General features: G+C 40.5%; 4 protein-coding genes across 10 annotated transcripts in view; 3 read left to right on the top strand and 1 right to left on the bottom strand.

Annotated features, from left to right (window-relative positions):
• The first annotated feature begins 1016 nt into the window (after window positions 1–1016).
• On the top strand, window positions 1017–9349 carry zfp91 (ZFP91 zinc finger protein, atypical E3 ubiquitin ligase). Of its 4 annotated transcripts, none has more exons than XM_047365246.1 (12): window positions 1017–1870; window positions 2171–2208; window positions 3494–3610; window positions 3788–3827; window positions 4761–4871; window positions 4957–5055; window positions 5190–5375; window positions 5502–5552; window positions 5823–5901; window positions 6434–6548; window positions 6655–6754; window positions 7642–9349. In XM_047365246.1, the coding sequence occupies exons 1-12, from the start codon at window positions 1458–1460 to the stop codon at window positions 8624–8626; spliced, it is 2334 nt and encodes a 777-aa protein (XP_047221202.1). In that variant the 5' UTR covers window positions 1017–1457; the 3' UTR covers window positions 8627–9349. The 4 variants fall into 4 exon arrangements, with proteins under 4 accessions (XP_047221202.1, XP_047221205.1, XP_047221203.1 ...); XM_047365249.1 differs by having other exon boundaries at window positions 4957–5049; XM_047365247.1 differs by having other exon boundaries at window positions 4960–5055.
• Window positions 9350–10038: 689 nt separating this feature from the next.
• si:ch211-113e8.11 (protein ANTAGONIST OF LIKE HETEROCHROMATIN PROTEIN 1) lies at window positions 10039–15813 on the bottom strand. 3 transcript variants are annotated; one of them, XM_047365253.1, is made up of 5 exons: window positions 15629–15794; window positions 15207–15467; window positions 11440–11566; window positions 11217–11300; window positions 10039–11118 (listed from the first exon to the last, which is right to left on the bottom strand). In XM_047365253.1, exons 4-5 carry the CDS (start codon window positions 11291–11293, stop codon window positions 10461–10463), a joined length of 735 nt encoding a protein of 244 aa, XP_047221209.1. In that variant the 5' UTR covers window positions 11294–11300; window positions 11440–11566; window positions 15207–15467; window positions 15629–15794; the 3' UTR covers window positions 10039–10460. The 3 variants fall into 3 exon arrangements, with proteins under 3 accessions (XP_047221209.1, XP_047221208.1, XP_047221207.1); XM_047365252.1 differs by having other exon boundaries at window positions 11217–11304; window positions 15629–15793; XM_047365251.1 differs by lacking the exons at window positions 10039–11118; window positions 11217–11300; window positions 11440–11566 and having other exon boundaries at window positions 14342–15467; window positions 15629–15813.
• A 13630-nt stretch (window positions 15814–29443) lies between these two features.
• On the top strand, window positions 29444–35812 carry cntf (ciliary neurotrophic factor). The gene is made up of 3 exons (XM_047366133.1): window positions 29444–29876; window positions 34602–34910; window positions 35000–35812. Exons 1-3 carry the CDS (start codon window positions 29757–29759, stop codon window positions 35159–35161), a joined length of 591 nt encoding a protein of 196 aa, XP_047222089.1. The 5' UTR covers window positions 29444–29756; the 3' UTR covers window positions 35162–35812.
• A 19783-nt stretch (window positions 35813–55595) lies between these two features.
• si:dkey-117m1.4 overlaps window positions 55596–70792 on the top strand; it is a 21733-nt gene continuing 6536 nt past the window's right edge. For both annotated transcript variants that reach the window (XM_047366025.1, XM_047366026.1), the window contains exons 1-5: window positions 55596–55751; window positions 64366–64460; window positions 64789–64870; window positions 65629–65992; window positions 66623–66697. In XM_047366025.1, the coding sequence (XP_047221981.1) occupies window positions 55666–55751; window positions 64366–64460; window positions 64789–64870; window positions 65629–65992; window positions 66623–66697 (702 nt within the window). In that variant the 5' untranslated portion in view covers window positions 55596–55665. The remainder of the gene's footprint in view (window positions 55752–64365; window positions 64461–64788; window positions 64871–65628; window positions 65993–66622; window positions 66698–70792) is intronic.

Raw genomic sequence — 70792 nt, forward strand, 5'->3', positions numbered from 1 at the left:
ACTACCGAACCATTCTTGAGGACCATGTGCATCCAATGGTTCAAACATTGTATCCTGAAGGCGGTGCCGTGTATCAGGATGACAATGCACCAATACACACAGCAAGACTGGTGAAAGATTGGTTTGATGAACATGAAAGTGAAGTTGAACATCTCCCATGGTCTGCACAGTCACCAGATCTAAATATTATTGAGCCACTTTGGGTTGTTTTGGAGGAGCGAGTCAGGAAACGTTTTCCTCCACCAGTATCACGTAGTGACCTGGCCACTGTCCTGCAAGAAGAATGACTTAAAATCCCTCTGACCACTGTGCAGGACTTGTATATGTCATTCCCAAGACGAATTGATGCTGTATTGGCCGCAAAAGGAGGCCCTACACCATACTAATAAATTATCGTGGTCTAAAACCAGGTGTTTCAGTTTCATTGTCCAACCCCTGTATTAGTATATTATAATGCTGCCATCTGGTGGTACATACTCTTCATCATAAAGCCTGAAGCATGGCCGCCGTTCAGACTAGTCAGTACAGGTTTTCAATGGCAGCCATGTTAGCTCTGCATTCATCAGTGCAGAATGCTGCTGCACTATAAAACACATTCATTGCTTCTAAGGTAAAATATATATTCAGCATACTACTTGTCAGTGGAATGCATTCAACATACAGCTGGTATCTTACTATATTTTTCAGAAATGTATTTTGAGCTCATAATTTAGTACATATATTCCAAATGGACTAAACATAATCATTTCAGTAAAAATAAATTTAAAAAAAACAATCCTCTACAAGCATGGTACCATTTTTTTACTGTATAAAATTAAGTTCTATTCTGATTGGCCAAATAGCGTTTTGTAAATAAAAAGTCTCTCAACGAACAAAACCGAAGAATATATAGCCTAGAATGCGCTTTCTAAGAGTGTTTTAATTTTAACTACAGCTCCCGTGATGCACCAGCATCAGCTATCAGTGTGCGCGCGCAACCTTTCTTAGCTTGTAGATTTATAAACAACCCAGTTAAACTAAGCTGTTTTGTGCCAGGGCACATGAGGAGATCCAGATGAGTGTGAGAGCTGCTGATTCGCGCTGTCACTTTTGAACACAGCTTCAGTTTATATTTGGCTTAAAGGAGACGCAACAAAGCGCACAAAATGGCTGTGCTCTGGGCCTGGGCGAATGAGTAGGTTTACTATAGCTTTAAGAACAAGAAAATAGTGTCTACTTCTTTAAAATTATATCGGTTTATAGCTGAATAGATAATTAAGAAAAGTTTTAAGTTTCTAATGAATAAATGTATGCATTTAATTTGCGACGAATTCAACAGAAAATGCACCAGTGTTGGATAAGGGCCGCTTGGAGTGAAAACGTCTTTCAAGCAAATGTGCTTAGTTATTCCTCACTTTGCGTGTGAACCTGCATGACTTCAGGAGGTATTAGAGGTAGGACATACATCCGTCACGGTTATGGAACCAGCCTGCGATAGAGCCGAGGATGTAAATAAAGACGAAGAGCCGAAGGAGGACAGGGCCGCGGAGCAGACCCCGGTCACCAGTACGACCGGTACGCTGCGGAGGGCGCTCAGAGAGCGGGGAGCGGGCCGACCTAGGTCCGGCGTCTCCTCTTCTCCCGTGGAGGTTAATGGAGGTGCGTCGAGCGCGCAGACCTCCGGACGGGTTCTAAGGGACAGGTCAACCAGGGCAGTACCGGCTTGGCTGAAGGACTCGAAAAGCGACGAGGAAGAAGACGAACCGAGCCCGGACAGCAGTGCGACCAAGCGGAGGAAAGTTCCCAGCTCCAGGCGGAGGAAAGGGCTGGATTCGGCGGTTCAGGTGGAAGCTGGAGAGGGGCTCACAGGAGTCAGCCTTCAAGGCACAGCGTAAGCTTTACATTTAACAGCCTTTACTTATAGATGCAGTCAACAAAGGGCGCACAGTTGTTTATAATGAACCTGTGTAGAGTTGAAACGTGCATCAGTGGGGTCTGGTACTTCTAAAAGCACGCCTTCGGCATGGCTCGTCCCCTATATGGGTGGAGTAAAACTTACCTGTCTTTTAAGACGCTCTCTTTTTATATTTGCTCCATCTGTGCTAAAAAAAAAAAAAATATGGCAAGTCATGTCACTCTACGGTTTAAAAAAATGCAAGATCAGAGTTTTTGTCTCTCCTCCTTTCTTTAGTTCAGAAGACCTAAAGAGACCTGCCTCAGATGTTGAAGGTAATCAGTGGATGCTTCTCAAAAACCTCCTAACATCCAGTGCCTTGCAAAGGGTTTCATATGGTTTCAACTTTTCCATTTTGTTGACATTAGAACCATGTAACTCGTGTATATTTAGATTTTATTCGATGGATCAACACACAAAGTAGAGCATAATTGTGAAATGCAAAGGAAAACGCAGATGAATTCCATGTTGTGATATCCTTATTCCTCATCGGTTGCCTATGATGATGGCCTTTCTAGCACCACGATGATGCTTTGCTTTCTAAACCCTTCTATTGTAGCTCTGGCTGTATGTTTAGGGTTGTTGCCCTGTAGGAAGGTGAACCTCCAACCCAGCCTCAAGTATTTTGCAGCCTCAGAGATTTTCTTCTTGGATTGCCCTGTATGTAGCTTCATGTAGCAGGTTCCTTGTGAATGATGAAGAAAAGCATCCCCACAGCATGACAACACCACCTCCATGATACACATGGGGATGGTATGTACAGAGTGATGTGTTTTTATTAGTTTTCTGTTTTTGATATGGTCCAAAAGGTTTTGTTATGGACTCACCTGTCCAGGGCACCTTCTTCCACAGGATTGCTGTGACCCCTTTATGGCTTCTGTTAAACCCTACAGAGGACCTCTTATGGCTTTCTTTCAACACCCTCTCTGTTCTTCCCACTTCTATAATGTGGTGTTCCCTCACCTGAGCTGTGGAGCTCCTCCAGAGGTACCATGGTCCTCTTGGCTACTTCTATGAATTCTGCTCTTCTTGGATGGCGATGTCTCTGTACTTTTGCAGTTGTTCAAAAAAATGAAATTACACACAGATGGACTCTATTTTCTAATCAGGTGACATCTGAATGCAGTTGTGTGTACTGGATTTTATTTAGGCGTTTCAGGGGAAAGGGGACGGAATACAAATGAGAGCTAAACCCTTCAGATTTTTATTTGTCCAAAAAACAAACAAGCATCACTGTACCTTTTGAAAATAAACCTCCCCACAGCATCATGCTGCCACCACCATGGATCATCTTCCTTCCACTTTACAACTACGCACTACTTTGTATTGATCTATCACATGAAATTGCGATGAAATACGTTTGTGGTTGCAATGTGACCAAATGTGAAGATGTTCAAGGGATGTGGATACTTTTGCAAGGCAATGTAACTGTTCAGTTATTGTTACTCTACATGCATCATTGATTGATATTTCAAGCAAAACAGATGTGTGTTCATGGCTGTGCCACACAGTCCATGGCATACACTAATGTTTCATGGCTTTCAACCCCCCCAACCCCAGCTCTTCTTCCCAAACGACCCCCAGGCCAGAATAATGCCAGACCCCCAGCTGGCAGGGCTGCCCGGAGCGCTGCCAAGCCTGTGTGTAAGACCGAACCTGAAATGGAGATTCCAGCTGGTGAGTAACCTGTTGTCCTTCAGCTGCCGGGCTTAAATTTCACTTCCATGTGATAATGATTTTAACCCATTAATACCAACAATTACACAAAAAAGTGTTATACTGCAATGCAATTATTTATTTTTAACAGGAAGGTCGAAATATGTTCTCATAATGTTGTCTTTCTGTTTTATACAGCACTGGAAGAAGAGAGTACCGATAAACAAAAGTGTGAAAGGTAAGTATATCCTTAGCCCTCAGTTTAAAGGTGACTCCTTTGCACTCATGAATATCAGTGTATTGTGCTGAATGTGCATTGTTTCTTCCAGATGATTTTAAATGGGATTTCTGTTAATGGAAAAAAAGATACTTGGTTTCAGGATTTGCAACAACATTCATAGTAATTAGAAAGGTTGGTAACAGCCAGGTATACACGACGCATAATAACATGAAAAGACAGACATTAAAAGGACGATGTTTAGACAAATAAAAAGCTAGAAATGATAACCCAAAACAGAGTGAAGAGATCTCCGGTGGGGTCTACATGCTTCACTCCTGACCAGCAACTCTAAAATGGCCCAAGATCATTCAATGCCTTTTAGACCATCAGGAAAATTTTAAAACCTATCCTTTTAGAAACCCAGAGCCAGTGCAGTGACTTAAGAACTGATGCAACGTAATCCATTTTCCTGGTGTGGGTCAAGAATCTGGTTGGAGCTTTTTAGATGAGCTGCACCAGCCTGATTAATGCTTCAAATGATCTAACCAACTGAAAATAAAAGCATGCACCAGTGGTACAGAGATTAGTTTGAAGGAAAACATGCACACAGCATGATGCTGCCACCACCAGTTGTGTTCATGTGCAGTGTACATTTTCCACCATGCATAACATTTTTGACTGTCGGTAATTTTGGTTTCATCTGTTCTTAGCCCCTTCTTCAGCATGTTTGCCCTGTATGGCTTGTGATTAACTAGACTTTTTATCACATACCACATACAATTTGATAAGGTTAAAAGCAACTTTTAAAAGGAGAAGGGATTGTTGCAAGTCACATTCATTTGGAGCTTTTCCCACGAGTCAGTAGGCACAAAACAGGGTGCAGTCCGGACAGGTGGCCCATATCCCACAGGGCCATAAAAACCCTCTAACCACACTGTGATTTTCTCGTAGTGAAAAGAAAGAGGAGGACAGCAAGGAGGTAACGGAGCAAGTCCTGGATGATGAAAACCTTCCCCATCAGGATGACCCTAATGATTTCAGCTACCAGCCACAGAGTCAGAGGTAAATTTGCCCCGAGTGCACCGCTCAATCCTGTGTAGAAGCATCGTATGCTGATTGCAGATCATGTCATCATTTTTGTTTTCAGCAGTGTTGAAGAGGAGGACGTTCTAAGCAGTGATGAAGATGTTCCATTTAGAGACGACTTGAATGATCAAAGCTACGACCCGATGGCTGAAAGGTTTCTGTATGGACGCCTCACATCTCTCTTCTCCTAATTTAGATTATTTTTTGTTCATTGGCAAATCTGGTAAAATCTTTGATTTAATATCATAAAATATTTATATGGTGTATGTTTGTTTTTGGGTTTTTGTTTCCTAGGGACCTTCCTAAACCAAAGCGCAAAGTTCCTCTAAGACCGAAGGACAAGAAAGAAAAGGATAAAGCACCTACAAGGGAAAAAGAGGTTTCTGAGATAAAAGTAGAGGGTTCAGATAACCTGGAGATTGTGCAAGATGAAGTAAAACTGGAGGATGAAATAGCTGAAGATCCAGATGGACCCAGGAAGTAAGTGCAGCACCACCCCATTTGTCACTGTTAGTCGGTCTTCCTAATTACTTTCTTATTACTGCCGCTTCATACTAAATTGTATCTGTAGACACTAAAAAAACATTTCATTTTCTCTTGAATTAGGAGAGGCCGTAGGAAAAAAGACGACAAAACTCCACGACTACCGAAGAGACGGTGAGCGGGACGTGTCTCAAATTAATCATCTAATTCCATTAATAAATATGCCAGTATTTTAGCTGAAGTTTACAGGTGTGCTATGATGCTTCTCCTTAGTTTCTAACTTACTGAGCTCCAGAGTAGGGAACTGAGCACTAGCATATGTTAATGTGTTGGGAACGTGGTTGAGACTGCGTATGGGCATGTTGACATATTGATGTGTCTGTGAGGAGCCGAGTGAAAAAGTCAATAATGTTTAACTGGGCTGCGCTTGCTTGACTTGTTCAGGAAGAAGCCGCCTGTGCAGTATGTGCGCTGTGAGATGGAAGGATGTGGGACAGTGTTGGCTCATCCTCGCTACCTTCAGGTTCGTCTCAGCAGCCACACGTATCCCTGAGGTTTGCATCTACGTCAGCAAACGGGGATTCATTACACATTTCAAAGGGCCTGATTGAAACACAAACCCAAAAGGTTTAATGGGGCCTTTTGTTTTTATCTAAATTCTGAGTTTAAATGTATAAGATTAAAATGCTGCGTTCTTCTTTTCATTTTCCTTTGTGTAAAAGGAAATTGATTCACAAAACTACAAAAACAGAACAATGCTCATGCTGTACTGAAAAGGCAACTATTTAAACAACACATCATACACTGTCTGTGTAGGAACCCTGGATCTATCCGTCCATCCATTTATACTGCACTTTACATTTCTCAAAAAGGCCTTCAGCGCAGAAGGTCATTTGTGACACTGACCAGAGCTGTATCCTTGCTGTGTGAGCCAGACAAAAGCCGGACCGGAATATCTCATAGATGGGATTTTTTCCCCTGTTGTTCCTTTAAAAAAAACTGTATCGGAATACGTTTTTAGACAATCTGTTTTCTCACACTTTCCTCCACACTAGCATCATATAAAGTATCAGCACTTGCTCAAGAAGAAATATGTTTGTCCTCACCCTTCCTGTGGGAGGCTCTTCCGCCTACAGAAGCAGCTGCTGCGTCACGCGAAGCACCATACAGGTACACGCACATTGCTTGGCCTTTTCATTTGTTCGAGTCCTAATAATGAAACTATGTTGGGAGAACATCTACGTTTGACTGCATGTTTTTGTTTGTTTTATTGTAGACCAGAGAGATTACATCTGTGAGTTCTGTGCCCGGGCCTTCAAGAGCTCCCACAATCTGGCTGTTCACCGCATGATACACACTGGAGAGAAGCCGCTACAGTCAGTATTTCTCTGTTCACCCCTTGAACTTTTTCACATTATGACTATTGACTTCAATCGGTTTTACTTGGGGTTTTCTGTAATAGAGATTGACTAACTCTAAATGGCACATGACCATGAAGTAGACAGAAAATATAGTTTTTTATATATATTCTTTTACATATAAAATATTTGTGGGGTATGCATTTTTTTTCAGTTCCATGAGTCAGTCCATTGTAGAACCTCTCGTTTCTGCAGTTTCAGCTCCAAGTCCATCAGACTGTTAACAACAATTTTCAACTTTCCACTGATTCGCAGCTTGATTTTGACCTAAACTTTGATTAGGCCATTCTTACACTTGAAAATACTTGGACTTAAATCATTCCATTGTAGCTCTGTGTGTTTAGGGTTCTTGTCCTGCTGGGAGATGAACCACCACCCCAGTCTCAGGTTTTTTGCAGCCTCTAACACGTTTTCTTTCAGGATGGCTCTGCATTTAGTCAAATTAAACCAGTTTCCCTGTCCCTGCATCTGGAAGCATGATGCTGACACCTCCATGCACCCTTTTACTTATGTTGTGCAGCTCTACTACAGTCATCATTGCAATATCAGTGTTTGTAACATCGCAGACTCAAATGGCTGCTTGGATGCAAATATTTGGTTGGATATTTTATTTCATGTGCTAAAGCTCACAAGAATAGTTAGAAAATTGTAACAGTGATCCAGAAAGAAAAGAGGAAAATTTGGGTTAATCATGGTCTATTTTCTCATTGCAGTATTCAACAATAGTATCGCGATTATGTGCTTTATCATGTCGTGCAGCTCTAGTTTGTAGTTGTAACATGATATGAAATACCTTTGCAAGGCATTGTATTTGAAAGCCCTACTATGCCTCCATGTTTTGATAGATGCGAGATCTGTGGCTTCACATGCCGCCAGAAGGCATCTCTCAACTGGCACATGAAGAAGCACGATGCAGATGCTACCTACCAGTTCTCCTGCTCTATTTGTGGTAAAAAGTTTGAGAAGAAGGACTGTGTGGTAGCCCACAAGGCCAAGAGCCACCCGGAGGTGCTAATTGCTGAGGCACTAGCAGCCAACGCTGGCTCCCTCATTACTACCCCTTCCTCTCTGCTGGAGCTACCAGGAAACCAAGCAACCATTCAAGCAGAGATGACAGGCATGGACTTGAGCCACGTCGGGCAAGATAGTCAGGTGGATCAACTGGGTCAGGATGTGCACCATGGGGGTCATATAACCCAACAGGTGAGCCCTCAGGTGGTTTTACTGGGGCAAGACCAGAGCCTCCATACGATGCAGGTGCCCGTGACAATTGCCCTGACCCCCATTGATCCTCCTTCACCGGCCGACCACCAACAGCAAACGCACCTCCAACTTCAGATGCCCGTCCAGTTTGTGCAGACTGGTCAGCAGCTGCAGCAGCCTCAAATCCAGCAGCTGACACTCCATTCCAGCTCAGTGGTGACCCAACATCAGTCCCAGCTTCAGACCATGCAGCCTTACTCCTCCCATCAGCAGAGCCAGGGGCAGACACAAATCCTGCAAATGACCTTCCAGCCTGTCAGCCAGTCACAGACCCACGTTCAACAGATCCCCATCTTGCCCAACCCTCAGCAGCTTCAGACCATGCAGACAGCCACTCCAAGCCCTCCGCTTTTGTCCACCTGCCAGCCTGAGTCCCAGGATCCCTCGTCAGCCAACGGCAACGCATTTATTCTGGACAATCCGGTGCTTTCTTCCTCCTGTCCGCCATGCAGCTCACTTGAGCAGACAGAAGCAGTAGGGGAGAGCAGCACAGTCTGGGAGCAGACAGGACAGGGGGAGGTCCAGGCTGAAGGCAGTGAGAGACATGTGCTGCAGGTCCTCATATAAATAACTAGGACTGTGCATGTATTGAAGAGGACAACTGAAGTACAGTTTGAGATAAATGTAGGATCACATATATATATATGTACTGTTCATTCATTGTCAAACATGGTAGCGTTTCCATAGTTTCTGTATCGGGGAAAGAGGCGTTTGTGTGTGTTTGTTGCCTTTGTATATAACAGTCCTGTAACTAGCTGGTTGAGTTTGTGTATTGATGAGTTTAGGTTCCAGTTATGCATAATTACACCTCCCCCTCCCTGAGAAATTTGCCATAAATCAACTGCTTATTGTGTGGCATACAGACAGCTGGAATACAGGAATTTAATTTATGAAACCTAAACATGGGCAGCATTTTAATGTTTAGCCTTTATTTTAGAAGGTTAAGAAAAAAACACAGGTGTCACAAAGACAAGAAATATGTCACAGACTGAAAGTATGTTTCAGAGAAACCCACTTGTAAAAGACTTTAGTCAAGATGTTTGTTTACGTTGCAGGAACAATAACTAGTCTAATCTAATGTTTTAAGGAGCCAAAAGATGACCACTGACACTGCGAATCACCGATGAACATGTTAAACAGTCACAGATTTGTCTATAACCTCTGAAGTGTAACATCGTTTGAACAGAGGAGCTATGTAGAGCATAATAATCTCACACATTAGATTTGTTCTAGCACAAAAAACATGATCAAAAGTCCATTTATAAAACTAATAAATGTCTTAATATTTAATCCATGTGTTCGGTCATTTCTAGTGGAAAATTCAATCGTTTTTTTTTTGTTTTTTTTTACTTCGTATGTACAAGGCATAGGACAAGCAGAGCTTAGTTGAATGCCACAGTTTAACGTATATACATACAAATCTAATTTAAAGATACATAACATGAAATAACTGCTGAATTTAAAACGGAAGAGCAACATATAATTTTTACTACTACAAAATCTGACATTTATTTTAATTCTGATACATTAAGCAAAATACATTAACATGCCAAAATGAATCAGTAGTTCAAGGGCTTAATGTGCAGTTTAATACCGCTTTGTTGTCCTGCTTATAGAGTAAAACAAACATAACAAAACTATATTAGCTGATTGCTTGATCTATCTCCTCAGCTAGCCCGCAGTCAGCTTCTTAAAAGGCGGCATTGCCATAAGTGTGATAAGTGGTGTTTCTTAAGTTTCCATATCTAAAAACATGTTTTTTGTAACTGGAAATGTTGCCAGTTTGTCTTTCTCTTAAGTAAGGGAAAAGTGTTGGAGCTCTCTTTCAACCAGCTGACCAACAGTCCCCAGCACCAGGTAAAGAAGGGGCAGCTCTGTGTTACTGCTAACTTATGTTTTAAAACCTTGGTATACCTTGACAGCAACTACTGTTCCTGGTGTATGATTAATACTAAGCTTTTAAATAAAAATACACAATATAGTCTTAGTGCTTTTATTTAAAACAGGAAAGGTAATTTACTGTTGCTACAAGATCTTAAGGTCTTAACAAGACTGTTGAGGTGAATTTTCTCATTTTTTTAATTTTAATTATGATACATGCACTTTTTTCTGGCATCTCCTTAAAAGGACTAGGAACAGTATAAGGGACAATCTGCAGTTTTAAACCAAATGTTGATAAAATATGGTGTACCTTGATATCAGTAAACAGTTCAGACCTACTATTTACAGGTACTGTCAGCCTTTAGTTCTCTGCGTTTGTCTTTAAGAACGAACGGACGAATTGGCCCGTGTGTAACTGGGAACAGTGAAAAGGGAGACTTGTGTGATTACTGGTCCGGAACCCTGTCCACACCTTCCTCATTGAAGACATTCAGTTTATTCTCAGCTTATAAACCTGTCATCAGGACATATTGATTCGCTCTCTGTCTCTCTGCATACTATACTGCTTCAGCGCTCTCTTAGGAGGAATCAAAGAGTTACTCAGTCCAACTCTTTTCTTCTTCATCTGCTGCTGCTCAGCCTCTTTGTCATTAGATTCCTGTTGGTAGCTCTGGGTTCCTCCACCTGGCTCTGGTGTTTCTTCGCTGACAGCTGGATGACAGCCACTGGGAATAACCGTGGTCTGAAGGTCACTGTCGTGAGCAAACTTGCATTTAATGCCAAACCTGCACCTTCCGTCCTTCCTGTAGGAAACACACACCTTTTTGCCCCCTATCTGGGAGGGTCTTGCCTGCATGGTGAGGGGAACGTGTTTCTGTAAGGCACTGAGCTTCTGGTCGGCCTGTGCTTTGAAAGGGTTGGCGAAAACGCCGCTGTCAGATGAGCTGTTTAGAGTTGGAGGGGGTAACTTTTTAGGGGTAACAGAGTCTATGGGGGCTGGGGGCAGGATGGGCCGGAAGGCTGCTGAGGAGCCTGGTGTTTGGGGATGATGATGAGCAGGAAGTGATGATGATGAGGACTCCTGATCCTCTAAGTCTGACTCACTTGATGCCGAGTCAGATTCCAGTAAAAAGTTGCGGCTCTTTTTGGCAGGGTCATCAACATCATCCTGAAGGGAGCTTGAAAACAAAATAAAAAGAGAGGTAACGCAAGAAATAATCAGAATAACATTATTTTATTGCGTGATGACCTTCTGTAAGTAGTAGCGTCCACTCACTCAGCCTTTCTGTTGTTTACGTCTTCCTCCTCTTCCTCACTGCCGGAGGAAACTCCATATCCAACCAGCGAGTTCATACTGGAGCTAACTTGTTAGCAATAGCATATGAGCTCGGTTTTAGGATAAAATAGCAATAATAATGTACTAGAATAACTGCTACTCACCGTAAGAGATTAAATTATGTAAATAACTAAGCTGAAATAAGAACAATAATTTATATTACCTTTTGGCAAAAACTGCAAAGAGCTGTTTGCTGTAGCTGCAGTTTATGTTGCTTCTCTGCGTTTACGTTCCAGCTATCTGCACTGACACCTACAGGTAAGGCGTGGTATGGCACTCTTCAATCCAAACTGAAAAGAAAAATACAGTTGCTCTAACAGCCCCTTGCAAGAGTATTATTTTCTCCCTAGTTGGTGAGAAAATCCTGGGATACAAGATATCCTCATCAAGATTTGCAAAAAATATACCTACCCCTTGAATATTTTTTTTTACAGTTTGTTAATTTACATTCACAACCCTCAAGGTATTTTATTGGGATTCATTGTGATGTAGTGCATAACTGTGAAGACGAAGGGAAATGATAAATGATTGTCATATGTTTTTAATAATAGAAATCAGAGAGCTAAGGTGTGGATATGTGTGTAACCCCTTTAAATACCCCTAAATGAAATCCATTGCAAACAATTGTCTTCAAGAATGAGTAAATAGAATACACTTATGTGTTATTTATTCTTAGCAGGAATCCAGCTGTTTTGTGAAGGTTTCAGTTTGTTTGAGAATATTACAGAAAAACAGCAGAAAAAAGAGCAATAAACAAACCAGGCAAGTAAGGGATAAAGTTGTAGAGAGGTTTGTTGCAGGGTTGGTTAGGCTACTAATAGGCTGCATGGCAGAGGAGAAGAAAGCAGAGAAGCAGCCAAGCTGCTGAGATCCATAGATCAGATGGGAGAATCCATTGTCAGGACATGTATTATTTGTGCACTAAACTATTAGTCTTTGACAAGACTTGGAAATTGCTCTTTACAGACACTTGCGTATCACTGTCACAAATTGTGTGAAACATGTGCAACATGTCTGTTGCTGTGTACCCCCTACTACAGTGACCCGTTATGTGTCGCTATAAATGAACTGTTTTTAATGACAGATCACATTCTGCACAGACCTGCTGAGTCACCAGAGAAAGAATTGCTTTTTTTTTTCCTACAACTCACTAACCAGTAGACAAGTATCGCAGTCACAAAATGTAAAAAGCATATGGAGTACACAGGGCAACACACTTCAAGCGAAAAGTTCTTGGTTCTTCCAAGTATTGAGTCAGGGGGGTGAATTTAAATGCACACAAAACTGTTCAGAGTTTTATTTGTAAAAACTTTAAAAAGCTACATATATATTTTTTTCCTACTTTATAATTCTCAACTACTTTGTGTTGTTCTACAAAATTGTTCAACATTAGATAAATTCACTATTGCTAGTTTTAATTTTCTTATTTTTGTCTTACATTCTTCAAAACAAAAGTGAAAACGATATCTAATATTAATTTGATTTAATTCTGATATTGTTTGTTTACAATTGTACAACTTTTTTCATTTAATTATGTTATTGTCTATATTTTTCCTTACTTGATACAGGCTCTGTTATATCTGTGTATTATGTTGCCTCATTACAAGTGATTTTACAAAACCTCACATAATTGTTTAAATGGTTTAAGATTTAACGACTGAACGTTTGACTAAAATAAACCCTTGTTGTCAGTTTAGGAAAGCATTGAGAGGCGGATAGGAGCAACTCCTAGGAATTGAAATGTTTTGTCACAGGTAAGCGTATCACCCAGTAACTTTGTATGGATTCACAGAGGTCATTTCCTTTAAATTGACATCTACTACATCCTTTCTTTGAGGTCAGTGGTTCAGATCTGCACTATCTGTACATGCCATGTGCATGACATGCAGCCCATATCAGTATTTTCCTTGTTGCTGTAGAACTGTGATGGTTTTTTCTCTTGACCACACATTAAATTGTTTTCCTTTCTTCCCCTACTACAATGACCTGTTATGTGTCAATATGAATGAACCGTTTTTGGTGACAGATCACATCCTGCACAGACCAGAGTCACCAGAGGAAGAATAGCTTTTCCTTCTTTTCTTAAGAGTCACTAACCAATACACAAGTATCACAGTCCCAAAATGTGTGCTACCAGACACTATTTTCTTTCCCTGCATTTACCCAGGCCTTTCTCATAGATTAATATCCAGATCCTTGGCCAGCTCTCTTTGCTGTCACAAGATACAATTTGAAGAGAACACTGAAAAAAAGGACTAGGTATGTATGAAAGTAATGAATTCTCTTAAAAAGTCACTTGCTACTCTCAGAACAGTAAAAAATAAGACTGGCTAGGTCCTCTCCAAACAAAATCCACACAGCATGGCTTAAAGTGAACTGCTTAAGCTCACCAAGCAGAGTACCTGTTTCTTCATGTGTTATTGTAAATTTTCTTTTCATGTCTCACATGTCTAGTTTGCTTAATTAGAATTATAATGATAGAGCTGCATTTATTCTTTGTGGCATGGATTCATCATGATGTCAGAACATCACACAGTTGCTACAGATTTTTTAGCTGCACATCCATGATGTCACTCTCCCACTTCACCACATACCTAAGGTGCTCTGTTAAGATTGAGATGTGGTGACTGTGGAGGTCATTGGAGCAAAGTGAACTCATCATGTTCACCAAACACATTTGAGATGGTTTGGGGTCTTACGCAGTAGATGGATATAGTTAGCAACATTACTCATATGTGCTGTGTTGTGTAAAGGATGTTCAGTTGGCACTAAGGGTTTCAAAGTGTGCCAAGAAAATATCCTCCACACCATTAGATCACCAGCACCACCATAGGAGGCAGGATGGATTCATGCTTTCATGTTGTTTTTGCCATATTCTGAGTCTACCATCTGAATCTTGCAGTTCAAATGGAGATGCGTCAGGCCAGCCAGCGTCTTATCAAATTGTTATTGATGTGTTGTGTTAAAATGTAAAGTAGTAAAGTTTCTAAAATTTGTTTTTGCAGCAGTTTTTTCTTTTTGTTAAATGCAATCTCTGTATAAGAAATTAATACAAAGGAGATGTGTTAGCACTCCACACAAATGATTTATTTACATGTATTTGCAGTAACATCAGTCAGAGTTAAAATAGTCTAACAATGCTGCTCGCACATCCGTTCCCTCAAGCTGTTGACCCTCTTGTAATACACGAACTGGTGGCTGAACGTTAACATGAGTCTCGGTATCATCATCAATGTACTGATCACCGTTTGCTTCACAAATATTGTGCAACACAGAACAGGTCATAACCATCTTCTTTGTGAGGTCCAAACTGCAGTCATTTCTCTTTAGGAGACACCTCCATCTACCCTTTAGTCTCACAAAAGCTGTTTCCACAACTGACCAGGCACTGCTTAGCCTTGCATTGTACTGTTGTTGCTGTTGGGTAAGTAGACCAGTATCTGAAAAGGGCTTCATAAGCCAAGTTTTCATAGGGTATGCGGGGTCTCCAATCAAATACTGTCCTACATTATGGCCTGTGATATTGACTGTGTTTTGGCTAAAAAGCTGTCCATCGCTAAGCAATTCCCACAGCTTAGACTGTTTTAGCACTCGTGCATCATGCACGCTCCCAGGGTAGCCAACACACACATCCCAAAACAGGCCCCTTCCATCAACAACAGCCTGTAATATGATTGAATGCCATCCTTTTCTGTTGAAGTAGTCCCGTGGGTATTCTGTTGGGGCTATAATTGGAATGTGACTGCAATCTATTGCTCCAACACATTGCGGTGCCCCCCATCTGTTTTTAAAAACCGCTGCCATCTCTACCAGCTTTTGGGAATCTGGAGTCTTAATGTGTTCAGGAAGCAGTACTTTTATAACAGCATTACAGAAATCCTGTAGACAATGGCAAACAGTCGCAATACCAACGCCAAACAGATTACTTACACTCCTGTATTCAGTGTTTGTTGCCAGTTTCCACAATGCGACTGCAACTCGTTTATCCACAGGTAAACACAAACGGCAGTTTGTATTTTTCTTTTGCAAAATGGGGGCAAGACTTCGACAAATATAACTGAATGACTCCCTTGATACCCGAAAGTTCCTCAGGAATTCCTCGTCGGTCATTTCTGGAACAGTGACGTCCCACCAAAGTTGCGCTCGTGGATACGTCCAAACACCACGCCTCCTCGTGATGTTTAACAATGCCTATAAGGTTAATATATAACATCGGAATGAACTTTATATATTTATATATGTAAGAATTATTTATGTGTTCGTAGAACAAACTAAATACTCATTGTGTAGCAACTTTATTTCCGTTACACTCGAGGAAACTGAACATATTCAGATGAAAACATTATGCATACCATTGTTCTTGCACGGAGTCGCCGTCTCCTTTTCCGCATTAACTGTTGTTTTTGGATGCTCATGGCCTGTTTTTGCATTAAGACGAACATCTGTAAACATAGAAGAAATGCGCGCAGGTCTTCAAGCTCCGCCATCTTGTTACTACGCTTTTTTTTCGCGTCAGGTAACGCCCCCCTGTTGATGACGCATGTGGCCAAGTAGGTAATCCCGCGTCGGATCTCAACAAAATACCAAGGTTGAATGGCACCCGAACCGAACTTTTTCTTCTTCTTCTTCTTATGTTTTCTTTGGCAGTTGGCAAACTAAGTTACCACCATTAATTGAAAAGAGAGTGGACTGGAACAACGTTAAAAAAAAAAGCAACAAAACCCCCCCAAAAAAACTCAGGCTTTCAAACAAGTGTTTAAGATAATGCATCAACGTTTGAGCAGTATCAGATATTGAACTCCTCTGTAATAAATCATTGGGATCTACATTTAGTTTTATTTTAGAAAGACTGTTAATCAATTTAATTTTTTCATGTCTGTATTTCTGGCAGTAGATATTTGTTCTATAGTTTGATCACTCCTGTTTCTTCCAGCACTCCTCATTTCTCTTGTTTTATACTGAATTCTATAAAACCATCTACCTTTTCTTTCTTCTTCCCATTGTTTTTGTGATCTTTCTTGATTTTCTTCTTTATGATGCTTTTTGCTTTTGTTTGACTGAATTTGATATCTATTTCAACTAAAATGTTTCTGGTAGCCTCTTTTTTAACTTTGTCTGCTATTTCATTTCCTCTAATACCAATATGCGCTCATATCCATGCAAATATAACAATTAATTCCATCATTTTGATTCTAAACAGTTTATTGTATTTGCATCAAGATGTCTGGTCTACTGTTTTTTTTTTTTTATCATCTTGAAACAGTCTACCCACTGTCCTATGACCTAAACAAGACATTTTCATCCCTATAACTGCCAGTCACTTAATATTTTCTCTTTTTCACACCATTTTCTGTAAACCCAAGGGATGGATAAGTGTAAAAATCCCAGTAGATCATCAGTTTCTGAAATAATCAGACCAGCCCGTCTGGCACCATCAACCATGCCACGTTCAAAGTAACTAAAATCCTCTTTCCTCTCCATTCTTCACAGTTATGTTGTGAGGAATGGATTGGAAACCTTGACGTTTGTGGTTTTATGTAGTCAAAATGTGAAAAACAAAAGTTCAGAGTACTTAAGTTCGGTTTAGCAGTTCAACAAATGATACAGGCTAAATGTTCAGTCTGATTCAAAAGGTTAATTATAAAATGAATTAAAATTCTTTTTTTTCCTCGTAAGCCTATTTTGATTTGAATGGGTCTGTTTTCTTAAAGTAAAATGGTTCTGTTGTCCACTTCAGTGGGCACATTTTAAAATCTAAAATGAAAAAATTTTAAACAATTAAAAAAAGTGAGCTGTTTTAGTTCCAAAGAGGCAGAAAATAATAAAAAAAAAAGTTTAAAAGAAAGATATTTTTGTTGATTCCCTAGTTTTACCCACTGTCCCCCCTCCCCCTGATTTCTTCTTTGTCTCTTCATAATTGGCCTGTTCTCCTAGATGGTTGATCCAGCTATGATATAATACTTTTAAATAATGAAGTCAGTTTTGCAACAGGGCCCATTTTCCATTCTCCCTGTCTTATGTTAGGCAAATCTGCACAGATAATGTAGACAACAAGACCCACCATCCATTTGCCTTGGCTGCCAGAAGGGGACACATAAAAAAATAAAAAATAAAAAAACCGAACTATTGCACCTTTTTGTCCATAAGCAATTCTTGGTAACTACTGAAAAAGTGTAATTTTGTTTTAATTTCTCAGTTTCTAAACAGAACAAATTCATTGTAAGTTTAACTAATAACACATTTGAAGAACATTATGGAGAACGCTGAGCATCATCTTCACGAGACTGTCCTACAACAACAGAGTGTCTTCAGTCAAAGGTTTCTTCAGACCTACTGTAAGACGGAGCGCTACAGGAGATCCTTCCTGCCCACAGGCATCAGCATCTACAACGGCTCTGTGAAGAAACCTTCATACTATGCGCTACAACAACATTTAATTTCCCTTTGGGATGATTAAAGTATTTTTTAATTGAATTGAATTTAACATTTCCACTAAGTTTAAGTGACATTTAAATTTGACTATTTTAATTCAGTCTATGTATAGAGAGCTATTTCTTGCATAAACACATTTAATAGCAAAAGACAATAAATCCAGCTTCTTTATATAAAAGCAGTCACATCTTAAATTATTCAAATTGAAGGTTTTACTTGACAACATATCTTTTATCAAGTTCTAGTTTATCATCAGTGGATGGGCTATTTAAAACGGCTATTACTATGTTATTAGAGATAGGTTTCATTATTGATGTCTTCTGTAGCTTGGTTACTAGCAGTAGCTAAAGAAAGCATCACTTGGCAAATCTTTTGTACTTTTTGGTACTGAACTGTCCGAGCTTGGTCAGAGGTTAGATTTGGCCTTTTTTGCTGGGTATGCCTTTTCCATCCACAAGAGGTCCCTATTCACTGTTTTCCCTCAAGTCACCTTCTTCTTGTTTTAATTTTTTTTTTTATGACTACACTTGTACCAGCAAGCATATAGCATTTAGCTATATTTTGACCCTTATAAACTGTAATCCCCTATACATGAAATGAAAACAGATACATTATGTATGGAAGACATTGTGAATTTTCTAAGGAATCATACACACTTTTGTCAAGCAGTTTTACATTGTTGTACTGTAATGTAGTTTTATTGTCCAATTGAATTCAAAAATGTTATTAAATGTTGTTGTAGCTCATATTCTGCTGGTTTCTTCATAAAGCCGTTGTAAATGCTGATAGCTGTGGGCAGGAAGGATCTTCTGTTGTGGTCGGACTTACAGCAGATCTGAAAAAGCCTCTGACTAAAGATACTCTGTTGTTGTACGACAGACTCATAAAGAGGATGCTCAAGGTTCTCCATAATGTTCTTCATTTTATGAAGAATCCTTCTTTGCATATTAATCTCCAGAGGTTCTAGAGGGGTCTCCAGGACAGAGCCAGCCTTCATTGTCTTGAGCTTTTTTAAGTCAGATGTAGAAGCAGGAGATTCCATGCCTGAGGTGGAAGATAAAACATTTAAGGTGTGACAGGGAAGCTTTGGGTCAAAGGAGGGTCAGATGTCTGTTTGGCTGTGGGCAGCAGAGAAGGATGCTGAGTTTGTTCCTGAACTGAACCTATTGAAGAATGTATTCAGTTCATTGGCTCTGTCCAGACATCCATCTGTCTGATTATCCTTCTGCTTGAAGCCTGGGATTCATTCCTGACCACAAATCTCTGATATTGTTCTGATGGAGCTTGCTCTCCAGGTTCCTCCTGTACACCACCTTGTTCTTTCTTATCTTGACTTTAAATTGCGTCTGTATACTCCTCGATAATTCCCTGTCTCCCTCTCTGAAGACTCTTTTTTTCTGGTTAAGCTGGTCCTTCAGGTCAGGGTTTGTTATTGAGGAAGCATCTCATCATTCTGGTGGGGATGTTGTTATCAACACATAAGTTATATAGTAGATTACACACTTACGGCATTGATGTCCTCTCTAAGTAACTGGCACAGTGCATCCCAGTCTGTAGCCTCAAAGCAACCTCACAGGCCTTCTTCGGCTTCCTGGGAACATCTTTTCACAGTCCTCTTTATTAGAGGTTGCCTCTGATCAAGGGGTTTATATTCAAAGCAGAGAAAAACAAGATTGTGATCTGATTTGCCTTGAGGAGGTCTTGCTTTAGAGATGTTTGAGTCCCTGACATTTGCACAATGTCCTCTGAAGGTGGAACGTAAATAACATTGCGAAAATAACACTGGGTAACTCTCAGAGTAAATATGGATGAAAACTTACTGCTAACAGTTCAACATCTGGTCTGCAGAGACGATACTCAACAGTAATGTGTCCTGGATTGCACAATTTGTTATTCACAAGAACTGTTAATCCACCTCCTTTGCGTTTGCCGCTTCTCTTTGAATCTCTGTCTGCTCATATGAAAGCCTCAGAACGCATGGCAGAGAGACGCTGGATTCAGGGATATGATATTGCAGCCATGTCTCAGTGCATCCAACTTGTTTTCCAATGATCTCACATTGCCCATCATAATCGACGGAAGAGATCATTTGAACTTCCTTGTTCTCTCCCTTCTCTTTGCTCCTGCTCTGCATCCCCGGCTCCTCCTTCTCAACTCATCAGAGAATTGGGGTTGTAGTTAGGGTATTGTTTAAGCTTTTGAGATGTTAATCAGCTGCTCCCAGTTGTACATAAACCACCTTGATGCCATGGTTACACGTCATAACAAACGTCAAAAGGTACAAATGTATCAGCCAAAATCCTTCAAGCTGCACAGTATGAAACACTATAGGGAATATTTGCCCAAAAAAAGCAATCTTCATCCACAAAAGGAGGAATTCGAGTTTTTAAAAATAAGATATCAGAATGAAAACAACAGAGCTACTCCAACATGCTGCCAACATGAGCGACGCAATTCTAGAATCATGCGTGTCTTATTAGACTAGAAGACTTCTCAGAGCTTAAAACCGATTTCTTTGCCATAAAAAGCATGTTGAATATCCAGAATAATAATACTAGAGAAATAAATACAAAAGATCTAAGCCAGTGTGTTTTAGATGAGATTTTAAAACAGCAAGAGTTGGAGTCTGTCAAATATGCAAGGGTGGGCATTGTTACAATTTAGGGGCTACACTGTGAAGGCCAAATCCATTCTGTGTGCCCAGACCTTAGGTTAAGGAAGCTGTTCACAGTTGATGGGAAGATAGATGGAGCTAAATGTCACTGGGTGTGGTGGAGTAGCAGGACCCTGGCATAGACCGGTGTGCCGAATAAACATACTTTTTTTAATGAAGATGAGGAAACCTACAGGAAGCACAAGGAACATGGACGAGGAATATGGCAGAGACACAGGCAGGAGAGAACAACATGAAAACAAGGAGAGTAACAAGAGATTCTGGCAAAATGCAACAGGCAAGCTGAAATACTGAGGGATGAATGGAGAAATGACATGGAATGTAGGTGTGAGTAATCAGGTGAGTATGGGAAACAGCTGAGACGAATGAAGGCTGAGGGAACCGAGGAGAGAAGAGTAATGAGCAGAGTAAGAGCAGAGAAAAAGACACAAGGAAGGATATCAAAGAGAATAATAATAATAATATAAAAATGTACATAAACACTAAAGTAAACCATAAAAGTCAATTGTTACCCTAAACACAGGACAGTCCTAGTAGAGAACCTGTTCAACTTCCAGTAGGACAACAACCCTAAAAAATATTTGAAAACTATATATTCCTTTCTTTCCACACTGCAAAACTTTGTGTTGGTCTATGACACAAAGTACAAATAATACAGGGTTTTTTGTTGCATTGTGAAAAATATTAAAAGGTGAAGGGGTATCAAGCCCGAACGAGAGACCATCCCCCAGTGGGCCCACCATCTGCAGGGGGAACCGTGAGGGACCGGTGCAAAGAGGATTGGGTGGCGGACGAAGGTGGAGACCTCAGCGGCCCGATCCCCGGATGCTTAGGCTGGCTCTAGGGACGTGGAATGTCACCTCGCTGGGGGGGAAGGAGCCTGAGCTTGTGCGGGAGGTCGAGAGATATTGACTAGAAATAGTCGGACTCGCCTCCACGCACAGCGTGGGCTCTGGAACCCATCTCCTTGAGAGGGGTTGGACTCTGTTCTACTCTGGAGTGGCCCACGGGGAGAGGCGGCGGGCTGGTGTGGGTTTGCTTGTTGCCCCCCAGCTCAGCCGTCTCGTGTTGGGGTTTACCCCAGTGGATGAGAGGGTCGTATCCCTGCGCCTTCGGGTTGGGGAGAGGTCTCTGACTATCATTTCAGCCTACAGGCCGAGTGGCAGTGCAGAGTACCCGGCCTTTTTGGCGTCCCTGTCGGGGGTGCTGGATAGTGCCCCTCCCGGGGACTCCATTATTCTGCTGGGGGACTTCAACGCCCACGTGGGGAACAACAGTGACACCTGGAAAGGCGTGATCGGGGGGAATGGCCTCCCCGATCTGAATCCGAGTGGTGTTTTGTTATTGGACTTCTGTGCTAGTCACGGATTGTCCATAACGAACACCATGTTCAAACATAAGGGTGTCCATCAGTGGACTTGGCACCAGGACACCCTAGGCAGGAGGTCGATGATCAACTTTGTTGTCGTATCATCAGACCTTCGGCCGCATGTTTTGGACACTCGGGTGAAGAGAGGGGCTGAGCTGTCCACGGATCACCACCTGGTGGTGAGTTGGATCCGCTGGAGGAGGAGAAAGCCGGACAGACTTGGCAGGCCCAAGCACATAGTGAGGGTCTGCTGGGAACGCCTGGCAGAGCCCTCGGCCAGGGATGTATTCAACTCCCACCTCCGGGAGAGCTTCGACCAGATCCCGGGGGATGTTGGAGACATAGAGTCCGAGTGGACCATGTTCTCCGCATCTATTGTCGATGCTGCTGCCCGTAGCTGTGGCCGTAAGGTCTGCGGTGCCTGTCGCAGCGGCAATCCCAGAACCCGGTGGTGGACACTGGCAGTAAGGGATGCTGTTAAGCTGAAGAAGGAGTCCTATCGGCTGTGGTTGGCTTGTGGGACTCCTGAGGCGGCTGACGGATACCGTGAGGCCAAGCGTGCTGCGGCACGGGCTGTGGCAGAGGCAAAAACTCGGGCCTGGGAGGAGTTCGGTGAGGCCATGGAGAAGGACTACCGGTTGGCCTCGAAGCGATTCTGGCAAACCGTCCGTCGCCAACACTGTTTATAGTGGGGACGGGAGTCTGCTGACCTCGACTGAGGACATTATCGGGCAGTGGAAGGAGTACTTCGAGGATCTCCTCAATCCTGCCATCACGCATTCCGTGGTGGAAACAGAGGCTGGGGACCCGGGGTTGGAATCTTTCCTCACCCAGGCTGAAGTCACCAAGGTGGTTAAAAAGCTCCACGGTGGCAAGGCTTCGGGGGTGGATGAGATCCGCCCTGAGTACCTCAAGTCTCTGGATGTTGTAGGGCTGTCATGGTTGACACGTCTCTTCAACATTGCGTGGCGGTCGAGGACAGTGCCTCTGGACTGGCAGACTGGGGTGGTGGTCCCCGGAGGGTGTGTTGGTGTGTTCCAACTACAGGGGGATCACATTCCTCAGCCTCCCTGGTAAGGCCTACGCCAGGGTATTGGAGAGGAGAGTCCGACCGATAGTCGAACCTCGGCTTCAGGAGGAGCAGTGTGGTTTTCGTCCCGGCCGTGGAACACTGGACCAGCTCTATACCCTCTACAGGGTGCTCGAGGGTTCATGGGAGTTTGCCCAACCGGTTCACATGTGTTTTGTGGACCTGGAGAAGGCATTCGACTGTGTCCCTCGTGATGCCCTGTGGGGGGTGCTCCAGGAGTATGGAATCGGGGGCCCTGTACGAGCGGAGCAGGAGTTTGGTCCGCATTGCCGGCACTAAGTTGGACCTGTTCCCAGTGCATGTTGGACTCCGGCAGGGCTGCCCTTTGTCACTGGTCCTGTTCATAACTTTTATGGACAGGATTTCTAGACGCAGCCAAGGGCCGGAGGGGGTCGGGTTTGGGGACCAGTGGATTTCGTCTCTTCTTTTTGCAGATGACGTGGTCCTGCTGGCCCCCTCTAGCCAAGACCTACAGCATGCGCTGTGGCGGTTCGCAGCCGAGTGTGAAGCGGCTGGGATGAGGATCCGCTCCTCCAAGTCCGAGGCCATGGTACTCGACCGGAAAAGGTTGGCTTGTCCTCTTCAGGTTGGAGGGGAGTTCCTGCCTCAAGTGGAGGAGTTTAAGTATCTCGGGGTCTTGTTCACGAGTGAGGGAAGAATGGAGCGGGAGATCGACAGACGGATCGGTGCGGCTGCCACAGTAATGGGGGCGCTGTGCCGGTCCGTTGTAGTGAAGAGAGAGCTGAGCCGAAAAGCAAAGCTCTCAATTTACTGGTTGGTCTACGTTCCTACCCTCACCTATGGCCATGAACTTTGGGTCATGACCGAAAGAACGAGATCCCGGATACAAGCGGCTGAAATGAGCTTCCTCCGTAGGGTGGCCGGGCACTCCCTTAGAGATAGGGTGAGGAGCTTGGCCATCCGGGAGGGGCTCGGAGTAGAGCCGCTCCTCCTCCACATCGAGAGGAGCCAGTTGAGGTGGCTCGGGCATGTATACCGGATGCCTCCTGGACGCCTTCTTCGGGAGGTGTTCCAGGCACGTCCCACCGGGAGGAGGCCCAGGGGACGGCCCAGGACACGCTGGAGGGACTATGTCTCTCGGCTGGCCTGGGAACACCTTGGGCTCCCCCTGGAGGAACTGGAGGAGGTGTCTGGAGAGAGGGACGTCTGGGCGTCTCTGCTGAGTCTGCTGCCCCCGCAACCCGGTCCCGGATAAGCGGAAGACAACGAGTACGAGGGGTATTAATACTGTTCCAAGACATTGCATTTCATTATGCCACTGAGGTAAGAAATGTGGCTGCCTGCACATGTCAGTTATTGAAAACATTCTGCATTAAAAGGACATCTTGTATTTCTATGAAGAAAAGAAGATGCTACTAAGAATAAAGTGCTGCTAACAAGAACTAAAATAAGCAAAATTTTTGGACCATTAAGGGTAGAGAAAAAGTGGGAATTATGTACTATTCCATCCTTAGTGATAAACAGAAGCAGCTACCCTGCTATAACAGGAAACATTAAATATGATAAGCACCCCCACATGACCATTAGGCTCTTTTTATCATAAATAACAAATAGAGGAAGCAGTTTAGAAGTTCCGGCAGCATTCCACATAAATTTAGATCACTTCACTTTATAAAATTCCAATCCTGCCATAATTAAGAATACGTACCAAAATAATTAAATGACTTAATAAAATAATTCCTCGGCCAAAAGGTAGCTAGACATATTAATGACAGTGCCATTAATTGCAACAAAATACTAAAACGTAGATATTTATTCAATAATTTATCAATTAGTCAGATATAAATAAATATTTCCATGTTAATCGTTAACTAATGTAAATTATCTCTTTGATAATACACTTGTTTTTATTTAAACCACTAATTTGTTTATTTTAAACTTGAAGATTTTGCTGCTTTCATTTTCCTGGCCCTTTTATTTCTTTCATATTTGTTACCACCCAAATAAATTTAAAATATGTTTTGCCACAAATATATTATTTTCCAAATTATTTTACTGTCTTTTTATTTCTTAAGCACTGATATAGTTCCTCCCTAACATATAAATGTTGTTTTTTCTTACCCATCAGATTTGCCTGAGCCCATTTATTTTCGTCTTTCTTTTTAACATTCCTCAGGTAGTGTCGCTTTCACCGTCTGTGAAACTTGAGAAAGCACAGTGGACAGGTTTTGACAGTAAGACAACATCTTATCTTCACATAAAGATGTGGAGGGCAATGGTCTAGGCAATGTCCCCTTGCCCAAATTTGGAGGTCTGCCCAACAGCACCTCAAAAGGACTGAGGTTTACTCGTGCTCTTTGCCTCATTCTCTTATAGGGTCGCTCTTTTGTCTTTTCCCCCTCAACATGCAGCTGGAAATGAAAAAACGAGGGGGCAGTCTTTGAAACAGCGTCACCGCCTCAGCTCCTCTCCTACTGGCTAAGGTCAAGCCTCTGGGAAGTAGGTGCTCATTATGACTACCTGTCTGTCTAAAATTGAAGCCTCATAAAGATATCTATTTATAATTTTATTCAAACAATACAGCCCTGGCCCTTGGGAATAGCATTTTTGTCATCAAGTCAGTAACAGGGATTGAATCAGTCAGAGTACATATAGAGAAAGTTTCTTGAGAAACGAGGAAGCTATATAGGCTATATTTCAAAGAACAACTAAAATTTAAACTTGGAAATCTGTGCACCTTACAGGTCTTACACCTCTGGATAAAGTATTACATGTATGCTGAGAAATATAATAATTGCCATATTTAAGTGGCTTCAGATTTTAACAGCCAATATGTACGTTTTAGGTGACATAGATGGTCTACTCTTACACTTAGCAGAAATCGGTCTCTGGCAGACATTTTTTTAAGCTGATGTAAGTATAAGTTATATTGGAATATTCCAGTGGTGTATTTTTGACATCAGATATGAATGAAGTGACATCTAGAGAGGATATAGCTGCATTTTACAAAGTTACAATTTTCTTTGGTGTTATGAATACACAAAACAAATAAGACGATATTGCCAAATTAGTGTTGTTCTTATTCTGAAATTTCACATTAGATGTAGATAACCTTTTTAATGTTTATATGGAGAAGAATCACCCTGGGACATCAGATTACGAAGATTATGGATATTAGTGAGGTATACGTAGATTTTCCATGTTTAAGGGGCTTTTTTTATTTTCCACATCAGATGTAGATGAGATTTATTGAGTGACATCTATAGAAACTCAACTGTAAATCCGCATAGAAATCATCTTGAATGACAGTTTACTTTAAAAGATTATTATTATGTTGAATAATATTGGGCATATTTACCAGGATTTTTTCAGAAAAAATGTATAGCTTAATATTTTTAGGAAGGATAATTAGAAATCTTTAAAGATGCACATTTAACATTGAAGTTTTTGAAAAATGTTTCCCCTGGTTAGATTGGCGGTACTGTTCGTCACTGAGGCAGGCTTTTATTTTGAAAGCGGGTCCGTAAACATGCATGACTCTTGGTACTTCGGCAAACTGACGTATTCTCTCATTTACGATCAACAGGATATGGAGTATGGCAGGCCATTTTAACATAAAATTGGCCTTACCAGGCTTACATTCCAAATATCTGAAATTGATTTATGACTAGGCAAATTACTTAATTAGGATATCTCTAATTATATTTTCACTAGTCAAAATACAAATTTCAGACATCTCTAATTACATTCTGACAAGTATAAATGACATCAAATTTACCATTAAATCTGGATTAAATCTTGGATTTTACCAAGCTGTTAGCACTACACATGGCTCTGACTCATCTGCAACACCCTAAAACCTATGTTAGGATGCTATTTGTGGACTTCAGCTCAGCCTTCAACACCACCCTTCCTGACATGTTAGCCATGAAGCTCCATAACCTTGGTTTATCTGCACCACATTGCTCCTGGATCAGTGACTTCCTCACCAACAGGCCCCAGGTGGTGAGGATAGGCAAACTCACATCTGTCCCACTGATCCTGAACACCGTCAAGCCACAGGGTTGTGTTCTCAGCCCTGTCCTTTTCACCCTATTCACACACAACTGCTCTGCTATTCACAAATCAAACATGGTTGTGAAGTTTGCGGATGACACCACTGTGGTGGCAGTGGCGGTTCTAGACCACATTTAGCAGAGGGGCCAGGGTGGAGCCAGTGTTTTTTTTAACAAAGCAAAAAAAAAAAAAACAGGGCAATATTTCATGGTTTAATATATTAAGTGAGCCACAGAGCCACCTGCAGCTCTGTAGCTGCAGACGAAAACTGAGATCATGTCTTAATACAGCTGAAGCTAAAAGTGCAACACCGTAATTTGTAATTCATCATTAAAGTAAAATTGTAAATTTCAGTCATTTTCTACCGCTTATTCCATAGTGGAACCAATTAGTTACTGTTTCTGTGCCACTGCAAATCATCATATGAAATTAATTTAGTTTTCGGTACAGGGGCCATAACAGAATTGATCCTCCATATATTTCTGCCCTTTGTCAGTACCAGTAAATCAGATAAATGACTGCACCTCATCGGACTCGTCCGTGAAACTCCTTAAGTTTGCAGACGACACCACTGTCATTGGACTGATCCAGGACGGTGATGAGTCTGCATACAGACAGCAGGTGGATCAGCTGGTCCACTGGTGTAGTCAGAACGACCTTGAACTCAACCCACTCAAGACTGTGGAAATAGTGGTGGACTTTCGGAAAACACCACCCCCATACACCCCCCTCACCATCCTCAACAACATTGTGTCGGCTGTGGACCACTTCAGGTTCTTAGGAACCACCATCTCTGAGGACCTGAGATGGTCTTCACACATAGACACTGTTCAGAAGAAGGCCCAGCAGAGACTGTACTTCCTGAGGCAATTCAGGAAGTTCAACCTTCCACAGGAGCTGCTGGTCATCTTCTACACTGCCATCATTCAGTCTGTCCTGTCCTCATCCATCTCAGTGTAGTTTGGCTCATCCACAAGACAGGACAGGTCCAGACTGCAACGAATAATCAGGACTGCAGAGAGAATAATCAGGACTGGCCTTCCCTCCATCCAGGACTTATACAGGTCAAGGGTCAGGAAAAGAGCTGCTAAAATCTCTGCAGACCCCACACATCCTGCACAAAAACTGTTTAGAGTTTTACCTTCAGGCCGCCGCTACAGAGCACTGTTCACTAAAACCAGCCGCCACAGAGACAGTTTCTTCCCCCAGGCTGTTTCTCTGTTGAACATTCAATAGAGTACAAAACAACAGCATACAGATGTTGCAAATGCACCTTTTTATTATATATGTGTATATTTGTATATTGTATATATGTATACTCTTTAATGCAAAAAACAAAAACCAAAGAGCACAGTGTATCGGAATCAAATTCCTTGTTTGTATGTACAAACTTGGCAATAAAGCTGATTCTGATTCGATGAGCTCCTCCTACAGTCATGCTTCCCCGACCTATATGGCAACTACTTTTAACATTTAATCAAAGACACCTGTCCAAAATACTATTTTGAAGACCAATAATGCAAGTCCCCAGAGCCCTGCCAAAGCATAAGCGAAGTAATCTGCTGCATAGGGCCCATATGTCTATATTTGTTTATAGAAAATGAGAATATTATAAGATTTGATGGTTTCAGCATAGGTAAAGTTTGGATTTTTAATTTAAGATTTAAAGGAATCGGCAAATTTACTTTGTAAAAGTGCAAAGAATAGACTTCATTGTTTGATGAATGTGTTAACATGGTTACAATCTGATTCTGAGTTTAATCTTTTCTTTGTGTCTGAGCTCCGTTTGCTCACAAATGCATCCAAGCAAATATTAACATATTATCCGTAATTGCTAAGCTCAGCCGATTCAACTTGCCCCCCCATCCCAGATTCCACCATATCAGTATCGAAACCCTGATAGTTTTGGTAATGGTCTTAACAAGAAGAGAGAGTTGTTGGGACCAAAGCCATGAGTTACAACAGGAAATGCGGTACGGACTTTTCTGGAACTTCCAAAATAAATTGCATTAACCTACTTCAGGGCCTATCTCTACCACCTGGGACTCCGCTGAGAGACTGGCCGGAGAGGAACAGCACGCTAATGTCTCTTTGCTGGCAAACAGACATAAACACTTCAAACTGGATCCAAGGGTGTCATAAGATCATGCAATCATGTGCACAAGATAAGAAGAAATAAATCACTGTCTGCGTATCCAGTGATTTTCATTCATGAACGGGGAAATCAAGGTACAAGCATTGCTTGACTGTTCTCTCTGAGATCTGCAGAAGCGAACTGTTTCCAGAGAGTTCCCAGCAGGACGCCGAGTGAAGCAGTTTCCCAAGGAAGGACAACGGAGGCCACATTAGGCAGTTAACGTCAGTGGACAGAACGGGCCGCCAAGCCACTACTCCGGAGGTTAGCTGGCTGGTGATTATAGACACATCTATAAATAAAATGTTAATTGCGTATGGGAGAAATGTAATTTCCCTTATTAGAAATGATCTTTTTGGCTTGGAAGAACCTCCGCTGTTGCTCATAAAATATAAGGCATATTGTTTCCAGAAACATTCATAGTTTTATTGTGGTCGAGCGTCGCCATCTATGTAATGTTAATGCGGCTTGCCATACCCGTTTACCCCTTTAAATTCCTGAAGTTTTAGCAACAGGTTCTCCGGGATAGAGGGCGGAGAGTTGAACTTCCAGCCCAGTAACAAGAGCTGGTCGTCCAAACGGCGTCTTACCGGAAGAGGAGAGGAGGGGTCAGCCCTTAATTGGACCAGGACCGAGTGGGAACAGTGGGGGAAATGTGATGTTTCTGGGATGAGAGAGGCGTGTGCGGCTATATAGTAAAGGCTGACTTGTTGCTGGCGTGTTTTCGGGACTCTCCATTGAGGTAAAAGTCAAAGGGAAGTGTCATGGCTGGGATACCGACCAGAGGAATGCGCGGCTCGGACCTAAGAATGACCACGGTGGCCCGAGCGGCTGCTATCGCCGCGCAGCTGCAAGAGGAGTGCTCCATCTTAATAGAGCACTATGTGAGTAAATGGCTACTTTCCACTGGCTGTAGCTGTCCAGCAGGTCACAGGAAAATAAAGTTTCAGGAGGAGAAAGAAAACTGTCTGAATCCCTGTTTCCGTGCGTGTGGGAGTGGGGAGAATTAGGTCAGGGTTTAATGGAAAACTAATGAGTTTCTTTGGGTGTGTGTTTGTGCATGCATATCTGTATCTGTGTGTGTGTTTACAATAAGATTATAGACAAAATGTGTTTGAAGGGAACAGAAGAGTGATGAAAGATGTAAAAGCCACATAAGAGGGAGGAAAAGTTATGTTTTTCTGTTACAGAGACTAAAATGTTTTCAGAACAACAGAAGGTCAGAACGAACAGTGGTAGGTGGATGAAAGTCCTTTGAATGCCTTAGGTGGGTGTTATTATGGCACCATGCAGTCATTGGTGTATAAGCAGGGCATGCAGCCTTCACCTCCACAGATGGTCTACTGGTTTTTTAAACTACTTCTTGGCCTGAAGCCAGTTCATTCCTTCAGTCAGCCTGGGGCATAGGGAGCGGCCTGACATGTAGCATCGCATCTACAGAAGCCTACTACAATGTTTCGAACGATTATCTGGTTACATCCTCAAACTTCCATGTATTTTACTGGGATTTTATATTATACTGTCAAGCACGGTAGTGGCAGCATCATGCTGTGGGGGGCTTTTTTTCACCAGAGTAGGGGAAGCTGGTCGGAGTTGAACAGGAATAAAACCTGTTGGAGGCTTGAGACTGGTATGGATGTTCACCTTTCAGCAGGACAACAACTCTAAACATACAGTCAAAACTGTAATGGAATGGCTTGGATCAATTATGTGATGTAGGGACTCGGCAAAGGTCCAGACCCGAATCAAGTTGACAGGATGTGGCAGCCGCTCTGTTCAGGCCGACTGAGCTGGGGCTTTTTTGCAAAACGAATGGGCAAAAAAACCCAATCAGTCCAAAGTCACCTTTTGCTGCTGTTACAATTGCAAGTCCTGTGGCACTAGTGGCCTTTATTTTGCAGTATACACACAGGAAATGGCCAGAGGAAGAAGGGGGACAACATGCAGGATAGGTTCCAGGGTCAGTAATCGAGCCCCAGAAGGCTGTGTTGAGGACTCGTAGGACTCTGTTGAGTTGTCGAGCTATAAGCTATACCTGGTATATAAAGTTTGTTTGATCCATGGTTAAAGAACTATGAAGGTATTTATATGTTAAGCTTTTTAAACCTATAATATCAAACTTTGACAACTAGTGAATACATACATTTCCTTGGATGGAACATTTGTTGGAAAGAAAGCAATAATTGTAGTCTAATGACAAAATAAACATAAACAATTTTCTTTGTATCATTAGTGTCATTTTGTTCTGGAAATGCTATACAAACTGCAACATCTGTGTTGAAGGGGTTACGTTCTCAAGTTCTGATGGGGGTAGAGCTAGGTAGGGGAAAGGCACATGTGCCAGACCAGCCTTTTGTTGCCCTCTTTCTGTTCCTGCTGGCGTTGAGTGCAGTGTGAGTTGCGGCTCTGATGGCAGCTCCTGTTTTGTTTTGCCAGCTGTCTTTAATAAACTGCAAAGAGTGCACAGATGACTGTGGCTTCCTGTCTGCCTACTGAGGGGCATTAAAATATATTGCAGGATAATACAGGGAAAACCTGCTAAGTATTTTATAATTTAAAACTGGAAGTTCTAAGGGCACCTGTTTTATGGCTATTTAAGGAAGGGTAGTGCTTGTTTTTTTTACCATGGAAAGATCTGTTAACAATCGGACTCAACGTTAAGGTCCTAATGAAACAAAGAGGCCGAACGAAGAGGTTGAAAGTCAGGCTTTGTTAGCCCATGAGATCAACCTTGGCCACCTTAAACTAGCTTGAGAGCATTTCATTTTGAGCCCAATTTATTAAGAGCCACTCTGGAGGGTCTTAAAGGTCACATTGACCTCTCCCTGCCCTTGCTTTAGGGTTTTATCTATACCAGCTTTGCAAATCTGGAGATGAAAATTAAAAATTCAAGGAGTGTGGATACTTCTGCAAGGCAAGGTGTAAATATAGGGGTTGATAGCTCTTTTCAGTGACTGTGTTTTGTTTCCTCTCTAAGTTATCTGGTCACTTTAATTCTAATCCGTTTATTCCTAAACCAGCGAGGTACTCCTCATTCTGACTGCAACACCAGGCTTTGCAACATGCCATTTCCTGGTTTCTTGAACTTCCAAACCTATTCCAAACATTTTATTGACAAGTACTTGGCTTTTTTTATCTGAAGAATGCTGCTGTTCTTTCCAGGCAGGTTGTCCCTTGGTTGATTTGGTGCCAGTGAAAACCCTCTTTTGCAACATCCCCCACTCACCTTTTGAATCATCAAGATGCTTACAACGTTATGATCATTTGCAATGATCCTCTGGAATATTCTTTCCAGCTGTGCTGTAAATTCCTGAGATATCCATAAAAGAGTGAGGTCACACTCTCTATGCAATCTTGAGTCATAGATGTTTGCTCCCTCCCTGACTTTAACAACAGATGATTTACATCTGACCTCTTCATCACACCAGATGCAGAAAAGCAGTCCATGTCACAGGGTGGTCTCCGCATCACAAAGCCTGCTGCCAATACTCTACGCCAGCTCTAATGATGCCCCTGAGGGGCACCATACCATCCCCAACATAATGTGACATTTTTCGCATTATGTTGGGGATGGTACACACTTGTGCAGTGGGTTTCTAAAATTATTTATAGACCTTGAATTTTTGCACATTTTGTCACTTTACAACCACATACTTTAAGGTATTTCATTGAGATTCTATGTGAGGGACCAACACAGAGCAGTGCATCATCATAAAGTGGAAGGAAAAATCTTTTCACAAAGCGAATCTGAAAAGTGTGGTGTACATAAATATTCAGCCCCCTGAGTCAATACTTTTGTAGAACCACCTTTTACTGCAGTTACAGCTGCAGGTCTTTTGGTGTGTGTCTCTATCAGCTTTGGACAGCTAGAGACTGACATTTTTGCCCATTCTTCTCTGCAGAGTAACTTACACTTGATCAAATCTGTGGGAGAGCATCTGTAAAATATTTTCTTATCTTTCCACAGATTCTCTATTGGATTTAGATATGGACATTGACTGGGCCATTTTAACACATCTAATATTTACTGTTTTATTGTATCTGTCTGTAAGGTTAGACTTATTGTCCTCCTGGAGGGTGAACCTCCACCCCAGTTTCAGATCTTTGGCAACCTCTAACAGGGTTTTTTTCCCCAGTGCTGTACGGTATTTAGCTCCATCCATCTTCCTAACAACTCTGACTAACTTTTTTTGTCTCTACAGAAGAAAATTCTCCACACTGCATGATACTGCCACCACCATGTTTGGCTGTGGGATGGTGTGGTTAGGCTTATATGCAGTGTTAGTTTTCAGCCACACAGAGATTTGCAAAAGTTGGAAAAAGTTCAAGAGTTATGACAACATTTGTAAGACACTGGATCTTTATGTATTCTGTTTCAATGTTTGGGGATTTCTTAGAATTCTGTATTAATTACAAAATACTTATTAGACCTAATGGTTCAGAGCAAGAAAACATGTTAGAAAATTTTGCAGCGACCTGCAATTTATTTCAGAAGTAGGTCAGGAATTCCAATTTTCATCCAAACATACTGTGGTATGGTGTGAGTGTGAAAACTCATTTATAAGTAATTAAGAAAGTAACCTTTCTTAATAATAAGAAAGATTAATCCTAACAGTGGGGAAAGTCTTGTTAAAGCCCCAACTTTACATGATTTAAAATATATTTGGTTTCAGAGACGCTCAGGTAACGACTGGCAGCTTTTCAGCCCTACTAGATTGCAATTTGTAACACAAAAAACGTAAGAGTTTCAGTACATCATAAAATCTGAACTGTGGCAGTCTGTTAAATACAACCCACAAACAGCTTTTCTGAATTCAACTTCATTAACAAAATGTTTGTTTAACCTACGAAGACTTGAGCTGATATGTTTCCAGACGTTGCATCATATTTGACACGGTTCCATGCTAACTCTTCCTGTGTAAATGCAGATGTTTATCTCTGGCTTACTCAAACCTTCTGCTTACTAAGTTTACAAAGCCCTACTGTTGTAGGGCTGCACAATATTTTGGAAACTTATTGTCATCACAACATCCCTGTATGCAGTATACATATCGCCAAAACTGTCTGGACTGCAATAAGCGTTCGCTTCCTATGTAAATAATGTATTCAAGCTCTTTATGCCTGTAATATACTTGGTGACACGTGTTGTTTTATTGCAGCATAAAAAACTTTAGAAGATAAAGAGGTGGTAAGGTGGTAAAGTCATTAAGAAACTACAGCTAAGTTGTTTCAGTGCCAAAGCAGAAGAGGCCAGCCAGAAGTAAGTTTTTAATAAAACCTTGTTGACAACGAAATATTATTTTTATTTCCAGTAGCTGGATTGACTGCTCATTTTCTAGGGTCTATGTTTACTCTGAACCCAAAGCAGAAAGAATTACCATTTTTTCAGTAACTAGTTTATTTATTACAAGTCATGTCATTATCACAACATTCATCAAGGTTATCGCATGTTTTCCTAATATCGTGTTGTCCTCTATTGGAAATGTGGTCACTACTATGAAAGAGGAAATTCCTATCACATATTTCCAGATTATGTTTGTTTTCATCATCAGATGTCTATCTGACTTTTGTTTGTTCTTTCCTTCTTTGAAATTGCTTGCGTCCTCAAGAGAAAAAAAGAGAACTTCCCGCCAGATGTGTCCGACGGCCCTCTGGTGTCCGTCCCTCCTCCTTCCTCCCAGCTGGACACGAGAGACAAACTCTGGAGACTCCATTCTGCTTTGGAGCAGTGCCACAGCCTGCTGGAGCGAGCCATCGCCAAGGAGGAGGAGGAGCTGGGTGGAGAAGAGAAGGGTGAATACGAGAACAGGAGGAAGACCGTAAAGGAGCGACTGTTGTTTCTTTTGAACCACACCAGGGAGCTCCTCAGGGCTGCTGACGGTTCATCCATCTTCACCCCAAGCTTGGATGGCTCAGAGGTAGGTGTTGATGTCAGCAAAAATGTCCTCAAAGAGAAAGTGCTGGACTGGAAACTAAGGCTAAGCAACTCTTGTCTTATCACTCGCAGTTAGATGATCCCGCCACTCTGTTCCAGCTGAAGTGGTGGGTGTATCGGATCTTCATGGAGGTGAAGTACTGGAGCCAGACGGCCATCGCAGTCTTGCAGGAGCTGCAGTCTGACACTGCCAAGACACCATCGAAGCTGAGTAAAAGAAGCGCTCGGAGATGAGACAGGAGACGTGATGAGGGTGTTTTGGTGACGAAGAATAATCTGTGCGCAAAGGCTTGGTGCATTAGAGCAGGACCATGGAAAGAATAGGCTGACATGAACAGGGAAAGGGTAAAAATCAACTGGAAGAGGCATGGATCAATGGTGAAAGAAGAAAAAAGTATTGGTTACTTTTTGATTTCTGGACACCTAAAAGAAAAAAACAGAACAAAACTCATTACCTCAAACTTAATACATCTATTTATTTATTGTTTATCATATGTAGCAAGTATCCAGAAAGGCATAAATACAGTTTTTTTTTCTTTCTGAAAAGAATGGATTAACTTTCAGTTCCTTTCTTGTTAAATTTGTATCCTTCCATTAGACACTCCTGTATTTATTACTAGGGAGTTCGTCCTGGGATTCACTGAAGCCAACAGGCAGTTGGCAAGATTTCTTGAAGATTTATGAGTGTTTAAAGTTACGATGTCTTGCAAAAGTAGTCGTACTATTTTCATTCCAGTGTATTTCATTAGGATTTCGTGTGATAGAGCGACGCACAGTAGTGCGCAAGTCTGAAACTGACAAAGGTATTCAGAAGAGACGGGACCAAAAATTATTTGATCTACATGCAAAATACTATGACAGAAAATAAAACTTTCACATCACCCAGAAAAGACCATTGTCACTATGATTCTGAATATATTATTTAATATGAATAATTTAATATTTTATTAAATAATACTTCGGTCTGTTAAGGGTTGTCCTGTGAATTCCAACCCAATAAGGTGGTGGTATTAGGACAAAATTGAAAGGGATGAGCTAAGCTCTGGCATTATTGAACAGCGAAACTCTAGAACACAGAATGAATTCACACAATTTCTTAAAATACTAGAGTTTTTTTTACAAAAATAAGTCAACTTAAAGTCAAACATATTTCAATCAACAAACTCTTTACTATGCTAAAACAATCCAACTAAACTACCAAGCAGTGAAAGAATAAGGAAGACTAATAGGCTATGTACAATATAAACAAATGAATCAAAGATGGTTGAAAACCATGACCGAATGAGTGATGCAACATTACCATGCAATATTTATGTTTGAGAACCAAGGATTTTCTTGAAAAATCTGGAAATGAAGTTAAGTTAGTCTTGGAACTAACTTAGGCAATAATTGGTATACCTTTAAACAACCATTCACAGTGCAAGACCAGATAAAACATTTTGATAAAACATTTTAAAGAATGATCTGCTGAATAAAACCTCCAGGGTACTTCTGGATGACAAATTCTCAACGGTGTTTAATTAGCTGCCTTTATTTATTAATAATTATTAAGGAAATAGTAAAATAATATTTAAGGAAATATTATTTTGAATAAGAACCAAACCTTTTGGATAAATGGGTCTTAATGGTGTTTAATTAGTTATCACATTTAGTAAAATCGTTTTTAAGGAAATATTACTTTCTAGATTGGAAACTAACAACCTTTCTGGGTAAATGATCTTCAGCTGACTCATAAAGTGGGTGAGCACGTGTTCTTAGCCATTAGAGGTTGGAGCTAACAAAAGAAGCTTATAGCTGGTTACCAGAATCAAACATGTACCTTTTTAAAATACCACTAATAAAAGGGTTAAATTGCACAAGCGTAGACGGCGCATTATGGCCGATCTTCTGTGTTTAAAACCACCTTTTAAATAAAGTTTGTCTTAACTTTAAAAACACTACACAGGCCACATCCTTTGCTGAATGCTAGTCTGCTAGCACTTACTGTAGCCGAGTTTCTCAACAAAAACAAACATAATTAAACGAACATTATTTAGATTATTTGACTCTAAACTAATCTTCTCTGCCCAGACACCACCTCTTACGTGAACCGTGCTGAGGAGGAGTTGTCCGGGCGTCGAGGAAACATCCACGTGTGGGTGAACAAAGGGTTAACTTGCAGCTAACCTCCTTTGCTGGGGGGGACAGACTTACACACAGAGCGGTGTTATATTGCGGTACCTTTGTCCTTCCTTCAGACCGGGAAAACTGCTCCACTCGGCGTTGTAGAGACAAGGTCTCTGCTGGGAACTCTGGAACATAGTTTGCTTCTGTAGACCTCAGAAAGAAAAGTCAAGCTACGCTTGTACCTTAATTACCCCCGTTCATGAATGAATACAATACCGGATACACAACAGCAATTCATTCCTACTTAACTCAGTGCATATGATGGCGTGATCGCATGGCACTCTTGGATCCAGTTTGAAGAGTTATGTCTGTTTGCCAGCAAAGTGACATTAGCGCGCTGTGTCCCTCCGTCTAGCTCTACTGGGGACCTGCGTGGAAGAGATCAGTTTGTTGGAACGCGGGGTTTTTATTCAAACAGTGACGTTGCGGGAAGTCTGCTGTTACCCCTCTTGTTCCTGTTCCTGGCTGTGCCGGAAGTAGGTTCATGCGATTTATTTTGAAAGTTCCAGAGAAGTTTTTACTGGCCTTTTAATGTTGTAACTCGTGGCTGGGGTCCCAACAGTCACTGTTAAACATGGTGGTGGAAGCATCATGGTGTGTGGTTGCATTTTTGATAGGAACTGCGTAGCCTGTCAGTTGATGGGAGGAAAGTTGGAGCTAAATTTCAGGGCAATCTTGGAAGAAATTATGTCAGAGGCTGAAATAACTTTAAAATGTCACTAAACATACAGCTGCAGGTACCAAAATATTATTTTGCTCAAAGCAAATTCATGTTATGGTCCAGACCTAAATTAGATTGGGAGTCTGTGGCAAGACTTAAAGTGTTGTTCAGACACTCACCATCTAAACAAACCAAGCTTGATTTTTAGTTGTTTTTTTTCCTGCAAAGGATGGGCAAACTTTTCAGGCTGTTGACAAACAAAGCTGGTGGAGACTCAGGAGAGCTGGACACAAATGCAAACCAAACATTCCCTATTTTTATTTATTTATTTTATTTATATAAAAAGAAAAGCATGCATGGAGCATTGTTGAACAAAAGGCATGATGTTTCTACCAGCATGCATCACAGTGGTCTATTTAGAGTGATGTGCAATGTTAGTTTTCTGCCACACGCAGCATTTTGCCTGTAGGCTAAAAAAAGACAGTTTTGGTTTCATCTGACTAGAGAACCTTTCTTGCATTTTGCAAATATGCACTGCTTTGTTTTGTTTTGTATCTCACAAAATCTTGTTAAAACGCTAGACAATTTGTGTTTGTAATAAGACAAAATAGGAAATAGTTCCAGGAGTGCGAATACTTATGCAAGACACTTTTCAGAGTGTACGTGTGCTTTTCAATTCTGCTGTATAAATATTAACTGAGGATATTTTGAAGGAAAACTGTGTTACAGCACCCTCTAGTGTTTACTTGGTGCTTTTGCTTTGATTTCTTTTCTGATTTCTTAATTGGCCTCAGTGTTTCTCCTTATCTATATTGTGACTTTCTCATGTTTTATAGCAATTTTAGCAATATAATTAGGCCAAATAGGAAATGCACAGGAAGGAAAACAGAAATGGCAGGAGAGTGGATTAAAATCAAATGGATTCAATTTTTTAAGACGTTCAAAATATGGGTAAAACATATTTCTTAAAGGTTCATAAAATGTTTTAGAAAGGTTTGCTACTTAACTCTGCAAAAGGTGCACTGAATTATAATTTATAGTGATGTGTCAAAATCCACATTTCTAACCCTGTTTTGGCTTGGACAAAAGCAAATGATATAAAGGTAATCTATTAACTATCTACTGGGTAGATGAGATAATCAACTAAGCAATATGGTGGAAATGCTGAAACTGACATTAATGGGAAATGAATTCTCCATGCTGCTGTAACCTGACAGTCTTATCAGGGCTGCAGTTCTAATGAAATTACCCTTAGCCAAAGTCTCTGATTGTATTTAAAAATGCATGAAGCTTTGGTGTAAGAGAAGTTAATGTGAATATGATTGAAACCTTAAAAGTGAACACCTGATGAGCATCCACATCCACAGAAAGGAGCAGCACAAAGAGCTGACAGAAGATCCTGAGAATGAATAGGTTGCTGTCTGCTGAGTCAGCAGAAACGAGACAAGGGGACCAATTACGTCTGAACTTCTTCAGATTTTCTTCAGTCATATTTGTTTTTAGCTGATTAACTGATGGTAGGGGCACCAGAAGTATGATCATTTCTTTGAGACAAGCAAATGGTTTTATTTTCTGGACGCTTGAGTTTTTTTCTTGTTCACCTTTTGAATATTTTATCTAATAAACTAGATATGGTTTACCAATTCACCATGTGCTGCCTCTTTATTTATGACGAGTAGAAAAACGGTTGTAGATAAAGAACAAGCTGGTGTACCAAATCGGCACAGGTAGTTTTGGCCCCTTAACTAAATGTTACTTTCTCAGAAAAATAAACTAATACACATACAGTACAGACCAAAAGTTTGGACACACCTTCTCATTCAAAGAGTTTTCTTTATTTTCATGACTATGAATATTGTAGCTACACACTGAAGGCATCAAAACTATGAATTAACACATGTGGAATTATATACTGAACAAAAAAGTATGAAACAACTGAAAATATGTCTTATATTCTAGGTTCTTCAAAGTAGCCACCTTTTGCTTTGATTTCTGCTCCGAACACTCTTGGCATTCTGTTGATGAGCTTCAAGAGGTAAACGCAAACCGGATGGAATAGCAAGATGTTGTGGTAGCCATGCTGGTTCAGTATGCCTTCAATTTTGAATAAATCCCCAACAGTGTCACCAGCAAAGCACCCCACACCATCACACCTCCTCCTCCATGCTTCACGGTGGGAACCAGGCATGTAGAGTCCATCCGTTCACCTCTTCTGCGCTGCACAAAGACACGGTGGTTGGAACCAAAGATCTCAAACTTGGACTCATCAGACCAAAGCACAGATTATTTTACCATGAAGCCTGATTCACACAGTCTCCTCTTAACAGTTGTTCTAGAGATGTATCTGCTGCTAGAACTCTGTGTGGCATTGACCTGTTCTCTAATCTGAGCTGCTGTTAACCTGATTTCTGAGGCTGGTGACTCGGATGAACTTATCGTCCGCAGCAGAGGTGACTCTTGGTCTTCCTTTCCTGGGGCGGTCCTCATGTGAGCCAGTTTCTTTGTAGCGCTTGATGGTTTTTGCGACTGCACTTGGGGACACTTTCAAAATTTTCCCAATTGTTCGAATTGACTGACCTTCATTTCTTAAAGTAATGATGGCCACTCGTTTTTCTTTACTTAGCTGTTTTTTTTCTTGCCATAATACAAATTCTAACAGTCTATTCAGTAGGACTGTCAGCTGTGTACTGTATTCACCTCCTGCACAACAATACTGATGGTCCCAACCCCATTTATAAGGCTTGAAATCCCACTTATTAAACCTGACAGGGCACACCTGTGAAGTGAAAACCATTTCAGGTGACTACCTCTTGAAGCTCATCAACAGAATGCCAAGAGTGTGTGGAGCAGTAATCAAAGCAAAAGGTGGCTACTTTGAAGAACCTAGAATATAAGACATATTTTCAGTTGTTTCACACTTTTTTGTTCAGTATATAATTCCACATGTGTTAATTCATAGTTTTGATGCCTTCAGTGTGAAGCTACAATATTCATAGTCATGAAAATAAAGAAAACTCTTTGAATGAGAAGGTGTGTCCAAACTTTTGGTCTGTACTGTATGTTTGGTACATAGATATGGAATGATTTGTTTAACATGAAGAAATATGGGACAATATAACTGCCTGTTGGTAAGAAATTGGGGTACAAAATGATACCAGAACAAGCTGACCTAAGGACATGGCAAACCCTACCTTCAGTTCTTCCTTCCTTCTTTACTTGCGCCAGAAGAACTGTTGCATGTGAACCCAGATGACTGTGAGTGCTTCAGGACAGAGGAGACCTCCAGTAGAACTCACTGCTCACTGTGAAGAGTAAAAGCAATACACGCTTTCAAGTCAGAGACTTTTCAATAAAGAAAGTTGCTAGAGTTTTTGCTACAGGTTCTTCTCAAAAAATTAGCATATTGTGATAAAGTTCATTATTTTCCATAATGTCATGATGAAAATTTAACATTCATATATTTTAGATTCATTGCACACTAACTGAAATATTTCAGGTCTTTTATTGTCTTAATACGGATGATTTTGGCATACAGCTCATGAAAACCCAAAATTCCTATCTCACAAAATTAGCATATCATTAAAAGGGTCTCTAAACGAGCTATGAACCTAATCATCTGAATCAACGAGTTAACTCTAAACACCTGCAAAAGATTCCTGAGGCCTTTAAAACTCCCAGCCTGGTTCATCACTCAAAACCCCAATCATGGGTAAGACTGCCGACCTGACTGCTGTCCAGAAGGCCACTATTGACACCCTCAAGCAAGAGGGTAAGACACAGAAAGACATTTCTGAACGAATAGGCTGTTCCCAGAGTGCTGTATCAAGGCACCTCAGTGGGAAGTCTGTGGGAAGGAAAAAGTGTTCATTCATTTCATTCATTCACATCTAGGATGTTATTTGAGTGTTCCCTTTATTTATTTTTTTAGCAGTGTATACATATACAGGTCCTTCTCAAAATATTAGCATATTGTGATAAAGTTCATTATTTTCCATAATGTCATGATGAAAATTTAACATTCATATATTTAAGGAAAAAGTGTGGCAGAAAACGCTGCACAACGAGAAGAGGTGACCGGACCCTGAGGAAGATTGTGGAGAAGGGCCGATTCCAGACCTTGGGGGACCTGTGGAAGCAGTGGACTGAGTTTGGAGTAGAAACATCCAGATCCACCGTGCACAGGCGTGTGCAGGAAATGGACTACAGGTGCCGCATTCCCCAGGTCAAGCCACTTTTGAACCAGAAACAGCAGCAGAAGCGCCTGACCTGGGCTACAGAGAAGCAGCACTGGACTGTTGCTCAGTGGTCCAAAGTACTTTTTCGGATGAAAGCAAATTCTGCATGTCATTCGGAAATCAAGGTGCCAGAGTCTGGAGGAAGACTGGGGAGAAGGAAATGCCAAAATGCCAGAAGTCCAGTGTCAAGTACCCACAGTCAGTGATGGTCTGGGGTGCCGTGTCAGCTGCTGGTGTTGGTCCACTGTGTTTTATCAAGGGCAGGGTCAATGCAGCTAGCTATCAGGAGATTTTGGAGCATTTCATGCTTCCATCTGCTGAAAAGCTTTATGGAGATGAAGATTTCATTTTTCAGCACGACCTGGCACCTGCTCACAGTGCCAAAACCACTGGTAAATGGTTTACTGACCATGGTATCACTGTGCTTCAATTGGCCTGACAACTCTCCTGACCTGAACCCCATAGAGAATCTGTGGGATATTGTGAAGAGAACGTTGAGAGACTCAAGACCCAACACTCTGGATGAGCTAAAGGCCGCTATCGAAGCATCCTGGGCCTCCATAAGACCTCAGCAGTGCCACAGGCTGATTGCCTCCATATCACGCCGCATTGAAGCAGTCATTTCTGCAAAAGGATTCCCGACCAAGTATTGAGTGCATAACTGTACATGATTATTTGAAGGTTGACGTTTTTTGTATTAAAAACACTTTTCTTTTATTGGTCGGATGAAATATGCTAATTTTGTGAGATAGGAATTTTGGGTTTTCATGAGCTGTATGCCAAAATCATCCGTATTAAGACAATAAAAGACCTGAAATATTTCAGTTAGTGTGCAATAAATCTAAAATATATGAATGTTAAATTTTCATCATGACATTATGGAAAATAATGAACGCAATCACAATATGCTAATATTTTGAGAAGGACCTGTAGTTGACTTTCTGACAGTCACTGGATACTCCCTAATATAACAACAAACTTGCTCAGTTGGCAACTCTTCCCTTTGGAAATGGAATGGAATAGATGACTCCTTTTGATGCAGAGGAGCAGCAGCTCTTTTACATGTCCATAAGGTGCAGTCCATCCACCCTACAGGTGAGGTTCATTTTAGCTGCTTCTATCTGGGATCACAATCTTAAGTGATAATCTATCATAACCACAGATGAGGGTTGGAACTTAGACTACCTGGTAAATCAAGAGCTTTAGTTTTTCTCACTTTGCATTATCGCAGACTTAAGCCACAAACCAAATTAAGACTTAACACTATCCACCAACTCTAGAGTGCTTTCATAAAAGCCAAAAATGTTTGATTTTTTTCTTTTTAATTTTCTTTGGTGTACCAGATTTAGGCCTGAATCATATTTTTATTTTAGATCTGAACCAAAGTTAGCCATTAAGTGAAACCTACAAATGTTGTTTCAAATGCTGATCTGCCAAAAACCACAGTACTCACCAAAGTTAGGGGTATTTGGCTTTTGGGAGAAATGTGTGTAAAACGTAAAACGTTCACGCTTCAGTGATATGTCATGAAGGTATGACATTTAAGTAGAAGCATGCAGTGGTGATTTCCTTATCTCAAACAATTTATTGGAACAAAGCCAACAACAGTGCTAGGTATACCAGAGCAAAAAGATCTTGTGTTGTGCCCTTCAGCATCAATTACAGCTTGACAACGACATCTCATACTGTTCACAAGTCGACTTACTGTCTGCTGCTTACTGTCTGCTGAGGTTGTCTGGGGACAACAATGGCTGATGCATAGTGCTCTCCTTGACATCTCCAACTTTGTTGGCGGTGATCGTTTCTGCTCACTGTGAATCGACTTTCATCAGAGAACAGCACTGAGACCCACTGGTTCCTCGTCCATGCAGGATAATGATCCCTGTGTTTGGTGTTGCGGTTGGGTACCTTTGCAGGTTGTCTAGCACGCAGACCACGCTAATGAAAATGGCTTTTAATGGTGACACTTGGGTGCCTCTGACCTCCCTTTAATGTGCCATAAGTGCCATTCATCATCTGCTTCTGCAGGGTACTGTTCACAATGAAGCGATTATCAGTGTGGGATGTGACCAAAAGATGTTCTCTTCTATGCCTTGCTGTGAATCTTCCAGTCTGTATCTCTGCTGATAACACTCTGTGACACTCTAAGCTCAGTGGACATTTTTTGGTTGGTTCATGGATCAAATACCTGTTATGTTTTTTGTCATTAAGCTCCTTGTTAGAGAACACAAGTTGTACAAAAAGTACTGAAATATTTAATAGTTGGACATGTGCATTCAGAAGTTTAGAAGTTCACCTGTAAAGGTTATAGTGCATTTTAGGTTCATCATGGAATTTCAACTGATAGCTGAATATCCCTAACATTTTGTGACTAGTATAGTTTGGTTTTCTCCCGTGATATGAAAAACGCTTCCTAACCCTGACCCCTAATACCTTTTAGAATGGTTCAGATAAAAGAAAGTTATAAAGAAACCTCCAAAAATTGTTAATTTATCTTGCAAATGTGATCTGACTGAAGTACTATCAAAGGTGCCAATTTTCTGACCTTCATGCACACAGCTACCTTATTTTAGTGACACATATTATAGCAATGGTTAGTGGATGCTACATATCAAACCCATTTTTAATTGCTGGAAAGTTATTACATTGCACATATATATATATTTTTCCTTGTGACAGTAATGCAGATTTTACTATGGTTTTGCCAACTTTAATACTTCATATCTGTGTTTTTGGGGTCAAACTCTAAAGCTCTCTGCACAGTAAAGTTTTAACATCCAGGGCAAAGAAATCAGTCAACAACTCTCCGAATTGAACTGAAAATTTAGCATGCAGTTGTTGGCTTTTACATTTCTAAGCTAGCTGTTTTAGCTCCTCAATGTTTGAAGAAGCTAGTGTTGTGTGATGAGACACAGTTTGCCAAAACATTCCTTTGAGCTGTTTCTCTCATTTCAGCTTTGGCCTAATTTTTGGCCAATTGTTTTAAAACTAGCTTAGAATGGTCTCTCCACTGTGACACTCAAAACTAAACCATCAGGAGAAAAAAGTAATTCTGCTTTTATTTAAAATACAACTGAATTAGAAATATTCACCCCTAAAAGATTTATCAAGTAATGTGTTAAATGCAAAACATTTAATCATGGCCCTTAGCAACTGGGATAGGACAACTAAAGAGCCCACTTGTTTAAAAGGAACACACCTACAGCATGTCCTGATGAAGATTGGTAGAGCTTCTGTGGCAACTATAAGATGTCCACTGATGAAGACTTCATGGCCAGATTCCAAGACACACTCCATTCTTCACCATGGTCAATCATGCAGGTGGGTCAGTGGCGATCCAGGAGAAATTGTCAGTCTTGATCATGTTCCAACAGGCCATTTTAAATATGTACCGGGCTTCTTCTACTAACATATTAAACATCGATGATCAATGGACTTTTGGAGCAATACGATGAACCCAAGCATCACCCAATGCTAACCAAATGTTTGTGTTACAAAGATCCTGGAATGTCTCAGAGCAGCTTTTTTTAGTCACCAGGTTTGAATTTGATGGAATAAAAGAAAGCTGGAGAACGAAAGCCATCAAACATCCCTGAGCAGGAGGCTTTAGTACAAGAAGAATGGACAAAGCATCCATTTGAGAAGTGCAAAGTGTTTGTCAGAACTTCCCAAAAACATTTGTTTGAAGTTATATAGCTGGCTGTGTCATTTAGCTCCTTTGCTAATTTGTACTATTTAATGCTAACTCATTTTCATTTTGTCCCTTCCTACTCTCATTTCTTAGCTATAAATTATGGTGAACCAGTTTATCAATTTTTCTTTCTTGTGAATTCTCATGAATTAGGCAGATAAGTGACAGTCATCTAAAATCTTTGTACTAGATTCTATCTCCATTTGTTGGGGTTTGGCCTGTTTTGACCTTTATAAAACGTGACAGACTTTCACCCCAGACTAAACCAAAATACCCTAAAGTCCCTCCTGTTGGTAGATTTTTATTAGCGTCATCCACATTTACTTACAGTAAACTTTGAGTAGGTTTCAAAAATGTATCTTAAATTGTCAGTTGTCAAAGTGGGTGCAAAACATCCCCACCGGCTGGTACAAATTGACTCATGGTTTGTAGGAAATATCTTTAATCAGTTTTTATAATACCAAACGCCCAAAACTACAAAGGAATGAATGGCGAAGATGTAAAATGACCAGCGCCATTAATAAAAGAATGATCCCCCAAAATACAGAAATTGCATGTTGGACATTATTGCATTTGCACATGATACAGTTTGATTTAAACTACAAAGATAAGTGAACTTCTGTTAAATATCTCCACATTTGTTGCAGTTTTTTGTCTTTTATTGCCATCTTATTACATAGAAGTAACTTTTTCATATTTTTGGCTTGTTTGCTTGTTTTTCTTTAATGGCTAGTTGTTCAATAAACTGATTTTAATCCCTGGAGTTATGTTTTGTTAATTAATGGCAGAATAACTCACAAATGCTAGTGATGAGTAGTTTATGATGCAGGCAGGGGAAATATATAGTATATTGTAAGCTTTTATACGTGCCATGATTTTGGATGTAGTGAGTGAGATTGTGAGTGTATATGTTGAACTGTGGAAGATGAGAGCACGTGCGTGTGAGCAGATGAGGTGTGATTGTGTTTAAAAGGGTGTGTGTGTTTGTTTATGAGTACATGACTGTTTGTGTGCACATCTCTTCGTTGGTGTGTGTATGTGGTTGTCAGGGAAGGAGTGGCAGCCATGATGCCTGTAGAGTAGGGAAGAGGTGTGTGTGTGCGTATATATATATATATATATATATATATATATATATATATATATATATATATATATATGTGTGTGTGTGTGTGTGTGTGTGTGTTATGGAGAGAGAAATTGGGTGTGTACATGTGTGCCAGAGAGGGACATGAAAAAAGAGAAGGTGAGAAAGGGCAGAGAAGTGTGTGTGTGTGTGTGCGTGTGTGTGTGTGTGTGTGCGTGTGTGTGTGTGCGCGAGAGAGAAAGAGACAGACAGAGAGAGACAGACAGAGGGAGGGGAGAGACAGCAAGCGGGAGACAGAAGTGTGTGCATGTTAGTGTGTATGGGTGTGTGTTTGTGTACGTGTGCCTGTGAAAGTGTGTGCAGCTGTGTGTGTGTGTGTGTGTGTGTGTGTGAGGGAGAAACCAGAGCAAGAGAGGGAATGAGTGTGTGTTTATGTGAGTGAGCAGGAAGGAGAGAGAGGACATGTACGTGTGTGTGTTTGTGTGAGTGAGTGTGTGTGTGACAGAGGGGGAGGATTGTACATGAGAGATGTGTGTGTGTTTGAGTGTGTGTGTGTTTGTGAGAAAGGAAAGAGGGAATGTGTGAGTGTTATTGTGTATGTGTGTGTGTGTGTGTGTTTGCGCCTGCGTAGGAGGGAATGTGTGTGTAGTTTTGTGTGTGTGTGTCTGACAGAGATAGAGGGGGAGGGGTGTGTGTGTGTGTGTGTGTGTGTGGGGAGAGCTAGGAGCAAGCTCTGCAAATGGTGTGTGTGTGTGTGTGTGTGTGTGTGTGTGTGTGTGTGTGTGTGTGTGTGTGTTACAACAGCACAATATGTGCCTGGGCTGAATGAAAGGGAAATGAATGTACTGTGTGTGTGTGTGTGTGTGTGTGTGTGTGTGTCTGCGTGTGCTGGGTGTGTTCATGCAGTAAAAGAGGGTGTGTGTGTTCTTTATTCAAACTATGTTTGCGTGCATCTGTGTGCAGCAGTGTGGTCTGCACGGCAGTCTGTTGCAGTGTGCATGCACAGTTTGCTCTTGCATGTAGATGTGTGTCCTCAGCAAGGATTGTGTTGCAGCGTGCGACAGACACACACAGATACTTCTTGGGTGTATTGGTGCGGGCGATGAAGCCCTCATGATAGTGTGCGCACACAAATGGAGCCGAATTACAATTAAACCCAACTTATTTTGCAGCTCCAACATCTCCAGACATTTTTCCCCCTACATTTTTCTTCCATTGACTTATCTCTGCTGTATGTTCATTTGGAGCTTCTTGATGACTGTTGCAACCTCCCGTGTGTCTGAACACTACTGCATAACTATTTTGTAAGTGGCTCTATGTTCCATGAGTACATCATACACTCTTAAGTAATGTGTCTCATTAAAAATGTTTGTGAAGAGGAATTCTTCACAAGGTTTACAGATGGAGAAAAGAGCTTAGCCATAAATCGTAGCTCTCTATTTGCTGATCCATCTACATTATGTCCCTCATCTAAGGGATACATGTGGAAAATGACCAAAAGATTGACATCTAGGATGCAAAAGCTTTCTCCGTAGGATGAGTGGTCTCCCCCATAGGTATGGGGGTGGAAGCTCCGTAATTGGGAGCAGCTCAGAGTAGAGCTGAAATTAGTCAGTTGAGGTGTTTTTTCAACATATTCAACTTGGAGGAGACCCCAGGGCGGATCCAAATCTTTCCAGGATCTCCTCATGGTACAACAAACAGGATCATCTACAGGTTACATAATGGAACCATGTTAAATGCCTACATAGGTTTGGTGCCAGGCAATTGTACTGAACCTGAAAGGGTCAGATTCAAGAAGCCTGTTGTAAACCCCGGCCCAATTAGCACCCTTCCAGCCTCAACAAAATCTATAAGGGGTCCACATACACATGCTGGCTGGGTTGCAGGCTGGATATTTGTGATCAAGGTGGCTATGCGCAACAACAGGGACAATAATACTCCCAGTCAGAGGGTGGCGCCCAACATGTAGAGGACACAAAATAATGAGGGGTCTGATCATGATAAAAAAAATAAAAACAACAGCAATGATGCTAGTTTTTAGGACATACAGTGAGGAGAGATCTGCTGTTTTTCTACTTTGGATAATATACAATATCTCAGGGACGGCAGGGATACAAACACTGCATTAATAGTATAGCGAGAAATCACTTTAGTTTTTGTTGTTTTTTCCTTCTTCTTCTCTCAAAGCATAATATATAAACCTGTGCATTAATGCCCGCAACAAGGCCATAGTTACAGCTGTATATATATTTCACTTGAGCACTTTTTACCTTTTCTAAGATTTATTGTCTAAATTTGGACTATTATAAAATTTATTTGCTTTTACTTGAAGAGGATCTCAAGACCCCACATTTGTTCATTTTCATCCATCCATCCATCCATCCATCCATCCACACATAAGCTCTGAGACACTGGTTTCTGTGTTTTACCACAATTTATAGTTTTATGTGATACAACTAAACATGTTTAGAGAATGATGACCAACTGTGGCTCAAGTTTAACTAGGTTAAGAAAGGGACTATAATGATCGGTGAAGGCATCACCTTAAAAGTGCATAACTTTTATAAAATCACATTTTGCTACTTCTGCTGATATCTTCATGCCACATAGTTTGCTGAAAAGCTAAGTGAAGACTAGTATGATTATTCTTTGTTTTCATATGACTTGTTGATAACTCAACTTGAAACATGACAAAGACAGACAGAAACCTAGAGCAGTTTCTCTTTCATAATCAACATCATTATGAAGGGTGAAATCACTTAGATTGATATGAAAAACCCAAGCTTGTTAGATCAATAAAATATGACGCATGGCCTATATTACAATTTTGCAAGTCACATCTGAAAATAAGCAGTGATTTAAAAAAATTGATTGCAAAAAACGTGTACACAACGTAGGGATAGGGCTAAGAGAATCAGACTGACAAAGAGTGTTGGGATTTGAGCTTTGTGATGGGATCCCATTATGAATAATTTTTAAAACGTTGATCGGTACCTCAAGTTGATACCTGGGATTATTCGGGGTATTCCGAATACACAGGATTGTTATTAAGAATGGCTTTCTGAAAGTTGGAAATGTTCACTCTAATCATTCCAGTCTGACTAGATGTCAGCCTTACTTCTGGAAGAAAATTCTGTCTGTCTAAAAAATCAATGTAAAAAGTCTCCTTGAAAATTTGAGTAGTAGTCAGTATTTCATGTGTCTGTTACAGGTGAGGTACTGACTATTAATCTCTACATCATAAAATCCCAGATCAAGAAATGTGAACTATCTCGATCAGCACAAACCAAATTCAGATATTTGTTCTGCTGGAACATAGGCTGGACTGGGTTGCAGGTTGTTGGAAATTAGGTGCTCATGCATAATCTACATGTGAGGAACTCTCAAATTCAAACAACCAAGACTAGAATTTAAAATTCAGTGCAACAATTACTGAACTCAATTGAGATATGATGTTGGCTCTTTGTAACAGTGGTATGTACTATAATTAAGGTGACAAAGCTTCACTCATAGTGAGTTTGTGTATGAAGATGTTACTGGTCTTTGTTGCATCAGGTCATAAAAGCTAATTGACTGTGAAAAATTATAAGCTTACCAAATGCAGGTTTTTTTTTTCTACAGGCGCAAAGTGGCACAATATCACATGTCAGACAAGCACAAAGGCTCGGATCATGCGGCTTAGTAAAATGTTTGCACCATTCAAATAATGGCTATATAGCTGGATAAATCTTTCACAATAAACATTTGCCTAGCTTAGAATAAGCAGCTTAAACATGAATGAAAAACGTAGAGTTTTCTGTGACTTTTGATAGCTGGCTGTGATTAAGTTATCTAAAAAAGCCTGACTAAATGAAGGGGACAAAGATCAATGTGAAGCTGGGCAGCAACATTTTACCAGTACAATTTAATTTCCAAATAAAGAGCAGGGGCAGGACTGGTTCATGTTCCTCTGGCTGGTGTGCTTGTAAAGATCCCAGTGGATTAGTGTGATGTAAGTTTTGGTATCTGAATTTGTTTCCCTGCAGACTCTGCCATTAAACCCAGGACAGCTTAATAAATATATTGTTACTTGAAAGTTCACCAAAGTAGACATTGTCAAGGAAACTTTGACCTACGGGGAATACAGTTCTATGAAAAAGCTTTTGCACCCTTACAGATTTCTTCTGGTTTTGTAATTATTTCAACTCAGCTGCGTTAAGGCTTTTAAAGGATTGGCCTTCTGTTTTGTAGCCATTAGAAACTGGACTTGCTGGTGTGCTTTGCATCATCTTCCTGCTGCATAACCCACTTGAGTTTAAGGTCACAAACAGATGGCCAGAGATTCTCTTTTAGGATTTTCTGCTAGAAAACAAATTACATGGTTTCCATCAATTGCTGCAAGTTGTCCAGGTACTGAAGGAGCAAATCAGCCCCAGACTATGTAACTACCATCACCATGTTTGACTGATGGTATGATTTTGATGACATTGTGGTTCTCTGGAGTCCCAAATCGTTTTGTAACCCATTCCATATTGAAAATAGAGGTCAGTGACTTTGAATCTTATATGTTCTTTAATTTCTTTAGATCAGGCTGGATGTAATGCATTTTGAGCTCCTTTAGCCTACTTCATGTGGTCAGACAGGGTCTATTTAAGTATTTTCGTGATTCTACAGGTCTGGCAGCAATCAGGCTGGGGGGTGGCTAGTAAATTTGTTGCACAAAATGTCATTATTCACACTTAATTAATGAATGAACAAGGTTGGTTTGGATGGCTTTTTCCTTTAATAGATGAAATAATCATTTAAAAAGTTTGAATTGCATTTTCTCAAGTAATCTTTATCTAATGTAAAATTTGACTTGATGATTTGAAACATTTAAATGTGCAATAACAGAACAAACAGAAGAAATCTGCAATGGGACAATACTTAATAATAATAATAATAAATTTTTTATAATGCACTATTCATTCCAAGGAATCTCAAAGTGCACAATTAAAACACAAGAATAAAAGCACTAGAATAAAACAAATATATTCAGCAGTTCAAACTTTCCTAAACAGGAATGTCTTAAGTCCAACTTTAAAAGAATCCAGACTCTGCACTTCTTTCAGCACTGGAAGGAGGCTATTCCAGAGCCAGGGTACAGCGGAGCAAAAGGCTCTGAGCCTGGTAGAGGGGACCTGGAGGAGCCGGCCACTGGACGACCTGTGGGGACGGGGACAGGTTTGGAGTGGAATGAGTTCTTTTTTCATTATACTATGCTTTCAAGTCAGTGAAAACATGTATAGTCTTTTTGAGGACTCCAGACAGTTTGGTTATTTTGCCATAAACAAAGCCAACATGAGGGGCAGCATAGTGGTGCAGTTAACACAAATGCCTCCCAGCAATAAGATGCAAGGAATGCCTGCCAGCCAGGGGTTTCTCTGTGGGGAGTGGGGGTGCTCTCCAGGTATTGAAGGAACCCCATAGCCCAAAAACAGCCATGTGTGGTAACTGTAGATTCTAATTTGCCCTATCTCTCCGTGTTGGTCTCTGATGGACTGATGACCTGCACAGGGTGTAACTCTTGCCCACTAACCACTGAAGATAGGCATCACACCCTCTGTAACCCTACAAGGAGAAAGGCGTTATATGAAATGGACAGAATTATGGCAAATAAATGAAAACTCCACATAAGAAATTCATTTGTTGCTGTGATGTACCGTGTTCCTCTAAAGTGTTAAATGTGACAATGATTCAAATCATGGCTGCAGAACATTGTAATCCCGTCTGGTCAGTTAATGCTTTTCACATCTGCATGTTTAGATTATTTTGGTCTTAGTAAGTAACTATATTAAAGTTAAATAGCCAGGTAATTCTTTGTTAAGGAAGTACCAAGACATAGTTTCATTTTAAGCTAGTTTAGCTTGTGTTGCTGCATGCAGCAGATTAGGGGCACCTAATATGGCCATCATTCCAAATCTAGACATTCAATAGAAGTAAGGCATCTGCTGTGGCAGAACTTTAACATATTTCAACTTTCTGAGAAAAACCAGCATTTTTGCCAACAGGGATGCATCTGTACAATTGTGAAGTTAGATTTCAGAGAAGGCCAAGACCCTCAAGCCAGTGCGAAGCGAAGTGGATCCACATTAAAATGAAATTAATAGAGTTAAATTAGAGGACAGGCAGCAGCAGTAAGTCAGGCTTTATGAACAAATAAAGATGCCCACACATTAGCAGGAAGATGCTACATCATTGAATTTTATGTGCAAGAGAGAGCCTGTGAGTGAAGCTAGTTTAGCATGGGCAACATTAGCAAAAAGCACAACACATGAGGTAAAGAGAAGTTTCAAACAACTGCTTCAAGTAAAAACCATGCAGTCACAGTCACACAATAGGTTCTCACATACCAATTGGAAATTTTCCTATAAAGATGTTGTGTCAACCAGGACTACCATTGTGATTCAATAATAGATCTGTATAGTCAGATGACTGAAAGAGCACATCCATTTCTCAGTACATTTCTGTTTGTTCATTTCCACCGTATTCCTCGATATTGTGATGCATTCTGTGAATTCTGTTGGCAACTTCCAGGCTGGCATTGTGGGAAAAAAAATACATGTGGGAACTTTTTACATCTTTGATAGGATAATATCACAGCAGCTACACCATCTTTCAATTATTAGAAGGATGATCTGAAGAATTTGACTTTGATTGTAGCAAATTTATCTGTCTTACAGCTCTACTGCTATACAGGAAATCAAGAGGTAAAAGCTGTGTATTTAACTAAGGGGTAATTTTCTGTTATACGTTGAGAATGCACTCTGGTACGTGAATACCAGGATGTCATGCATGAAAAACTATTACTGTACATGTTCAATACTTTTGCTTCTTTTCCATTGATGGTTCTGGCCCCATACAGCTTTACTTCACTCATCCTCACTCTACTCCGAATTAACCTGTTGAGTTTCCACTGACACACTGGTGGCTTGAGTTATGGCTTGAAGCCCCACCTAAGGCCTCCAGCGTTGTGTGGTGTGCTGCCATTAGCCATTAACAGTTACTGTGTGACATTGCCACTTTAAAGTAATCTGATTATTTTTGAGCGCTTGTGAGCGGACCTTAAAGTGCAAAATTTCAGACTTTAGCTGAACTTTTCATATTTTGTTTGAGAAATCTTGCTCGGTGAGATCGCAGGAGGATTTATTTCAGAGACACTTTCTTTCATGAGGAGTATTGCATGAGCTGTTTCATGGTAGCATTGTTTTGTGTGTTTTTAGGGAAATTTATGAGCATTTGAACAGCTGATTTTGTGTGTGATCAGCTGATTTTTGTAATTATTAAATACAGTGCGCCCTGCCTGCTTGTATTTCAAAAAGCTGAGGTCCTTTTTCTTTTCTTTCAGCCTTTATGCATGGTTTATGATTTGTAAATAATAAATAGACGAGAATTCTGGACCTCATCTAGACTGGTTAATCCTTGGGTATAAGTCCCAAATACTTTAAGATTCCCTGTTTATCTGTCCAAAAGTTTACAGTTAAGCTGAAAATTATTCATACCTCTGGCAGATTCAGGTTAAAAATAATCTCTGAAGCTTACCAGTATGTTTGACTGAAAGTAATATTAATGATCTGGAGTGACACAGCCAGAGTCTCAAGTTGAGTCTGATAGATAATCTTTGGAGGGACCTGCAGAAAGGGTGATGGCAAGCCTCAAACAGGAGTTCATCACCAAAGATAAATCATTAAAATAACAGCGGAAATATGTGAAAAGTTGGTCAGCCATTGTAGAAAAGATTTGATTTCTGTAATACCAATGAAAATGTTTTTTTTGTATTATGAAGAAAAGTGTAAGTAATGTACAACATGCCATTTTTATTAGCGAAAATGTCAATGCAAACAAATAAGTCATACTTCTTTGACATTTTTTTAAATGATGCATGTCTCATTTTCAGTGAAAAACCTCTTGGTTGAAAAAAAAAAGAAATTAAAATCCAAATCTGCCAAGAGTATGAATAATTTTGGTCTTAACTGTGCAAGTATAAACAGCAGTGCAATATCCACCTGTGCCCCGAGATAAACATGTCTGTTGCGAAATGTATGTTTCAATACCCAAAAAAGCAAAAGTCCTGGTGTAGATGCTGGCTGAAGCTGGTATGAGCGTCATTATTCACAGAGGCCACTCAGGGAGGAAGAAGACATTACTTCAAAAGGAACATAAAGTGACATTGTTTGTTGAAACCATGTTCTGTGGTGTGTCACACTAAAACCCAAGCACTTGGTCATAATCACCAGTATTACATTTTGAGAAAAAGAGCACAATTTAATTTAATCAAATTGTGCCTTTAAAGAAACTTAAAAACCCCCCACTTCAGCTGGTTTCAGTTGGTCACATTCTTAAATCTGAGCATTTTGCCAAATTTATGGTAATTGGCATTTTCTTCACCTGTTGATGAAATGAAAACGTGTGCATTGAATTCTCACCACTCAACATAAAGTCAATGTGTCTTTAGAGGACAAACTGAACCCTAATATTTATTTGATCTGTTTTACGCAGTTTCTTCTCTCTGTTGGCAAGTTAATCACTCTTCTTAGAAACGATCTACTTTTTTTCATCTGCTTGCTGAGCGGGTCCATTCCTCTGCGGGGGTGGTGCACATCACTGGAATTATTAACAACGGCAAGCTACTCTATCATTGCCCCTTATGAAACGGCCCAAATGTGAAACATGTTTAAACGTACATTTTGATCGAGTGATAACACCTTTTAGTCCTCTCCCAGAACTACTTTGTCGCTCACTGCGGACCCCTCCGAGCAGCGGCAGTGGGAGCGGCCAGCATAACCTTGGTGTGAGGCGGCTGGCTGAGCGGCTGGAGAGCAGCGAGAGAGGCTGAATAGTGAGGCGGTGGAGTATCACCGTACTGCTGGCGTGAATATGGCGGAGACCGTGCGCTCGCTCTTTGAATACCGGGACCCACACGGCGACGGAGAAGGCGTCAAAGCGGCACCGCTAACTCGTGGGTGAGTCCGGTAAAAAAAAAAGAAAAAAAAAAAGATGTTATTAGACTAATAGTGGAAGTGTTGTGGCTACCTATAGGGAAAACGTACACGGGTGGGTGTGTGCGCGGCTGTATGTGTGAGGGTGTTTTCGGTGCTGCTAAAGTTATTGTCACGCGTTTGTTTTGCTGATTATCACTATTTAAACTCCGGGTACGATAAAACTAGCCTGTCTTCTCCACGTTAGCTTGTTTCTGACCGTTAAATCCATCTCGCTGCGCGGCTCCAGAGACGCATGTATGTGTTGGTTTGCGGCTGCTGTGTTTCAGACAGAATTCACCACTTTAACAGAAAACTGTGTTTGCTAGTTGCATGGTTTAGGAAGAAAAGGCGAGTGAATAGATCTTTAGCTGGAAAAGAACATTACTACAAATACTTCACACTTGTTACTCTCTCAGGTAGCAACTTAGAGATGTTTTAAAACAATATGGCGCGCGTTAAACTATTAATAACTAAAGTTTTTAGTCATGCAATGCAAATGTTCACTGTCAAAAAGTTTATAAAACATTGGAGTTATTATACAGGCAATGATAGCCCGTGTGTGTGTATGTCTGCAAGTGCGCGCTCTTGCTTGTATGTTGTGCGCGCGCTCACGTGTGATTGTGAGAGAGCGAGAGATACACACACACACACACACACACACACACACACACACACGGAGATGAGAGAGAAAGGAGCAGCTCTCTCTGTATATCTCTGTGTGTGTGTGTTAGAGCAGGGGAAAACGGAGGGAGTGTGTGCGTGTGTGTTAGCGTGTGTGTGTTGGAGATGGGAGGGGTAGAGGGAGTGAGCAGTGTGTGCGTGACAGAGTGTGTGTGTGAGAGTGAGACCGAGATGAGGAGAGGGAGGGGGAGCTCAGTGTGCAAGGAGTGTGTGACAAAGAGAACAGGAGTGTGTGTAGTTGTGTGAGTTTATGTGAGTGTGTGTTTGGGGAAAAATGGGTGAGAGTGTGTATGTTGGGAAGAGCAGATAAATGTGTTTTCTAGATCTTCTGTCTGTATTCTTGTGAAAAGAGACAGAAAGTTAGAATGAAGGGAGTTGGAAATGAAGGTGTGTTTACTATGAGGCTGTGAAGGATGTGTGTATTTGTGACAAGAAGCATATAAAAAGTGTGTAACTGTGTGTGAGAGAGGCAGATAGAGGGGAAGTGTGTTAGAGGCACTGGGAAAGGGAGGGGTGTGTGTGTGTGTGATCAGAGAGTGGGGGGAGGGACTGTGTGTGTGTGTGTGGGGGGGGGGGATGTGTTTGTTTGTGTGTGTTTGAGAGAGAGTAAGTGAAGTGTGCATCTGTGTGTGAGATGTGTGTGGTTGTGTAACCTAATGCAATGGATAGATAAAAAAGAGGGAAAGTGTGTGTTGGATGTTTTGGATTAGGTTGTCGTGAGAATAAACCTTGCGTCTGACTTTAAGAAACTGAGAGGTGTGTATGATTAGCTGAAAGGAGCAGGTTGAGTATGTGTGTGTTACCACAGAGCAAGAGAAGACAGGGGTGTGTGTTGCAGAGTGAGATCACATTGTGTGTGTGTGCTTAAGAGAGTGAGAGGGAGGAAAAGAGGAGGGATGGCGGGTGAGGAGGATGTGTGTGTGAGCAATCACCAGCATGCATGCGAGATTTTAAAGCATTGAAGGATGGTGTGTGTGTGCTGTAAGCTGGAAAAGAAGGCTTGGTAGCTTGTGCATATGCTGTTTCTGTGTTTGTGTATTTGCTGTGGAAGAAGAGGTGAGTGTGTGTGTGCATGTGTATGTGTGTGTTTGTTCTGCAGTCAGTAAGAATGGGAGGGGTGTGTGTCATGGGGTAGACAGACACAAGGCTTGTGTGTGTACGTGTGTTTAAGTGTGCATGGGTGTATGTGTCTGCAGCTCCTAGACAAGGGCAGTGTGTTTTGTGTGTGTGTTATACGAAGGGAAGGAAAGTGTTTATGCATCTACTTTGTTTATGAAAGAGGAAAGGACAGTGTGTATGTTTGCATGCTCAAAGGAAAAGTATCTTTATGGGGGTGGTATGGTATATGTGAGATGAGGGGCCTGTTTGTATGTTTCATTATTGAGAATCATGTGTGCGTGTGAAGGACGGAGCATACATGAGGCTTACTGAGTTTTTGTCTGAAGTCCAAATGCATGTGTAGCGAGCGGCAGGAACAGTTGCATGGCAAGAGGTTGCGTGTGTATCTTTGTATCCAGCAGCACATTTACTGTTTGCTTGTTGGTGGCTAAAGGAGGAATAACTTGTTTGGTGGATTGTGTGTGTGTGTGTGTGTGTGTCACAAAGTGGAGAAGAGAATATGTTGTGGCAGACATGCATGACTGTGAGAGAGAATGTGTGTGTGAATGAGTGAATAAGAGAGATGGAACATGAGACTGTGGGCCTGGTTATTTGAGTGTGTGTTTGTATGCGTGTGTGAGGGAGCTTTAGAGGCAGGGGGAGGATTGTGTATGTGTGTGTGCGTGCGCGCATGTGAGCTTGGCTACAGAGAGGATATTTGTGTGTACTGTATGTGTGTGTGTCAGTAAGTGTGTTTGCGTGCCTGTTAGCCTGAGAGGGAGGGGGGGGGGGGAGTGTGTGTGTGTGTCAAAGAGAGAGAGAGAGAGTTAGCGCTTGTTTGCGTGCCTCAGCGTATGTGTGTATTCCTGCAGGGAGGGGAAGTTAGAGAGAGATGTTTGTTGCGTGTGCACATGTGGCTTGTGTGAGCTATGCCTGTCTAGATGTGGGTCTAGAGTATGGACTTTTTTTTTGATTGCGTATTTGTGTGTGCATGTTGGTTGGTGGGAGGGGAGCTGTGTTTGTGTGTGTGTGTGTTATTTAGAAGGGAGGGAAGATGGAGAGAATCGATGGAGAGGGTGAGACAGAAAGAGAGAGGTACGGAGGGAGATGTTGAGGGGTCAGCTCAGTCAGGAAGCGGTGGTGAGACAGAGTTGGATGGCAAGAAAGTTCGAGGAAAGTTATTGAAATACACAAACAATTCTAGCAAACAAACTTTGTGTGCTTTCCTAAGGAGAAAACTGCTAACATGGATTCAGTGTGGGGAATGGTTTAATCATTAGTGAACTGAAAATACAATATATTGCCAAAAGTATTGGGTCTCACCACCAAATCAATGAATTCTGGTGTTCCAATCACTTCTATGGCTGCAGGTGTATAACGTTTGGTGTGGAGAAACTTGACTGACCTGCACAGAGTCCTGACCTCAACCTCCTTGAACACTTTTGGGATGAATTAAAGCAGAGGCTGCAGTTCTGGTCTTCTCATCTAACTATGAACTCACTACTAAAATCTTGTAGATGTTTGCAAAATACAAAATCCTGGCAACGGTGGGTCGGTCAACAATTTGGACCTTATACATTATAAATTGGATGTCATCAACCTCATGTACATGTAAAAGTAGACAGACAAATACTTTTGGCAATATAGTGTATGTCTAGTGTGAGCTTCTGAGTTGGTTTGGACTATAATTCTATATCATGCATGTTAAGATGCACTGATCTGGGATTTCTTTGCAGATACAGATTTCCAGTTTATTTTGAAGAACAAAATGCAAAAAAGAAAAAAAAAAGTTCTTCTAAGTACTTTTATGGAGGTAGTTTTGAGACCTGCCGATCAAAAGAAAATTGTCAGATTCTGACCTAAGGTTGATTGATTCAAGTGATATATGTAGAGATGCACCAATTTTATTTTTAAAGTGAGCAACTTTGTTATTCAAATGTTTTATTCACTTTATTGTTCTGTTAATGTAATGGCTATTTGAGAATGTTTTTCTCAAAATACTCTTTGTTTTTTCTCAAAACTGTTTAGGGTTAAAGCTTTGGAATTTTTCCGCGGAGTACTTTATCAAGAAAAATCTTAAGAATAATTGAGTAATCCAGTAACTCCAGGTTGTGCACGATAATTCGGTGCGCTAGCTCTGCTTGTTGCTTTAATAATGAAAAATAATCCTGTCCACAGGTAATGTTAATTACAACAATTATAAACACATATTTCTACAAAGTTATTGTTGTAGTATCCCAATTGTGCCAAAATAACGTAGAATTTGTTTGCTTCTCTTTTGTTTCTAATCTAACATTCATAGCATTTTGTCCTCTTCTTCCAGTTTTCTTCTGGTTGTCTATTGTCTTCTCCATCACTATTGATGTACAAAGAAGCATGGCGTGTGACCCCAGTTGTAGTCCCTATGAAACACAAGACTGCTGGCTACTATGCAGAAATATGAAATAAACTAAGCACCGAGTGAGAGGTTATTTTTGTATTCTGGTCATTTGAAGAACTGTGTCAGTCATATAATAATAATAATCGTAATAAAACATAATGTATTTCAGATTGCTTCGTATCAGTGAATGCCCACTGACACTTACGCTTTATAGCTTGACAATAAATCATAAGTTGTGAATGTCTTTAAACAAAATGAATTGTTGAAGGATTTAACAGACAAATATTGCAATTAGAGGTGCTAATGCATCAAATTCTGCAACTAATATTGGAATAAAAGTAAGTAGACAGTTGAGTCACTAATCATTATCTGCTCTCATCAAAGACTCTGTTTTTACCAGCCCTACCCAGAACTATTTGGCACGACCCTTTAGTTGAAGCATGCAAGTCAAGCTTGCTGTCCAAGGTTCCTTGTGATCCTCAGATCTGTAAGCTTGTACTACATTTTGCTACCATTCATCTCCCTATTCAGACAGAACCTCTCAGCCCAGAGCAGCTAAGCTGCTATGATGTGAATCTGATAAGGAATATGATCATAAAGCAGCAATGTCTGCTCCGTTGTCTGACTATTCAGTTTTAAGGCTGTCAAGCCGTTTTAACTAAAGATTGTGATTCTAAGCAGAATTCTGACAATGCATGTGTTTTTGTTATTTTAGTCCATAGTGCTTGTTGTAGCTTTAGTGAAATGCCTGTATGCTGCTGATGGTGGTTGCTGAGCCCTGGTTTACAGTTTACAGTCTTCATTAAAAGGATATGAACTTGACTGGATTTTATAGCCACACTCTACAAAGTGTACCTCGATTTATGTTCATTCATAAAATAATTATTCATTATTTTTAATCTTAGTCATTTTGCCATCATTAAATTCAGTTTCTAATAACTGTATGCATTTTCATGATAGTCCATTGAACCGACATGTGACAATAAAACACATACTCTTAAAAAAACAAAAAGGAGACTCTGTGGCAAATTCACACCACATGTGATAAGTTAAGTACCGCAATTGAATCCAAAGTTGTAGCTAGAGATACACCGGGATAATGGCTGTGCGAAAAATCTAACAATTTTCAGCTCGACTCGTCCTGACTGGTAGGAAACTCAGTAATTTTTTGTATATATGCAGTTTTGATTATTTAACTGAAATGCTGTCTACCTTTTGACACCTTATACCCACCATGCATCAATTTGTACCCGATTATACGTCTGAAGATTTAAAGTAATTTTCTATAATTGGCCCTTCTTTCAGGCTGCTATAACATGGAACTAGACTTTAGTAGGTGTCATTTTGCTTCTTTGCTGTTTTGTACTTTTGCAAATATGATCCTTTCTTACCCTAAGGTGAGGCATTTTGATGAATTGGCGAAGAAGTAAATTGACCCAATGTGACTTCTGCTCCTAATATGGATAATTATTGACTATTCATGCTGGGAAGTATTAGTATTATCAATATTAGTGGATCAAAGCTTTGCAAAAACCAGAGATCAGAAATCATCCACAAATCTCAGAGTGGTGGATCTCTAATTGTAGGCAATTGCCTTAATTTCTACAGTTCTTATTAAGTACCTTTTTTCCCCCTTAAAATCAACATTTGTGTGTTTGTTGCAGACACAACCTTTTCAAGGGAAACCCAAATGAAGGTGCACCCTCTTCAACACACTGACAGATGCAAACAGAGTATCATGAATGTAGATAGAAGTGGACTGGATTAATAAAAAACATATCTTTTTGTTTATGTCTGCTAACCATGCACCTCATCTGCATTCATTATTAGTCCTTAATCTCAGCATTTTGTTGCCTATCTGTTCCATTAACTATTTAGCTTTTTCTCCACCCACTCTTTTTTGCGTGCAACAGCGCACATATTCACATACTAACATAGGCAGTACTGATCATTTTAAAAATCCAAAGCCTGATCTTCCCATGGCCTAGTTTCAGGAGACTCCGGTGTCATTTCAGTGAAAACTGACTGATGGGAAAACAATGCTGAGATGTGTGTTAGCACAACTAGCTCAGATTCAGCAGAGGCGGGATCAGTTTGGCTCTTCTTAGCGTTGCTGTTTTGACATGCACTTCGTCTGAAGCAGATAATCTGACTTGTCCACTCTGGGCGCACACAAGAGGCAGCGTTCAAGCTTTCTGTGGTCAGAAGTCATCATACTCAGCTAGTCACTTCGACTAAATAGCAGGATGTTATTTCTGATTTTGAAATCGGAAGGGGTGAAAGTTGTAGCAGAGTCCTTTTTGTCATTTGTTTGAAATAATTTCCGACTATTTAGTAAATTTTGATCCTGAAAGAATAGAGATCAGTTTTTCCCATTGGGGATGTATTTGGAACTGACATCCTACTGATATTTTCACAAATTATCTGACTTGGTTACAGATGGCCTCAGCAATTTGTAGTAGCATCTGAATTGTGAGCTATAGAAGGTCGTTGGTGCAGGATGGTTTTATTTTGAGTTCATTAGAAGGTCTTCAGACTTTCTGTGCAACACGTGAATTTTTTCCAATTCTAAGAAGCACTGCTTTATTTGTCTGGCATTGGAGAAGGAATACACAGATGTGTGCAGAAGAAATTATGCAGGATGTGTAAAGCATTAAAAATTCACAAGCACATAAAGGTAGTGTTGTTTAAGTTCACTCTTAACAAGAACTTGTTCCAAGTTTAGTTTAAAACTGAAATCATGTTCATAGTATCCCACCTAAACAGTCTGAACTAAATTAACACCCGACTCATAAAGTAATTAAAGTGCATTCATCATTTCTTAACAAAATGCTAAAATTAGCATCATGAGTCATTGTGCATGAAAAATATGCATTTCGGTAGTCATTGCAACCTGTCTTTTGCCTTCTTATTCACATCTTTTTATTCTGTCCTTTTCTCTTTGTTTACCTTAACCTTATTTTACTAAACTATATATAAAGCTGCTCTCCACGCGTTTGCATGCTGTAGTTGTCAGAAAACAAGACATACATTTTGATAAGTTACCTTTTAAGATTGTTTTTTTCTTTTTAATATGGCAACTTTTAATGCACTGGGAGGTTCATTTTTAGGATATAATCCTGATTCTATTTAAATGAAACCACTAATGGCACAATTGTTCACATAGACTAAAGACGGCATTTCAACAGTTAATTCTGCTGTACTTACCTGTACGGTGATCTGAGAGTAAAGTTAGAAGTGACAGAACACCTGAACAGCTCGTTTCCTCTGCTTAGATCTGCTGTACCTGAAACCAACCCTAAGCTTATTCCCTGCCTGCAGCAGGTTCAAGCTCTTAAGAAGCAACATCAAAATTGGGGTGCAGTTTCAACTTATTATGATCCATATGTCTTGATGATTTAATGTATGACCATTCAGTTTCTATTGTTAGGCTTAAAGCAAAGGAAGAAGCATACTTTATCAGCACCCAGCTCCCACAGAGACCAGTATATCTGTGCATAGCTGCCTGACCTTTGCCCACATGTGTACTACACGTGCTCAGCAGTCAAAAAGCTCTTGCCTTCGAAGGAGGAAATCTGCGACCTTGCATAGAATAGCTAAAGTGTACTCCTAAATAGAAGACGATTATTAGATGCTAGGGTTAGCTGCACTCAGTTAAAGTTTGGCAGGTAAAAAAAATACATTGTTGTGTTAATTTGACGGCGTTATACAAAACACTGCACAAAGCATAGAAAATATAAGCAGTGGCATGAACGAATACAACATTTGGCTCAAACACGATTGAAGTTTTTACAAACTTATAATGTGTATCGGTGTGTATTGTTTAAAAAGAAGATGAACTTAGGTTTGTAATAAGATGAAAAAAATAAAGCTTAAATACATTTTCCTACAGTTTACTGCACTTTGGTTTTTGTGTTTTGAGTGTGATGAAACCGGTGCCTCTTGAATTGTTTTATGTAACATTTTGCTCTGTTAGCTTTTCAAAAGCATATCATTTATTTATTTGTTTAAGTGTTAAAGATTTGCAGTCAGTTTGCTTATTTAGAAGCTAATACAAAAAAAACTAGTTGTTTCTTCAATGAAAGAAAAAGTATAACCAACACAGGAGTGAATTTACGTGTCTTTATTTGAGATTCTTTCAATAGACTGATAACTCAAAACTTTTAGGGAGCTTTATGATCATATCTGTGTTTTTTATTTATGGTGGACTAAATGGATTTTTTTCTTAGTGAGTTGGTGAACAGATTGTGTGAAATCCAGAACCCTGTGCTGCGTACATTCACTCTTTTCATTTATGTGTGCCTATTTGAAGGAGGCCATATTGATTTAATTGGTGGCCATTGGTTATTGATCCCTCTCTGACTGATGTGAAGTTTGGCTACTAGACACATGGATTAAATGATATTTGGGTGTTTTTCCTTTATGTGTGTTTTGCAGGCGTGGTTGTGGAAGGAAAAGAAAAGGGACACCGGTGAAAGTGTTTGTAACACACACAGAGGAAGAGAGCGTGCCTGAGCAAAGCATCAGCCCAGGTATGTATGTGTGTGTCTGTCTGATACATTTTGCATGTTATATTCTTATAGCCATCAGCAGGGACTGTGTGTTTGTTTGAGTGCTGTCTGCGTGTGCATCTGTCTGTGTGTCTGTAATTATTGTGGGGGTGGACTGTGTATGTGAGTGACCTACTTTTGTGCATGTGTTTGAATGTGTGTGCCTGATTACGTACATGTTGCTGTGTGCATCTGTGCCTGTGTGCGCTGCAGGAGATGAGGTTGTGACCTCTGTGTTCATGTGTGCATGTCCGTATGTGTGCGTCCCTGGTATGTAATCCTTCTTCACCGACTATTGCTGTACTCTCAGGTGATCGAAAGGAGGGAGGAGAGAGTAAACGGCCCACACTGGATGCGTCTTCCTACAGTACACAGCCTGCTCCTCACAACTGGTGAGCTCACATTAATCTGCTCCTGTTAGTTGTTTTAAGTGCCATTTTATAAAACATAATAAAAAAAAATAAAAAAAACAGTTGCTGATATTACCCGAGCACTTGAGGACAGCTTAGTTTAAGCACAGCACTCGTGAATCACGCTCTTCATGTCCCACCAACCATGTAGGTCTTGATCTCATGTATTTGGATGGAAAATCAGCTGTGCTCCCTAGACAAGACACTAGATCTATATCTTTCTAAAATCATGTCAGCTTCGAAGGGTGGGTATAAACAATGTCATATCATGACCCCCCATCCCCCCGTTAGACTAAATATTCCTCTGTCACTTAAAATTCTAATAAATTACATTGAGGAAGTCTGAATGAATGAATACCTGCCTGGTGTGGTGTTATCAAACAACAGCTGGAGTGAATTCGTGCACTAGCATCTTTAAACGGCAAGAACTGCACACATGTACAGAATAAACACAAAAACTTCTCTCCAATAACAAAACTCTAACGATATTAATGAAATACTTCAACTTCCAGTTAAAATACTTTAGTCAAGAAACTCTTCAACTAGGCGAGTGACAAAACAAAACTACAAAGCAAGAATGAAAAAAATAATAATAAACTTTGGTTAAAAATAGTAAAAAGAAACAAATAAGAATAAAACTGAAACCAATAAATTGATGCAGTGATATCCGTTAAGTGAGAATATGTTTGAAGGTGTATGTTGCATCTTTCGTTTCCTTATTTAATCCTTTAACCTTTCAGCGGTCCATCAGAGCAGACTCGAGATAAGGTCTCCACTGGATCCAAGGGCAGCTCAGCCTCCACACCAGCTCTGTCTCCTGCTGCTTCCTCAGCCCCAACCCTGACACCTGTACCCGCTCCGGCACCAGCCACCACAGCGTCGGCTCAGGGTCATGCTCTGACCCCAGCTTCCCCTGCTCCAGCTGCTCCAACGGCCTCCGCGCCAGCTCCGACAGCCATGTCCTTCCCTCCACCCCCCAACTGCCGCATCAGGGAGGTCCACTGTGGCAGCCAGGTGCGCCTGGTCGTCATCGCCATTCGAGACATCACCAAGGGGGAGGAGATCACAGTCGACTACAGCCTGACTGAGTGGGGAGAGAATCTAGTGAGTACGAAGATGGTGCAAAAATATTTCTGATTTCCCAACTATTCAAAAATATCAATTTCATGATGACTGTTGTTTAAAAAAAATCTATTATTTGCTGAAAGAAATTTAGAGTCAGCGTCTACACACACACTCACAATCACCCTCGTTCTTCATGCACAAGCTAAACAAGGCATAGGGTTACCATGGTGATGGCACAGCTCCAGCTCTTCCTCTACCTATAGTGCTGTAGCAACCGTAACCATGGTTATACCATGACATTAGATTGGATCAATTTACTTAACTGATACCAGAAACTATTTAAGTTGTAAAATAGTAAAATAAATTACCTCAAAGGTGGCCAATGGTGATCACATTCCCTTCAAACACATTCTTTTATCTCTTAGATTGATCTAGTCTTTATTTTTCAACAGTTACGTACCTAAAGCTTGTTTTAAACAATACCTCATACCTTACACATTTTTTTTGTTTGACTTATCAGTGGCAAATCTGTTGTCCTCTCTATTCAGGGCTAACTACTGTGGAGAGATTTCCTGCTCTCTGAGTGACAGCTCAGACTGATTGTAATGTTAAATATTAATGAGCAATGTGCCTGCTGCTGGTTTAATCGGAGTTTTATGCTTTCCTCAGGGTTTCCATGCAACTGTGTCTCCAGCGCAACCGGAGTGTAAGTCTGACTCTGAAAATAGCAACAATATCAAAAAGGTAAAACAATTCCTCCTATTTACACGTAATCTTTTATTTTATTTTTTAACATGTGTTTTGGAGGTATAAACCCTTTAATTGTTTATTTTCCTTATGAATTTAAAGGTTTTCTGTGACTGCGATTGAAATAATACCAATTACAAGCTATACAAAAATCACAGCCAGAAATTGCAGATCTAAGTGTGCACCCTGAAACTGGAGGGAATGTTCTTTTTAAGACATTTTAGAAACATTTTATTTAGGGAATGCCAAAAATGAATATTTGGCCTAATATTAATATTTAATATTATTATTACTGTTATGACCGAAAACCGATATTATATATATGTATATATCCCTATCCTTTTGATACTGTTAAAAAACGACCACATCGATGACATTTCTTCTCTGCATCAGTTAAACATCCCACAATCCTGTGCTGCATCACTGTCACATGCACAAACAAATAGCACATGGCCGACCCCCTCCCCACCCTGTCACGAAACACATAAACAGCAGCAAGATGGACTTAAACGTTGGTTAATAATATCCGCCCAGTTGTTCTTATTGGACCAATACAGATACACTATATTGTCAAATGTATTGGGTCACACCACATAATCAATGAATTCTGATGTTAGAAATCCTTGTATAAAGTTTGGTGTGGAGAACCTTCTCTGGCCTGCACAAAGTCCTGACCTCAACCTTCTTGAACACCTTTGGGATGAATCAGAGCAGATGGTGCAGTTCTGTTTATCACATCTAACTATGAACACACTCCTAAATCTTGTGGAAAAAGTTTACAGAATAGTTTAAGTTACCATTGATGGAAACGGTGGGTCCATCAACTAATTGGACCTTACAGATTAAGAACAGGATGTCATCAAAGTTCATGCACATGTAAAAATAGACAGACAAATACTTTTGGTAATATGGAGTATGTCGGACAATACCAATGTTGATACCTAATTTTATTACATGGTGCAATTCTAAGCAAAATTTTATGTTTATTAACCTTCCCTTCATTTGTTTTAACATGTAATGGGTACGTTGGGCAATGAGCAAATAATCAGCCAATCCAGTTGAATAATAAGTAGGCTCCTGTGAAATCTGTTTCTTGTCACCTTTTATATTTTTTCCCAAATTCTGTTTTTCTGTTTTTAATTTTCTGAAGTCTATGTTTTATATTAACACATTTTCATCTAAAATATCAAATTAGATGGTAATGTATAAAACACTTATTCAGAATTTTAATTTTAACTGCTTCAAAATCTGCTTACCAGTCATTTAAAAAACGTTTGAGACCTCCTCTGAGTTTTATGAGAGCGAAGAAAATTAACAGTATTTCAGGGAGACAAAAACTCTCTGGACATAAATTCACCTTATATTTCAAGTATTGCATTAGGGGAGAGGTCAGCAACTTTTATGATCCAAAGAGCCATTTTTGTGCTCGCACCTACTTAATAATAGTTGTTGAGAGCTGCAAAGCCTGTTTGTCCCCCAGATGAAACATAATGCATCAAGTTTTAAGAAAAGCTTGGTTAAAAAATAATTCTCTTTTTGTTGGTGGATTTAAAGAACTGTTATTTTTATTTCTCATTTTTTAGGTTTGTGACCAAAGAATATATGAAAACCTCACAACTAGGGAAAATTTATCTTGAATAGAACAAGGCCAAATGAGTCCTGTTCAGTGAGTCATTTTTTACCGCTTCTTCCATAATAGGTCGCAGGGGAGCTGGTGCCCATCTCCAGTAGTCTATGGGCGGTGGGCGGGGTACACTCTGGACAGGTCGCCAGTCCATCACAGGGCAACACACTAACAACCATGCAGACACTCATTCACATCTAAGGGCAATTTAGAGAGACCAATTAACCTAACAGGCATGTTTTTGGACTGTGGAAGCCGGAGTACCCAGTGAGAACCCACGGGGAGAACATGCAAACTCCATGCAGAAAGACCCCTGGCCGGGAGTCGAACCCAGGACCTTCTTGCTGTAAGGCAACAGTGCTACCAACTGCGCCACCGTGCACCTCCTAGTCATATCACTGGAAATGGCAGAAAAATTAAATAAATACATAATGTTCATCGTCTATAACCAAACGAACGAAAAAAATGCTGTCTACCATTAGTTAAAGTTTGTTAAAAACAAAAAAAAATGATAAAACTAGCTTTTCTAATTTCTATTAAAAAACCATTTGGTCCTTCACAGAGGCTCTTGCTAGCTTTGTCAAAAAATGTCCAAATAGCTACATTCAGCTTCAGAACCTCAAGTCCTGCATTAGGGTGACTGTGTTACATTTAACTCTCACTAATGATTATTAGGATGCTGGAGGTCCTTTTGGACAACCTTCTCTGCTCCAACACTGGGTTAGCTAGATTAGAGTTAACACATCCAATCACAGTCTGAAGAAACGTGTGTCTCACACATGCTGACGATGTTATGCTTTGCTAAAGGGCTAGGCTAACGCTAGTTTACCTCCTCTCTGTTTTGATATGACTCATCAATAATTCGACTTGTAGCATATTTCCGTGTGGTTCCATTTTACCATGTGAGAACACAACTTGCAGAGAAGGTTATTGCCCTGCTTTATACACTTAGCATTGTGCTTTTAAGATATTTTTCCATGTCTAGTGTTTCAGAAGCGCTGTGTTTTGCTTAGATCTTTCACACACAGATGGCTGTGTTGATTGGAGGAGAGCTGCAGCTGAGTGAAATCACACAAAGAGCTGAGGCAGTCTATGGAGTCAAGGTTTTGCTGTTTAACTGTAAATTTTATTGTAAGGGTGAAAAACACTTGGATTGGTAGAAAAACCCAAATTCCTTAGATGTAAGAAATAATGTTCATAGCTCAAAATACAATTATGTAAGAAGTACAAAAGAAAATAGACTGTGAATAGGGCTGAAACTCTGTGGCTTTATACGAATTTCTAGCATTAACTGCCATTGACGAGGTTTGTTTTAATGGGGCCTTTTTGGTGTATTAGTGGCTAATTAAGGGGAATTAATACAAAATCTTCAATGGATAAATTCCTTTTAATTAATTATGAAGAAAATAATTATAGATTTGTTCTCTCGTTCTTTGGTCCTTGTTTGGTTAATGTGTTGGTTTGGGTCACTCGCTGCATAACGGTTTTAGAGTCTGATTATTTAATTACTTTGTACAACTCAAGTTTGTCAGTCAAAAGGCAACTGCTTGATAGAAACACTGAACTGTGATCATAAGGATGTTGTTGATCTTGATAAAATTTATAGAAGGTTTAAAGGGTGTCACCTACGATTAGAAGATGTTCTGTTCCCAAAACTATAAAAATACAATCAATAACAATAATAAATATTTGATAAATAGTTTTTGCTGCAGGATGTGACTTGTTAAACACCACTGATGGTGGATGCTTTCAACATTTACTCTGCCACTGTTGATTCTTTTGGTGTTCACAAGCATTTGGTAAAATGGTGTCAAATCTCATACATCTTTCAATTACGTCTCTAACGAGACTGAGAAAATTAAACATACTTTAGAGTAAACATGCTTTTTAAAGTCCAAGATCAGAAAATGTTTAGGATGCAACTCTGATTTACTAATGAACCATATTTGGCAAGCATCACAGAAGTGGGAAAGCTAATGATGGGCAGGCAAAAATCAATGCTCAAATATACCCCTTACACATCATCTCATGTTATGACCACATATTATAGACCAACCTAATGTAATCCATAAATGTGAAGTCGAAGGAAAATAATCCATGTTTACGTTTTTTTACAAATAAAATCTGAAGTGTGGCATGCATATGCATTCAGTTCCCTGTACTCAAATGCTTCTTAATAAAATCTAGTTCAACCAATCGCCTTGAATAGGGAGACCGGTTAAAGTTGACAGGAGGATGGATGGAGCTAAATACGAGATGATCTTGGGAAAAAAACCTGTTGGAGACTGTAAAAAACCTGAGGCAGGCATAAAGGTTCAGCTGAATCCAGCAGGATAATGACCCTAATCTTATAGCTTTAGCTAAAATTGAGTGGTTTATATCAAAGGATACTTATGTGTCAGAATAACACAGTCAAGGTCTAGACCTATAGTTTAAAATCTCTATCAAGATTTGGAAAATGAATGTCC

The sequence above is a fragment of the Girardinichthys multiradiatus genome, chromosome 5 (assembly GCF_021462225.1).
Source record: "Girardinichthys multiradiatus isolate DD_20200921_A chromosome 5, DD_fGirMul_XY1, whole genome shotgun sequence".
NCBI lineage: Eukaryota > Metazoa > Chordata > Actinopteri > Cyprinodontiformes > Goodeidae > Girardinichthys > Girardinichthys multiradiatus.

What these genes read in the sequence shown, in the direction of transcription:
- zfp91 (XM_047365246.1), top strand. Translation starts at nt 1,458, where the DNA reads ATGGAACCAGCCTGCGATAGAGCCGAGGATGTAAATAAAGACGAAGAG. An exon ending in GATCCAGATGGACCCAGGAA is followed by an intron (nt 5,376 to 5,501) that starts GTAAGTGCAGCA and finishes CTCTTGAATTAG; the next exon opens with GAGAGGCCGTAGGAAAAAAG. An exon ending in ACTGGAGAGAAGCCGCTACA is followed by an intron (nt 6,755 to 7,641) that starts GTCAGTATTTCT and finishes ATGTTTTGATAG; the next exon opens with ATGCGAGATCTGTGGCTTCA.
- si:ch211-113e8.11 (XM_047365251.1), bottom strand. Translation starts at nt 15,763, where the DNA reads ATGGCGGAGCTTGAAGACCTGCGCGCATTTCTTCTATGTTTACAGATG. An exon ending in GACTCCGTGCAAGAACAATG is followed by an intron (nt 15,468 to 15,628) that starts GTATGCATAATG and finishes TTAACCTTATAG; the next exon opens with GCATTGTTAAACATCACGAG.
- cntf (XM_047366133.1), top strand. Translation starts at nt 29,757, where the DNA reads ATGGCTGGGATACCGACCAGAGGAATGCGCGGCTCGGACCTAAGAATG. An exon ending in CCATCTTAATAGAGCACTAT is followed by an intron (nt 29,877 to 34,601) that starts GTGAGTAAATGG and finishes TGCGTCCTCAAG; the next exon opens with AGAAAAAAAGAGAACTTCCC. An exon ending in CAAGCTTGGATGGCTCAGAG is followed by an intron (nt 34,911 to 34,999) that starts GTAGGTGTTGAT and finishes TATCACTCGCAG; the next exon opens with TTAGATGATCCCGCCACTCT.